We start from the raw sequence: 71,392 nt of genomic DNA, 5'->3' as shown, positions 1-71,392 counted from the left end.
TGAGCTTCCGCGGAGGGACCTTGGTACCTCAAGGAGCAGCTGATCCGCCTGACCATGGAGTCCGGGTAGGAGCATATAGGTGGAGCAGCTCAGAGAGGTAAGGCGGGCGGGCGAGGCCATTCAAAAGATTTAAAACAAATAAAAGAATTTTAAAATTAACTCGAAAAGTGCACTGGGAGCCAGTGAAGGGAGGCCAAAATTGGCGTAATGTGCTCCCTCTTTCGAGTTCCGGTTAAAAGGCGAGCGGCAGCATTTGGACCCCAACTGGAGACGAGCCAACGAAGCTCGTGAGACTCCAGAGTGGAGTGCGTTACAGTAATCCAGCCGAGATGAAATAAAGGCATGGATTACTGTTTCAAAAATGTAGCGAGTGGGGAACAATAATGCCCTGAACAACATCTAGTGAATTGGCAGTTACAGTAAAACCATTATCCAGACCTTAGATAAATGATAGACCGTCGACATTATGGTGAGCCATGCAATATTAGAAGGTCATAAATGATAGGAGCAGAATTAGGCCATTTGGCCCATCAAGTCTACTCCACCATTCAATCATGGCCGATTTATCTCTCCCTTCTAACCCCATTCTCCTGCCTTCTCCCCATAACCCCTGACACCCGTACTAATCAAGAATCTATCTAGCTCTGCCTTAAAAATACCCACTGACTTGGCCTCCACAAAATTCCCCAGATTCACCACCTTCTGACTAAAGAAATTCCTCATCTTCTACTTCCTAAAGGAACGTCATTTAATTCTGAAGCTGTGACCCCTAGTCCTAGAGTCTCCCACTTGTGGAATCATCCTCTCCACATCCACTCTATCCTCTATTTCACTATTCGGCACATTTCAATGTGGCTCCCCCCTCATTCTTCTAAACTCCAGCGAGTACAGGCCCAGTGCCGTCATATGTTAACCCACTCATTCATAGAAACATAGAAAATAGGTGCAGGAGGAGGCCATTCGAGCCAGCACCGCCATTCATTATGATCATGGCTGATCGTCCCCAATCAATAACCCGTGCCTGCCTTCTCCCCATATCCCTTGATTCCACTCGCCCCTAGAGCTCTATCTAACTCTCTCTTAAATCCATCTAGTGATTTGGTCTCCGCTGCCCTCTGTGGAGGGAATTCCACAAATTCACAACTCTCTGGGTGGAAAAATGATTCTTCTCCGGGGATCATTCTTGTAAAAACCTCCTCTGGACCCTCTCCAGAGTCAGCACATCCTTCCTCAGATATGGGTGCTCACAACTACTCCAAATGCGGCCCTGACCAGCGCCTTATAGAGCCTCAGCATTACATCTCTAAGGTAGGATTCCTAATTGAGATGGGAGTATTGATAAGAAGGATACGTTGAGGACAGAGCTGTCACTGTTAAATCAGTTACAGCTGAGTCCAGTAATGGCAGGGACAGTGCTGGTGTTTCTGGAGAGTCCAATCTCATGATAGAGCAAGTATGGGTACAACAGTGGCATCCAAGAGTGGACACACTAGAGGGTATGCCTACTGAGGCTTGATGGATCAAGGATGTAGCTGAGGTGCTGAGTACTATTCACCAAGGAGACGGACTTTGCGGACAGTGAGATCAGTGTGGGGAATACAAAATATGCCAGGGCAGTTTGAGATAGAACAGGAGGTTGGTGCTGAGACTCTTGAAGAACATTAAGGTGGATAAGTCCCAGGGCCTGATGGGATCTATCCCAGGTTATTGAGGGGGGCAAGAGAGGAGATTGCGGGGACTGGACGAGGATCTTTGTTTCTCTCTCCAGTCACAGGTGAGGTCCCAGAGGACTGGAGAGTCAGTGGCCACTGTTGTTCCTTTGTTTAAGAAGGGAAGTAGGGAGAATCCGGAGAGCTACATGGCCAGCGAGCCTCACTTCAGTGGTGGGGAAACTGCTGGAGAGAATTCTTTGAGATAGGATTTGCTCCCATTTGGAAGAAAGTGGATTGATTAGGGGCAGAGAGCATGACTTTGTACACGGCTGGCTGTATCTCACCAACTTGGTTAAGTTTTCTGAGGTGGTCATGAAGGAGCTTAAGGTAGGACAGTGGATGTTGTAGATACTCTGGGTGGAGGTCTGTGAGCAGTGGAGATCTGCAGTGACCTCTACTGTTTGATATATATAAATATATGACCTTGTCGTATACGTAAGGTAGACAGACAAAATGCTTTAGAAACTCAGCGGGTTTCTAAAGGCGGCATCTATGGAGAGAAGGAATAGGCGACGTTTCGGCTCGAGACCCTTTTTCAGACGTATATGTAGATGGGTTGGTGAATAGGTTTGCTGGTCACACCAAAATTGGAGCAGTTGCAGACAGAGAGGAATGCTGTCAGAAGACACAGCGGGATATAGACCAATGGCGGCACGGTGGCGCAGTGCTAGATTTGCTGCCTTACAGCACTAGAGACCCGGGTTCAATCCTGACTATGGCTGCAGTCTGTATGGAGTTTGTACATTGTGCCCTGTGGGTTTCCCCGGGTGCTCCAGTTTTCTCCCGCACTCCAATGACGTAAAGGTTTGTAGGTTAAATGGCTTCGGTAAAAATTGTCCCTGGCGTGTTGGAATATGTTAGTGTGTGGGGTGCGCTGGTCGGCACGGACTCGGTGGGCCGAAGGACCTGTTTCCACGCTGTATCTCTAAGCTAAAAAACTAAGATTGCGGAGTGAGGTTGGAGGTTGGAGGTTGGAGGCGCTGGGGGTGCAGGGGGGGTCACTGGGAGCTGTGGGGGTCGCTGAGGGGGGGCCTGGGGTATCGGGGGGGCTGGGGGTAGAGAGAGAGGGGAGGGAGGGGGGAGGCGGGGGGTACAGGGGGGTCACTGGGAATAGGGGTGCCGGGGTCACCAGGTCTGGTGCTGGCTCGAAGGGCCGAATGGCCTCCTCCTGCACCTATTTTCTATATTTTCTATATTTCTATAAGCTGCTGAATATGGAGGAGAAATGGCAGATGGAGTTTAGCCGAGCAAGTGTAAGGTGATGCACTTCAGCTGATTGAATGTGAGGAAGGAGTATATGGTCACTGGCAAGACCCTTAACAGCATTGGTGTGCAGAGGGAGTCCAGGTTTATAGCTCATTGAAGGTGGTAGCACAAGTAGATAGGATAGTTAAGAACGTGCATGGTATACTTGCCTTCATTGCTAGAGGCATTGAATACAAGAATCAGGAAGTCATGATGCAGGGTCTGTGTCCTTTGGTTAGGCTGCATTTGGAGTACTGCATGCAATACTGGTTGCCCCATTACAGGAAGGATTTGGAAGTTTTGGAGAGGATGCAGAGGAGGTTTACCTGAATGCTGCCTGGTTTAGAGTTTCGGCTACAAGGAGGGGTGGGATAAACCTGGGTAGTTTTCTCTCGAACATCGGAGGTTGAGGGGAGACTTGGTAGAAGGATGTAAAACTATGAGACGGAGTAGGCACTCAGAATCCTTTTTCCCAGGGTGGAAATGTCCAATGCTTAAGGGCAGAGCTTAAAGGTGAGAGGGGGTTTATAGTTGAATGGAGATGTGCGGACAAGTTATTTTACACAGAGCTCCAGGTCCCCATCTACTACTGGGGACCAAGAGTGCATTGCAAGGGATGGTGGTGGAGGCAGATACAATATTACAAGATACATGAGACATTTATTTCTCACATGTACCAATTGGTACTGTGAAATGTGTGGTCGCCATACAGCCATATGAATAATAAGGAGCACAGGACACGATAGTCTTTAACACCGACATCCCCACACAGCGGGATCAAAGTTTCCCACTGTGTGGGAAGGCTCCAAAAATTCAGTCATCCTTCTCTGTTGTCCTCCCGTGATCGTGGGGCTCCCGAACCACCCGCTGTCGCCGCTACGGGGCGGCCCGATGTTCAGGGCCGCTCGCCGGGGAGATGGAAGTCCGACGTCGGGACTGGAGGACATCCTCAGCGGCTTGGACATCCGAATCGGCCACCTCCTACCGGAGTCTGCGACTCCCAAAGTCCACAGGCTACGCTGGGCGGAGATTCAACGCTGGAGGCTCTCGACAAAGGGTTTCAGGGCTCCGCGATGTTGAAGTCAGCGCCGCCCACTTTGGAAGCTCTACGAACCACAGCTCCCCGATGTTGAAGCAACGGCCCAACACTATGGAGCTTCATACGGCGATCCAGGTAAGGCATCGCCCGCTCCGCCGTGGTCCGGTCTCCAGTCTCCAGAAGGAAAGGCCGCTCCAATCCAGGTGGTAGGCCGTGCGGAGGTGGGCGAGGACGCAACTCGGAGAATAGTCACGTCCCCCGCCAGGAAATGACTTGGAAACGGTTCCCCCCTTACCCTTGCCATTTAAGAGGCTTTTAGATAGGCACATGGATGTGCAGATATAGAGGGATATGGATCATGTACAGGCAGATAAGATCAGTTTAACTTGGCATCATGTTCGGCATGAACATAGTGAGCTGTACTGTTTAATGTTCTATGTTTTAACAAGCAGTAATACTAACTCTTGCTCGGCTCCTGAATGAGCGGTCTATTTTGACTGAGTGATTCGGGCCGTGCAATGGATCGTGATGTATCAAACCACTTTTCACACAGTCCTGCTGTAAATGATTCTCTTATTCTCTGCTCTGGCAGACGGTATCCACCGCTCCTCACTGATCGCATCCGAGGACCTACTATTTTGCCTAGATAGACACAAAAAGCTGGAGTAACTCAGCGGGTCAGACAGCATCACTGGAGAGAAGGAATGGGTGACATTTCGGGTCGAGACCCTACTTCAGAGTGAGAGTCGGGGGAAAGAAAAACGAGAGATGTAGACGGGGAGATACACAGTTGTGGAGAGGTATAGAATCATAATCATACTTTATTAGCCAAGTAAGTTTTGCAACATACAAGGAATTTGATTCGCCATAGTCATACCATTAAAAAGCAACACAACACACAAAATACATTTTAACATAAACATCCACCACAGTGACTCCTCCACATTCCTCACTGTGATGGAAAGCGAAAAAAAGTCAATCTCCTCCCTTCTTTGCCTCGAGCCTTCCGTTAACGGGACAATTTCGTCTCCCGTAGCCGGTGGCGTTCGGGGTGATCAAGCTCCTGCATTGCGGGGGGAATGTCAGCTCCCCCACGCTGGGCGACCGACCTAGGGTCGGGGCTGGTCGAACCTTCTGTGACTGGAGATCCCGACATCGGTCTCTACCCGAGACTGCGAGCTCCTCGAAGGTGAAATCCGCATGCCGCGCGCGGTTGGAGCGTCGATCCCAGGCAAGGGGTCGGCTCCGATGGTAAGTCCACGGCCCCGTGGTGGGGCTCAAAGTCAGTCCAGAGCAAATGAATGAAAGATTTGCAGAAAAGTAACAAAGACTCAGGAAACAGGCCATTGTTAGCTGTGGGCTAGGTGAAAAACGAGCTACAGACAACAGGACGGCTTTGAAACTGGTACCACGATTTGTGTAGGAGAGGGACAGAGAGAGAGGGTTACTTGAAGTTAGAGAATTCAATATTTTCCTCATGTCTGCCTTTTACCTTTTGTCAACATTTAAAAGTTGCCAGGGCTAATATAGCAGTTTACAGGGCATCTCATTTGCGCGTCACGTGAGAATCGCAAAATCCTGGGGCACCGCTCGCAACCGTGCGTCACCGCCTATGCCACCACGCCTCACCATGCGCTCGTAATGCACGCCATGCGCGCATCATGTGTTGTGACGCGTAAACGATGTCGCATAAATGACGGGCAAATGACGCCCAAGTGGGACAGGCCCTTTCCACTTCCTTTCCCAACCTACTCTGGGTAATTTATACACCTCAAACAAACCCCCCCTCGTAGCTCCAAAAACCACCACCCCAGCCTCTGCAACATGCTGGAATCCCTCATTCTAGAGAGATTCTATATTCCCTGGATTTAGAAAACCTCAAAGTGGAAACATCAAATCCATCAAACTCTAGCGAGCAACACCGGAAATTGGAGAAACAGCACCTCATATTCCGCTTGGGGAGTCTGCATCCTGCGGGCATGAACATTGAATTCTCCCAATTTTGTTAGCCCTTGCTGTCTTCTCCCCTTCCTCAGCCCTCGGGCTCCTCCTCCTCCTTTTTCCTTTCTTCTCCCCGCCACCCCCCATCAGTCTGAAGACGGGGTTTGGCCCGAAACGTTGCCTATTTCCTTCGCTCCATAGATGCTGCTGCACCCGCTGAGTTTCTCCAGCATTTTTGTGTACCATCAAACTCTATCTCAGTTTTGAACCACCTCTACCTGGTCACCCCACAGTATTTCCATTTATTATTTTCATAAATATCGAGACCATGGCAATTTCTTGCCTTGAGAATTGTATTCCATAGAAATGATTCCCAGTGCCAGGTTGAAGAACCCGATAAGTCACCTTTTCCTTCTCTCCATAGGTGCTGCCTCACCCGCTAAGTTTCTCCAGCATTTTTGGCCACCCAGTGCCAGGTTCGCATGTTTACTGACTTTATTAAAGTGGTAGCTATTTTACTGAATCAGCGGCAGAGACCCAGGTTCGATCCTGACCTGTCTGTGTCAGAGGAACTGCAGATGCTGGTTTACTCCGGAGATAGACACACAATGCTGGAGTAACTCAGGGGGACCGGCAGCATCTCTGGAGAGAAGGAATGTGTGACGTTTCGACTTCAGTCTCGACTCGAAACGTCACCCATTCCTTCTCTCCAGAGATGCCGCCTGTCCCAGTGAGTCACTACAGCATTGCGTGTCCATCTTTTGGCAAAGATCATTTTGTCTGGAATTTCAGAGGCTGAGAGGAGACGTGATAGAAGTCCATAAAATTATATAGGCTGACAGTAGGGTAGACAGTCAGAACCTTTTTCCCAAGGTGGAAATGTCAAGGACAAGAGGGCATAGCTTCTTCACACTGAGAGTCAGGGGCGGGGAAGTCTAGAGATACGGAAGGATAAGGTGTGAAAACAACACATCAAAGCAGACGATGATCAAGGAAATGCAGAATGGTTCATTGTTTGTCAGAGGTGACGGCTGTGATGGGTGGTCTGTATGGAGTTTGTACATTCTCCCTGTGATTTAGTTTAGTTTAGTGAAAACAGGCCCTTCGGCCCACCAGGTCCGTGCTGACCAGCGATCCACGCACATTAACACTAACCTACACCCACTAGTGATAATTTTTACATTTACCAAGCCAGTTAACCTACAAACCTGTACGTCTTTGGAGTGTGGGAGGAAACCGGAAATCTCGGAGTAAACCCATGCAGATCATGGGGAGAACATGCACGTTCTGTTCAGACAGCGCCCGTCGTCAGGATCGATCCCGGGTGGCCGGTGCTGCATTCGCTGGAAAGCAGCAACTCTACTGCTGCGCCACCGTGACTTTCTGGGTGCTCTGGTTTCCACTACACTCCAAAGACGTACAGGTTAATTGACTTGGTGTAATTGTACAATGTTCCTAGGGTGTAGGGTAGTGTCAGTGTGCGGGGATCGCTGGTCGGCACGGACTCGGTGGGCTGAAGGGCCTGTTTCCGCGCTGTATCTCTGAACTAAACTGGACTTCGATCCTTCGGTTTCATGGAATACGAGGACACCTGCTGGCAGTGTGAGTCAAAGCATATCACCTCATCTGTGAAACACGGTGGGTGGGGGTGTTATGGCCTGGGCATGTATGGCTGCTGAAGGTACTGGCTCACTTATCTTCATTGACGATACCACTGCTGATGGTAGTAGCATAATGAATTCTGAAGTGTATAGACACATCCTATCTGCTCAAGTTCAAACAAATGCCTCAAAACTCATTGGCCGGCGGTTCATTCTACAGCAAGACAATGATCCCAAACATACTGCTAAAGCAGCAAAGGAGTTTTTCAAAGCTAAAAAATTGGCAATTCTTGAGTGACCAAGTCAATCACCCAATCTGAACCCAATTGAGCATGTCTATTATATGCTGAAGAGAAAACTGAAGGGGACTAGCCCCCAAAACAAGCATAAGCTAAAGATGGCTGCAATACAGGCCTGGCAGAGCATCACCAGAGAAGACACCCAGCAACTGGTGATGTCCATGAATCGCAGACTTCAAGCAGTCATTGCATGCAAAGGATACGCAACAAAATACTAAACATGACTACTTTCATTTACATGACATTGCTGTGTCCCAAACATTATGGTGCCTGAAATGGGGGAGGGACAATGTATAAACACTGCTGTAATTTCTACATGGTGAAACCAAAATGTATTAAAATGGCCTTTATTAAAATCTGACAATGTGCACTTTAACCACATGTGATTTTTTCTATTACAAATCTCAAGTTGTGATTTAAGGCAAATAGATAAATGATGGGTCTTTGTCCCAAACATTATGGAGGGCACTGTAGGTACGGGTTAGTGAGTAGAGATATCAGGCAACTGAACCAATCCTACCACAACTAGAGAGCAATCCTGAACCTACTATCAACCTCATTGGTGACGCTCAGACTATTTTTGATCGGACTTTACTGGCTTTACCTTGCACGAAACGTTATTCCCTTATCATGCACATATACACTGTAAATGGCTCAATTGTGAGCATGTATTGTCTTTCCGCTGACTGGATGGCAGGCAACAAAAGCTTTCCTCTGTACCTCGGTACACGTGACAATAAACTAAACTGAAAGGTAGTGATAAAATATTCACATTTACAGGATTAAGTATGAAGGGTTAGCTCCTCTCGAGAGCAAGCTGCTGGAAGGACGTGATCCACATGAGTCTGCTTGGTTACCAATACAGGGTTGCCATGTGAGGCCTGGTAATATCGCTGCAAAAAAAAAAACACATCCCTCCCCAACGAACCCAATATATTTTACTCGTCCTTGGGCAGAAAGCAAGTGGAATGACCTCACCCACCCCAAACAGCCTCAGGTACACCTGTACTTAGGGTTGCCAAAGATCTCACTCCCAAATAAGGAACAAATGGTCAAAATAAGGGACAAATTCCCGACGGCAATTCGCTGGCCGACTGTGCCGTGGCTGGGTGAATGATGAGTTGGCCCGGGTGCTGGACTGCACACAAAGCCCAGCCGGCCGGGCCAGCTGAGGAGTTTTGGTCCAGGAACCGGACTTTGCACGCGCCCCAGACTAAAACCCCTCAGTTGGCCCACCGGCTGGGCTTTGTGTTCTGCTGCACGCAAAGTCCGGCACCCCGTCCAACTCATGAACCGATGATCTGCCATTAGAAGGAGGGGTGGTGGTGTCAGCGGTAAGCGAAGGTCCGAAGGTCGGGCTGCCGACCGACGGGGCCACGGGCGAGGTGCTGCTGCTGCACTCCATGGGCTGCACTACGTCAGGACGGGTGAGGCGGGGCCGGACGTGGCGCTCCAACGCGACAGTCCCCTCAACCCGAGTAGTAGCGGTCAAATACGGGACAAGGGCGGTCCCGTATGGGACAAACCAATTTAGCCCAATATACGGGATGTCCCGGCTAATACGGGACAGGTGGCAACACTCCTGTACTCCTAGCACAGTCGCTGTCACAGACGGCAGAAAGGCCTTTCTGAGAGTGAACCCACAGAAAGCAATTGGTGTGTCGAAAGGAACTGCAGATGGCGGTTTAAACTGAAGATAGACACAAAAACCTGGAGTAATTCTTTAGTCAGAGGGTGGTGAATCTGTGGAATCCTTTGCCACAGAAGGCTGTGGAGGCCAAGTCAATGGGTATTTTTAAGGCAGAGATAGATTCTTGATTAGTGCGGGTGTCAGAGGTAGGAGAGGGAGTGATAGAGCCAGTGATAGAGACTTAGCCATGACTGAATGGCAGAGTAGACTAGATGGGCCAAATGGCCTAATTCTGTTCCTATCACTTATGTCCTTATAACTCAGCGGGTCAGACAACATCTCTGGGGGAAAAGTAATAGGTGACGTTTCGTGTCGACACCTGACAAAGCGTTTGGGCTGGATTTAGGTCACATCCTCAGGTCCTGCGCGGACCAGCTGGCATATGCCATAAGTCTGAAGAAGGGCCTCGACCCGAAACGTCACCCATTCCTTCTCTCCAGAGATGCTGCCTGTCCCGCTGAGTTACTCCAGCATTTTGTGTCTACCCACCCACCATGAAGTGCTTCAAGAGACTGGTAACGGCAAACATCAACTCTAGCCTCAGACAGCCTTGATCCAATGCATTTGCCCACTGCTGTAACAGGTGCAGTAGACGTCTTCGGGGACACTCGAGGACACCCACCTCAAACTTCTATTTATTGACTATCGTTTTGCCTTCAACACCATAAAACCTAACCAGATTCATGGAGTTTAGAGTCAACATGCCCCTCTAAAACTGCACTGCGATATCCTGACCCATAGACGGCAAACTGTGAGGATGGGCGACAAGGCATCCCCCACAATAATTCTCAAAGTAATGAATAATTCTCCTCTGAAAGAATGCATTATCGATGATTACACACACGACTGTACGGCCAAATTCTGCACTAACTTGATTTTCAAATTTGCAGACGATTCCACCGTAATGGGGCAGATCTTGAACAGATCAAGATGGAGTGCAGGAAGGAGATACAAAACTTAGAAAATCAGTCTCAAGTCAACAACCTCTCGCTCAATATCAACAACATAGAAAATAGGTGCAGAAGGAGGCCATTCGGCCCTTCGAGCCAACACCGCCATTCATTGCGATCATGGCTGATCGTCCCCAATCAATAACCCGTGCCTGTCTTCTCCCTATATCCCTTGATTCCACTAGCACTAGAGCTCTATCTAACTCTCTTAAATCCATCCAGTGATTTGGCCTCCACTGCCCTCTGTGGCAGGGAATTCCACAAATTCACAACTCTCTGGGTGAAAATGTTTTTTTCTCACCTCAGTCTTAAATGGCCTCCCCTTTATTCTAAAACTGTGGCCCCTGGTTCTGGACTCGCCCAACATTGGGAACACTTTTCCTGCATCTAGCTTGTCCAGTCCTTTTATAATTGTAAATGTTTCTCATCCTTCTAAACTCCAGTGAATACAAACCCAGTCTTTTCAATCTTTCCTCATATGACAGACCCGCCATCCCAGGGATCAATCTCGTTCAAGAGGAAGGGCAGCTGGCTATTGAAATCAATAAGTGAGGTGGTGTACACAAATGGCACCAAACTGGAGATAGTGGGCACAAATGCTGGAGTAACTCAGTGGGACATGCAGCGGGACAGAAATGTCGCCCATTCCTTCTCTCCAGAGATGCTGCCTGTCCCGCTGAGTTACTCCAGCGTTTTGTGTCTATCTTCGGTTTAAACCAGCACCTGCAGTTCCTTCCTACACCAAGGTGGAGATAGATGGCAGCTTCAGATTTCCAGGCGTAGATTTCACCAACAATCTGTCCTGGACCAACCACATTGAAACTGCAGCCATGAAAGGACACCAAAACCTCTTCTTCCTCACAACACGAAGGATGTTCGGCATGTCTCCAAATACTCTTACTATCTTCTGCAGATACACGGCAGAAAACAGGGATGTAGCGTACCTTGTTTGGCCACAGCTCTGCCCAAGACTGCAAGAAATTACAGTGAGTTGTGGATATAGCCCAGTCCATCACACAAATCAGCCTCCTCATTTACACCCGTCATTCCCTCTTTACCCCTCTCCCATTGGGCAGAAGACACAAAAGCTTGAAAGCGCGTACCACCAGATTCAGGATCAGTTTCTTCCCCAGTTATCAGACTGCTGAACATAAGCTAAGGGTGATCTCCCAACCTACGTCATTGAGGGCATTGCACTTTATTTTAGCTGCACTTTCTGTTATTGTAATGCTATAATGATGTAACACAATATTGGTAACATTAAACGAGAACTTACCAGTTCGAAGTTTGATCGTCATTTTATGAGGAGTAACGTTGAGAGATTACGTGAAGAACCCGCCAGGACGCATGCGTGTCATTCTTCAAAGCAGCGGTGTGAAATCACAGATAACAGTAATGACTGAACATAGTAAGATTAGAGAAGAGGATACCAGTTGAACTTTACGATCAAGGGTGGGAGCGGAGGGCACGTAATCCCTCAACGTTACTCCTCATAAAATGACGATCAAACTTCGAACTGGTAAGTTCTCGTTTAATCTTACTATTTTACTTCGGAGTCACGTGAGTGACTACGTGAAGATTTCAAAGCTCTGTGATTTCATGCCGTGGAAACAAATCCATGCATCACATCTGCCTTAATTGACTAAGGGAGGAATTGTGTTAACATGTTTAAACATGAATCCGACATTGAAAACCCATGATAAATTTATTAACAACAAATTATAGCCCCTATTTCATGGGGTGAAATCATAATACAGAACTTAAAATTGTTTCTGCAAAAGTTCCAGGTTTAACCACTGGTTTATAGTAGAATTGTTGGAACGTTTTTTCCCTAGACCATCCTGCTGTCTCCAGGATTCGTCCATCGGTACGTCCAATTCCATAGCTGCCGATGTAGTTGCAGCCCTGGTGGAATGAGATTTGAATATGTTAGTATCCACCCCAGCTGTTGTTAAAACCTGTTTCAGCCATCTGGAAATAGTTTGAACCGACACCTTTTTGTGGGGTTGTTTGTGGCTGATTAGTAGTGCCATCTCATTGCCTCTGATATTTTTGGTGTTTTCTATGGATAACAATAAATGTCTTATTATACAGAGACGATCATCTATAGGGTAAGCCCTAAATTCTATTTTGAGGCCTGATGATCCCGGTCTGTTCTGTTTGACTAATTCGTGAATATGAAAAATTATATTTCTTGTTGAAGAAGTCATATTGTCCAGCCTTAACTTATGTAAAGACTGTACCCTTTGTGCTGAGACCAAAGCCATCAGCATTACTGTTTTATGCGTCAGTTTTTGCAGGGACAGAGCTGTTGCTGGAGACCAGTTCCTTAACAACGTTAGGACAATACTCACATCCCATATATGAGAGTACCTGGTTCTTGGGGGATTGGTATTAAAAATTCCCCTCATAAGTTTGGTTACCAGGGGGTGAGTCCCAACAGAACGACGTTCTGATCCTCGCCACAGATATGCTGAAAGGGCACTTCTGGCGCAGTTAATGGCACTATAACTGAGCCCCTCGTCATAATGGAGGCCTGCCAGGAATTCCAGAACAGACGTTATGTTCATCATGCTGTAAGTGATGTTGGTTTTGAAACATCTCCCATTTCCTGATGTATACCAGATATTGTTTTTTGGTGGACTGCCTGTGGGCCGCTGAGATAATGTTCGATGTTCGGTCCATCAGTCCCAGTTCCAGTAGAGATTTCTTTAGACTCTACAAATTAATAAGTTTGTCGTATTATGACATGGATGGCTATCCCCTGTTATGGGATGAACCAACAAATCTGGTCGTTTCAGGACGGTGATACATGGTTCTAAGACCATGTCGAGAATCACAGGGAACCATGGTTGATTAGGCCAATCGGGCACTACCAAAATACCAGACGCCGAGTCTTGTTGTATTTTGCGTAATACCCTACTGATGAGGCAGAAAGGAGGGAATGCATAGAAAAACAATTTCCGGAAGCTTCCGGTGGCGACGCGAGCAGATGGCTGCTTAATTTCGGGTTCCCGATAGCAAGCTTAAAACTAGCCTCCCTTAATTCACTAATTGCCACATAATTCACAGTTTTCTGGAACTAACATATTCCAAAGAATTCACCGGAGATGGACAAAGCTCAAAGTTCAAAAGATGACTCTGCAGAAACCGTACGCTCAATGCTCCACAATATCAGTAAGGAAATACATTGGTTTCAATGAAGATGCAATTCGATGTATTAAAACAATATATCAGGAGCCTACAGCTAGGATTAAGGTAAATGGAAACATATCAAAAAGGATCCAGTTAGAGAGGGGCACAAGGCAAGGATGCTGTCTTTCTCCTACTCTCTTCGTTTTGTATATTGAACCCTTACAAGCAATAAGGCAGAGAGAAGACCTGCAGGGGGTCAAAATAGGGGGGAAAGAACATATAATTGGTCTTTTCACTGATGATATCATTATTTTTATTGAATGGCCAGATATATGTCTCCCAAATCTAATGAACCTATTTGAAACATATGGATACTACTCAGGGTATAAATTGAATATAACAAAAACACAAATTCTTTCATTTAGGTATGTTGCAAAGCCTACCTGAAGCGTCGCTGAAAATCTGTCGCTGCGGGTGTGCGCGATTTTGGCGCCGTTTAGAGGGGGCGGGTTTAAAACGCGATTTTCCCTAGGCTGTTCCAATCGAGGATGTTCAGCCTAGTTAATTATTAACGGAAAATCGCTGGAATATTTAGTCGCTTTAGCTATTATTAGTTTTAAAGGCTTTATATAATTGTTGGTGTAGTTTAAAAATTAACCTCTAAACCCGCGACCACCGGCAACTGGCAGGGTCTCATACAGCAGACAACAGAAGGTAGGCTGTTTATTTTTACATTAAAAAGGGCTTCTTAAGATCCCTTTATACAAAGTTTAATGTTGCGAGTAGCTAATTTTGGGCCCATTATATCCCGCAGTATTTTTCTGGGCATTTGAGGGCACAAATCTAGCGCAATGTGAACGTTCTAAACCAGCGCATTCACAGGATCCCACTAGAAAGCTGATTTAAATTGACTTTAATTTACAGCAATTAAACACTAAATTCCTTCCATTTGGCCTATAAATTAATGTAAATGAGATTTAAAAATCATGTTTTATTGTGAATTATTTGTGAATATTAATTGGACACTTAGGCTATTTAAAAATGTTAATCATTTATTAAGAAATAGATAGGTTTAGATCTAGTAATTGAAGTTTGAAATTAACTCCAATTGGGTAACTAACTAATTATATGCTTTAATTTCAGGTCATCCAAGTAAGATTGATTTATATTTGTTTCAGAATGCTTCAATCTATGATAACTGAAAATTTCATTCAGTTCACTTAATTTTTAAGAACGTTATGGGCTTTTGACTGTCCACGATCACAGCTTTTTTGTTATGTCCATAGAAAATCAATAGGGAACAAGATGCTAATTTCCGAGTATGAAAATGGCCATAACTTTTTAAATACTTGAGATATGAAAGTGAATTAGGTGTCAAATTAAACTTCTTTTCATGCTTTATCTGATGGGATAAATTGCAGACTTGATTTTTAAAATCTCAAAATTTTGTGACATTGCTATTTCATTCAATTATTCTCCATCCCAAACAAATCAGAGATGCATATAATCTGAAATGGAACTCTAAAACGATGCAGTATCTTGATGTAACTATAACCAAAACACTTTCCAACTTGTTTGAAACTAATTATAACAAAATTGAAGAAAACATCAAAAAGGATGTTGAGAGGTGGTCGACCCTTCCTCTAGACTTCAGTGCCAGAATACAAATGGTAAAAATGAATATCCTACCTAAATTACTATATTTATTCCAATCTCGATGGAAAGAAATGGAAAGAGAGATCTTGGTGGGAGATAAATATCTGAGAGGGGCTTTGAGACATGCTATGGATCCAATAGTAGCATTTACGTTAGAAATATGGAATGTTATAGTGGAAAAATACAAATTAAAAAGAGGGGTTCACGCATTGAAGTGGTTCGCATATGACTCAAAGTTTAAGACAGGGGTGTATGATTCAAAATTCAAAGAATGGGCACAAAAAAGGCATAAAGGCAATGTATACAGTTTCAGAAAATGGCGAGTTTATGAGCTTCCAAGATTTAAAGTCAAAGTATGGTCTCGAAAACAAAGATTTTTTTAGATACTTGCAATTAAGAGACTACTTTACAAAAGAGATAAGGCCAGAACTAGATGAAACTTCAAATAATGTGATCAAGGTGATTGTGGATGCATACAAACAGAAGGGGTCTTGGGTCATCTCTGCTTTCTACCAAGCTCTGGTGGAAAGCGGGGGAGAATCAACGCTCTACATAAAACAAAATGGGAAGCAGAATTAAAGATTCAAATAACAGAAGAAGAATGGTATCAAATGTGTGAAACACAATGTTCACCCACAAGCTCACTAGTATGGAGAGAATTTTGCTGGAAGAATCTATCTCGCTTTTTTATAACAGCCAAAATAAAAAGACGACAACTTGCTGTCCAACAACACTGTTGGAGGCTGTGTGGGAGTACGGAGGCAGACCACTCGCATATTTTCTGGAACTGTGTAAAGATAAGGCCATACTGGGAAAATGTTAATGCAGCTGTAAATAATATCTTGGGTTATAAAATCCCAAATACCTGCCCTGTGATGTATCTGGGGCGTATTAAAGATAATGTAAAAATAGAAGATAAATATTTGATTAAAGTTTTGCTTGCAGCAAGTAAGAAGGCCATTACCAGGCAGTGGCTTAATGAAAAAAGTCCAAAACAGGAACAGTGGTAAGAAATTGTGCGAGACATCTTTAATATGGAGAAATTGACATATTCCTTGAGAGTCAAGGAGAATTCATTTGAGAAATCTGGGAAAAATGGACTGTTTATTTGAGTAATGACACCAATTAGATAAATGCCGAGCTAGATATGGGAAGACTGCGTTATATAGAACTAGATGGTATGTTTGTATGAATGTTGAATTATCTCCAGATAACTAATCAATGTCATGTTTTTTCTTTTTTTAATTTGGTAAGTGAACCACACGGTCTTATTCCAATTTTTAAATTTATTTACTTCTTTTATTTTCCCCCGATCTACTTATTTTTTTAATTTTGATTGCTGTTTTTCTTACTTTGTTTTATTTATGGTGACGGTGTTGCACTGTTTTGAATATATCTCTTAAAAATCAATAAATATTTAAGTGAAAAAAAAAAGAAAAACAATTTCCCCCAATGCAGCAAAAGGCATCTATCGCTGATGCCCCAGGGTCTGGTTCCCAAGAAACATAGTTTGGTAACTGGTGATTGAGTCTAGATGCAAATAGATCGATATCTGGTGTTCCGTACTGTGCTACAATATCAGCAAATACTTTTTGATTCAACATCCATTCGATGTTTTCATTGAATTTGCGTATTTTTTCTGAATACACCATTGCCAAATTGTATTAGCCAGATTGTCACATGATGTCGATTTGATTCCACCCATATGGTTAATATATGCCACCACGGTGGTATTGTCAATCTGTAGTCTAACATGCTGGTGATATATTCCAGAACAGTATGATTTTAAGCCATAGAACGCACCCAACATTTCCAGGTAGTTTATGCCAAGTGTCTGAAGTAATGATGCCTCCTGTGCATTCCACTTATCTCCACAGCTCGAGATGGAGTTGGTAGCACCCCAACCAAGCGCACTGGCATCAGTTTGTAGCACCACTGAGGAGTTGCTGATAATGATAGGGCTGGAACAATGCCGAATGTTATCCCTCCACCATCTTAATTCCATAATTGCTTTGATTGGTAGCTTCATTGGTCTGTCGAAATGACCAGCATTAATTTTGAGTGCTTGTATTTTTGCCCTTTGTAAATTTTGGTAATACAAAGGTCCAAATTGTGTGGCTGGAAAAGCAGCCACTATTTTGCCAATTACCCTTGCTACCAATCTAACAGATGGTTCACTGATGTCAATGAGGTTGTTGCAGGCCTCAGTTAAGACTGTAGCCTTGTCCTTTGGTAAAGTCACCGACATGTGAACTGAGTCAATTGTGAACCCCAAATAATCCATTATGGTGGAAGGCGTTAGTTTAGATTTAACTGGATGGATGATAAACCCCAGTTTCTCAAACAATTGTTTGGTGGCTGATACAGCTAGTTTAGCTAATTCCAAAGTTTTGCCCACAATTAATATATCATCCAGGTAGGCCATGACCATATGTTTTTGTTTCCGAAGAAACGCTAGGGCTGGTTTCAAAATTTTGGTAAACAGCCTGGGGGCTGATGTTAATCCATTGGGTAGAGCTCTATACTGCCAAAGCTGCCCCATCCAGTTGAATTTTAAATAACGTCTGTGATCAGTCCGTATAGGCACTGAATAGTAAGCATCTTTTAGGTCGATGCTAGCCATGAAGTAGCCTGTGGAAATCAATTGTTTGGCAGTAACAAAGGTTTCCATTTTGAAATGAATATACTGCACAAATGTATTCAATTTGGTCAAATCTATGATGATGCGACAACCACATCTTTTTTGTTTTTGGTAAAGATATTAGACACAAATTCCAGAGAATCGTGTTGGGTTTTTTCAATAACCCCTTTAGCGTGGAGTCTCACCAGTTCAGCATGTGCTTCCAATTTTTCTTTTCGTGAAAGTAAGAACGTTCGTTTCGGTACATGCTGAACTGGGGGGCTATTTTTGTGCACAAATTCAATGGTATATCCCTGGATACTGTTTAGGATATAAGTGTCTGTTGTTAATGCACTCCATGCCTCCAAAAAGAAGTGTAATCTCCCACCGATATGTGTATTATCCACACTTCCTATAATTTGTAAGGGACCAGACCCACCTACCTCTATGGTTACCAGTGGAAAGTTTACTTCTTCCTGTGTAGTCTTCGAGGAGGTTGAGGCGCCGGTGGCTGGGTTTGGGTTTGGGGTTTGCGCATTTTCCACGAAGGCCGGTCTGGGCCATGGCCTAAAAAAGACCGCTGTCCTGTATGTCCGGCCTTTGAGCTTTCACCAGCTTCTGATTGTCTTGCTCTGCTGGTGGGTGCGTAAGGGTGCTGTCTTTGAGTGTAGGAGGTCCTTCCTGTTGTCGCCTTTATGAGCCCCAGGGTTTTTGCCTCCTCATCGAGCTCCTTAACCTGTTTGGACAGGTTGCCCCAAATAATAATATTGATGGCTTTGTGTCTCCAGGTTTGCACAGGCCTGCAAACTTTGGATTTAAGGCAGGTCGGATGGCATTCTTTCTGATACTATTGATCTCATACTGCGTATTGCAGAAGAGTGCCAGTGCATCCTGTTGTTCTTGCGACATTTATTTCTCATCCACTGTGCGAGTGAATGCTGTGATCACTGCTGTTAGTAATTTTAGTACTTTCTGGAGTTTTACATCCAGGCTTCTAACTCCTGCTCCGACGTGTTTCCAAATACAATTGTTCACCACTGGAACATTCAGGGATACACAATTTCCTGGTGCCAAATATTTGGCAGTGGTGTCCATCACAGCCTGTTCCTGTAGTTGCTTGAATGATAGGAAATCAATGCTGGATGCTAGTTTTTGTTCTAGATTTTTTCCAGTCTGATCTGGCTGTATGTAATTGGACACCATGTCCAGTATGGTTTCTCCTTCCTGCACCCCCTGCACACTTGTTGTTTGTTCAGCAAACCCCCCTTCAGGGTCAGCCCAGAATTGACCCCCAGTACTCCCCTCTGACGAGGGAGATGCACTGTGCAGCCCTGCGTAAGGTGCTGCTGTGGGTGTTTTGTATAACCCATGGTGACTAGACTCCATCTCCCGGAGTCTGTCACGTTGGAGCATCTGCGGATTTCCAACCGCGGCCTGCGGATTTCACCATCGAGGAGTCTCGGGTAGAGGCTGATGTCGGGAAGCTCCAAATTCGCAGAAGGTTCGACCAGCTCCGACCCGGGGTCCGATAGTCCAGCACGGAGGAGCTGACATTCCCCCCGATGCGGGAGCTCGATCGCCCCGACACGGAGGGCCCGACCACCGGCTGCGGGCGCCAAGATTGTCCCGTCAACGGAAGGCTCGAGGCCCCCCGAAAGAACAAAGAAGGGAAGAGATTGAACTTTTTTATTCGCCTTCCATCACATTAAGGAATGTGGAGGAGTCACTGTGGTGGATGTTTATGTTGAAATGTATTTTGTGTGTTTTGATGCTTTTTATTGGTATGACTGTATAGCAAATGAAATTCCTCATATGTTGCAAAACATACTTGGCTAATAAAGTATGATTATGGTTGTTATGATTACTCCAACATCTTGTGTCTATCCTCAATGTAACCAGCATCTGCAGTTCTTTCCTACACAAAAGAAACCAGGATAAGTCACTGCTCCCTCTGCCTAGTCCTGTGAGAGGTGACATCCAAGTGGGAACAATGTCTGTGAAAATGGGCAATAAAGCAGTTCTTAAAGACTGTCAAAAAGACAACAATGAAACTGTAATAGCTCTTTTTCACGGGGCGACTTGACGCAAGATGTAGCCAGAGTGGAGTGGTCGTGGTCTAGCACGATATCACACGATATATCACGGTGGTAGAGTAAATAGTTCTCCCGCTACTCGGCAATTCTGTCATTTGTGCCAGTGACTTGTCCGTCTCCCGCTCTTTCCCGAATGAACATCGTGGACTGTAGTGTAGTTAATCACGTGGCACAAATGATGTTACTTTGTTGTCGCACACTATATTCGTTTTTTTCACCCGAGCTCTTTAATGAGCTGAAGAATAATCTGTGTTTTTTTTAGACAAATGTTGTTTGGTGTGATGCACCTTCTCTCAATATGTGCAAGAAGTCGTCTTTTTATTTTGTCAAATATGAATAAAGACTGTGTCTCACATTGACCGTGATGATTGTGTTATTGAATGATCTACTGAGAGGTGAAACTTTCAGTCTGAAGAAGGCTCTCGACCTGAAACGCCACCTGTCCCTTCTCTTCAGAGATGCTGCCTGTCCCGCTGAGTTGCTCCAAGCAACTGGTGTCTATCTTCAAAGGACTGACCAGGACTGCCTCTCTCTCTCTCTCTCTCTCTCTCTCCCTCCCTCTCTCTCACACAGGCATGAATGGATGAACTCCGCGGGCCAGGCAGCATCTACGGAGGGAAGTGGACAGGCGACCCATTCTTCAGGCTGCCTAATGTCTCTCTCCGCCCCACCCCACCCCAACTCCCACCCACACACACGAATGCTGGAGAAACTCAGCGGGTGCAGCGGGGCCGAAACGTTGTCTATTTCCTTCGTTCCATAGATGCTGCTGCACCCGCGGAGTTTCTCCAGCATTCGCGTGTGTGGGTGGGAGTTGGGGGGGGGGGGGGGGGGAGAGAGACATAAGGCAGCCTGAAGAATGGGTCGCCTGTCCATTTCCCTCCATAAATGCTGCCTGGCCCACGGAGTTCCTCCATTCATGCCTGTGTGAGAGGGAGGGAGGGAGAGAGAGAAAGAGGCACACACAAGGTGGATGCGAAATCTCACCTGCCTGTTTCAGTGACAGACACCCACCGCCAGTAAATGAAGTCACCCCCATCTGTCTCCCCCTCCTCTCCCTCGACTCCCCCACCTTTCCCTCCCAACTCCAGTCCCGTCCCGACCCCCTGGGAAACTGAAGGTTTCTCGCTGTAATTTAAGAGTTCCCACGGTAGACTGTAAAACTGGGACCCTGGTTCTGGACTCCCCCAACATCGGGAACATTCTTCCTCCATCTAGCCTGTTCAATCCCGTAGATACGATTAGACAGGTATCTAGTTATTTAATTCATTTAATGATTTCTATCGCCCAGCCTCTCATCTTTCAATCGGGTTCGGCCAGGAAGGAACTGCAGATGCTGGATTAAAACGAAGATAGACACAACATGTAGCTCAGCGGGACAAGCAGCATATCAGAAGGGTCTCGACCCGAAATGTCACCCATTCCTTCTCCCCAAAGATGCTGCCTGCCGTCGAACTCATTCTCTTTAAACCGGCATCTGCTGTTCCTTCCGAAACATACACAAGAAATAAGCAACTTTTCGGGCCGAAACGTTGCCTATTTCCTTCGTTCCATAGATGCTGCTGCACCCGCTGAGTTTCTCCAGCATTTGTGTGTGTGGGTGGGAGTGGGGGGGGTAGAGAGATAAGGCAGCCTGAGGAAAGGCTCGCCTGTCAATTTCCCTCCGTAGATGCTGCCTGGCCCGCGGAGTTCCTCCAGTTAGAAACTGCTTTCAGACAAAAAGAGACACACTGACATTAATGAAATGCTTGTTAGCTAGTTTTATTAGATTTGTATGTAAATAGCAAACTGGCTGGATTCACTCTATCCAACTTCCGGGTTCACCGTTCGCAGGAGTTCCCACGGTGACCGCAAGAGTTACTACGGATATCGCACTGGCCACTACGTTCATAAAATGTTGCAATGCTCAACCACAAGTGTACAAGTCACTCTTGGACAAATTCAAACATGTTTGAATTTTCTCCCGAGTACCCAAGTTACACGATTACCTGCCGTTAGCGCCATGGTGGTCCACGAATGCCGTACTGTTACCGCACGAGGTTCCCACGCTGTTAAACTCTGGTTACCTCTTGCGTCAAGTCGCCCCGTGAAAAGGGGGTTTAAAGGACGACAGGGAAATGTCAGCATTGGAATCTGAAAAATGATTTAATTTTACTCTACCCAGGTGGAGAAACCCAGGGACATTTAATGGTCTATAGTTGACTGTCTGGCTCTGAACAATACAAACATATTGAGGTTGAGCAGAGAAGAAAGAATGTGCACAGCAGAATGAATGAATGATCAGAGGAATGCCATGTAACATTCTTTAATTGCAACACTTTGGAATCACTATACAGTTCTGCACTATACAGGTGCACTGAAGGTTATTTAGATCATCAGGATAATTGAACGGATTGAAAGATACAACGGGAACTGGGCCTTCAGCCCACCGAGTCCACGCCAATCATTGATCCACACTTGTTTACATGAGTTCTATGCTAACGTACTTTTGCATCTTCTCCCTACACACTACAGTCAATTTACAGAGGACAATTGATCTACAGACAAGCGCATCCTCGGGATGTGGCGGGGAACCCACACAGACACGGGGAGAACGTGTAAAATTCGCGGACAGCACCTGGCGTCCGTATTGAACCCGAGTCTCTGAAGCTGTGAGGCACCTGCTCTGCCAGCCACTGTGCCACCCTGCTAAGGTGCACCAGAGCACCACTCCCTTTCAGATCTAGGATTCCCTCCTGGCCATCTCCTCACTGGACAAAAATGGGTTAAGGTGATCATTGTGCACTGGTGGAGGCAGAGGGGCCTTGTGGGGACTCTGGGTGTCACCCCCCCCTATTTAAAATGCACGCAAGATACAGTAAAGGACTGGATTCAGCAGCTGGGACAAATCAGACACATTATTTGTATTTGTGGTTGGTTTTCAATGCCATGTGAAGCAGTTCAACATTTCAAAGCTTGGATGATGATTAGTGTTCAGCTCAAACTACGTTTCACAGGGTGGATGGCATTGCTGCTCATCACTGCTCACAGTTGGAGCTGCCCTGTCCCTCAGGCTCCTCCTGGCTCACAGGGAAGCTCTCAGGGCTGATCAGATGCTGAATCTCTTCTGTGTTGACCGGGACTCTGTCGGGCAGCACCCACCGTTTCAGGGAGTCAATGGCGCTGGAAGAAGAGAGGAAATGGTCACAGAGTGGACGAGGCCTCAGAGGTGTACAGACTGCGAACCTTCTGCATGGAAATGCAAAACCCTGACAACATCATAATCCCCCTGCAACTGCAGCACATCCGGTAACATTTTCCAGCCCTTGCCCATTTCTCATAGAGCCAGAGTGGTGGCACTCAGGACGTACATGTTCATAAGTGGGAGCAGAATTAGGCCATTCAGGCCAATCAAAGCCACCCCACCCTTCAATTATGGCTGATCTATCTCTCCCTCTCAACCGCATTCTCCTGCCTTCTCCCCGTAACCCCCAGGCACCCGTACTAATCAAGAATCTATCTGCCTGCCTTAAAAATATCCACAGTCTCACCACCTTCTGACTAAAGAAATTCCTCCTCATCTCCTTCCTAAAGGAAGGTCCTTTTATTCTGATGCGATGACCTCCAGTCCTCGACTCTCCCACGAATAGAAACATCTTCTCCACATCTATTCTATCCAGTCCTTTGTGGAGAAGCAGACTGCCTGAGAACGGCCATTCAAAATCTAGTGACACCCTCAGCATTCATTCCACCGGGGACAAGGAAACTCAGACTGACAACACAGATTACAAATCTACAAGCATATTGGAGGATTCGCAATAATGAAGCGTTACCCTGTCAGATGAATGACTTTGTGGATCAGTTTTCTAGGTCGTCCTAGATGAGAAGCGGGCCGGGACACTCCTGGTGAGTGGAGACACTCCAGGTGAGAGGGGACACTACAGGTGAGTGGGGCCACTCCAGGTGAGCAGGCCTAGAGAGAAGCCAACGAAGAGTCGAAGACCCCGCGTTCGGGTCGGAGGCCCGAGGTCAAGTGGGGCCGAGGACGAAGTCGGGTTGGGCCGAGGATGAGATTGGAGTCTCACGGCCCGGTTGAGGTGGACGGGCCATGTCTATGAGAACACAGGGGGAGGGATGAAGAAAGGACGAGTACTTTTTGTAACTTTATCGGTGCCTTTGTGTCGACTCTTTTGTGTACTTGCAAACACAAAGAATTTCACAGCAGCTAGCTAGGTACCAGTGGCAATAAAGTTTCATCATCATCAAAAAATGCCATTGAGCTTAACGTGAGGAATTGGGACATGTCTCCCTATTGTAAAATTCCAAGCATAAATCCTGGGTTACTGCAGATCGTACCTCTGGTCCATCTCGTATCCATCGATGTACATCTCTGACATACATTGTTCATGTAAGAAACGGTCCCAGCATTCTTTCTTTGCCTGTGACAGACTTCTGAGCATCCCTTTTGAACTTGGCTCTTCATTCAAACCCTTCAGCTTCCTCAGGCGGTTTTCTATCGGTATGAGTAAAGTTAATACACAAACATCGGCAGACATGCACAAAGCAAATAATCGGATGAGCAGCAGATCGCGGGAGAGGTCGACGCTTGTTCTAGTCTTAAGAAATTGGGTGGGGAAAGTGGATGAAGTGTTTGTGGATGAGCCTTTTACCATCACTGTCCCATTAAGTTTAAGATTGTTATGGATAGAGACAGGGTGGGCTAACGAGTTAAAACTCTAAATTTGGCCAAGGCCAAGACAGGAACTCACATAGGTTGACTGGTTCAGGCTGTTTGTTGGAAAAGGAACAGTTTCGGGAACTGAGGAGCAGATTAAAAAATAAAATTGGGAGGACAAAAAGAGGACAGGAGATGGCTCTGGCAGATTATATTAAGGATATACCTAAGAGATTTTATGAGTACATTTGTAGCCCTGTCCCACGGTACTAGTTCATTCCAAAAGCTCTCCTGAGTTTAAAAATAAATCAAACTCGTGGTAAGCACGGAGAATGAACGTAGCGGGTACGTCGGAGCTCAGGGACGTCTCTTAGCGGCTCGTAGCGCTAACGGCAGGTACTCGGGAAGACTCGCTAACGGCAGGTAAACTCGGGAAGACCCGTGAAGACTTTTCAACATGTTAAAAAATGTTCACGAGAGCCCCGAGTACCGGCGAGTGGCCATTACTGTAAATCTCTGAGTTCGAATCAGGGCAAACTCGGGAGAGCTCTTGGAATGAACTCGTACCGTGGGACAGGGCTTTAAGGGGACAAGGTAACCTGTGGGAGAATGGGGCCCCTCAGGAATTACAGTGGTCAACTATGTGTGGAGTCGCAGGAGATGGTCAAGGTCCTCAATGAGAATTTCTCCTCTGTTTTTGCCTTGGAGAAAGACATGGGGATGGGGACTGGGGAACTAGGGGCAGTCAATGGAAGTGTCTTGAGGATGGTCAAATGGGTGCTGAAGGCCCCAACTCGTGTGAAAGTAGACCAATCCCCTGAACCTCAAGATTCAAGAGAGTTTATTGTCATGTGTCCCAGATAGGACAATGAGATTCTTGCTTTGCTTCAGCACAACAGAATATAGTAGGCATAAATACAGAGCAGATCAGTGTGACCATATACCATTGAATATATATATATATATATATACACACACATAAATATACATATAAAGTGCAATGGGCTATTAAAGTTCAGAGTTTTGTTTGAGTTGAGTTTAATAGTCTGATGGCTGTGGGGAAGCAGCTATTCCTGAATCTGGATGTTGCAGATTTCAGGCTCCTGTGCCTTCTACCTGAAGGCAGCGGGGAGATGAGTGAGTGGCCAGTATGGTGTGGATCCCTGATGATGCTGGCAGCCTTATTTAGGCAGCGACTGCGATAGATCCCCTCGATGGTAGGGAGGTCAGAGCCGATGGACTGGACAGTGTTTACAACTTTTTGTAGTCTTTTCGGCTCCTGGGCGCTCAAGTTGCCGAACCAAGCCACGATGCAACCGGTCAGAAGCTGATCAGATATATCCGATGAGACTGTGGGAGATTGCACGTGCCCTGGCTGAGATTTATGAGTTGTCATTAATACAGGCCTGAAGACTGGAGGGTGGCAAATGTTGTGCCTCTAATTAAGAAGGGCTGCAGGGAAAAGCCAAGGCACTACATGAGTCTAACATCAGGTTGGAAAGTTACTAAGGAGTATTCTGAGGGATAAGATACACATGCATTTAGATGGACAAGGGCTGATTGGGGATAGTCAGCACTGTTTTGTGCTGGGAGATTGTGTCGCACGAATCAATTTGAGTTTTTTGAAGATGTGAACAAAAAAGGGTGATGAGGGGAGAGCTGTAGACATGGATTTCAGCACGGCATTTGCCATTATTTATTTTAGGGCATTCTTTTAGGACGGAGATGAGGAGGAATTTCTTTAGTCAGAGGGTGGTGAATCTGTGGACTTCTTTACCACAGAAGGCTGGGGAAGCCAAGTTGGTGGATATATTTAAGGCAGAGATCGATAGATTCCTGATTAGTACGGGTGTCAAAGGTTATGGTGAGAAGGCAGGAGAATGGGATTGGGAGGGAGAGATAGATCAGCCATGATTGAATGGCGGAGTAGACTTGATGGACCGAATGGCCTAATTCTGCTCCTATCTCTTCCGATCTCTTATGACAAGGTTCTACATGATAGGCTGCTCTGGAAGATTAGATCGCATGGGATCCAAGGAGAGCTGGCAGACTGGATAGAAGACTAGTTTCATGAAAGGAAGTGGAGGGAGATAGTGGATGGTTGATTTTTGGCTTAGGATTTCGGTATATTGGCCTTCATCAGTCAAAGTATTGAATATAGAAGTAGGGAGGTTATGCTACAGTTGTACGAGACATTGGTGAGGTCACATTTGGAGTATTGTGTTCCGTTTTGGTCACCCTGTTATAGGAAGGATGTTTTTAAGCTGGAAAAGGTGCAAAGAAGATTTACAAAGAAGTTGCCAGGACTCGAGGACCTGAGCTACAGGGAGAGGTTGAACAGCCTTGGACTTTATTGCTTGCAGGGCAGGATTAGGGATGATCATATAGAGGTGTAGATGATCATGAGAGGAATAGATAGGTTAAATGCACAGTGTTTTACCCAAGAGCAAGGGAACCAAGTAGCAGAGGACATAGGTTTAAAGTGAAGAGGGAAAGAATTAATAGGTATCTGAGGGGCAACTCTTTTACACAAAAGGGTGGTGGGTATATGGAACGAGCTGCTGGAGGAGATAGCTGAGGCTGGTACTATCACAACATTTAACATATTTGGACAGGTACATGGGTAGGATAAGCTTGGAGGGATATGGGCCAAAATGCAGGCAGGTGGGACTAGTGTAGATGGGGCATGTTGGCCAGTGTCTGTTTGAGAGCCCACTGTGGATGTTGTATGTATGAATTTCAGCAAGGCTTTTGATAAGGTTCTGCATGGTAGGCTGCTCTGGAAGGTTAGATGACATGGGATTCAGGGAGAGTTAGATGACTGATAGAAAATTTGCTTCATGGATAAAAGCAGAGGGTGATGGTGGAAGGTTGATTTTTGGACTGGATGCTCAGGGATCGATGCTGGGCACTTTGCTGTTTGTGGTTTATCTCAACGATTTGGATGAGAGTGTAGAAAGCATGATTAGTAGGTTTGTAGATGACACCAAAGTGGTTGCAATTGAAGACGGTGAAGATGGTTATCAAAAAGTATAGCAAGATCTTAATCATTTGGGTAAGTGGACTGAGGAATGGTTAATGGAGTTTAAAGCAGATAAGTTCAAGGTTTTGCATTTTTGGAAGTCAAACCAGGGCAGGACTTCACACTGAATGGTATGACCATGGGCAGAAGTATCTAAATATCTAAGAGTGCTGGTACTTAGTTCCTTGAAAATGGCATCACAGGTGGATAGGTTGCTAAAGAAGGCTTTCAATACATTGGCCTGCATCAGTCAGGGGACTGTATAGAAGTTGGGATGTTATTTTGTTACAGTCTTACAAGATGTTGATGGGGCTGCATTTGGTGTATTAAGTTCTGTTTTGGTTACCTTGCTATGGGAAGGGTGTTATTAACGTGGAAAGAATGCAAAGAAGATATACAAGGCTGGGCAAGCTAGGACTATATTCCTTGGTGCGCAAGGGGAATCAAGAACCAGAAGACACAGGTTTAAGGTGAGAGGAGAAAGATGTCATATGTTTTAGATTTAAAACATTTAATATTTTTTTCACATAGTGGGTGGTGTGTGAGTGGAATGAGCTTCTAGAGAAGGTGGTTGTTGAGGCAGGTACTATAACAACAGTTAAAATACATTTGGACAATAGACAATAGGTGCAGGAGTAGTCCGTACGGCTCTTCGAGCCAGCACCGCCATTCACTGTGATCATGGCTGATCATCCACAATCAGTACCCCGTTCCTGCCTTCTCCCAACATCTCTTGACTCCGCTATCTTTAAGAGCTCTGGACTCTGGTTCTGGACTCCCCCAACATCGGGAACATGTTTCCTGCCTCTAGCATGTCCAAACCCTTAATAATCTTCCATGTTTCAATAAGATACCCTCTCATCCTTCTAAATTCCAGAGTATACGAGCCCAGCCGCTGCATTCTATCAACACATGACAGTCCCGCCATCCCGGGAATTAACCTCGTGAACCTATGCTGACTCCCTCCCTCCCTGGACAGGAAAGGCATATGGGCCAAATGTGGGCAAGTTAGACTAGGTGTGACTAATAAAGATGGGGCATCTTGTCCAACATGGGCAAGTTGGGATGAAGGGTCTGTTTCCGTGCTGGTACACTCTACAGTACCAGGCAGTACAATGCATCAACAATACACAGTACAAGACTATATATGGCATACAGAAGTTCACCTGGTGTAGACCATAACCTGATTATCGATGATAGTGCACTGGCCTTCACATCTGCACTTGCCTGTCTTGCACTGGGCAACAAGGCTGTTTTATTGTGGTTACAGACACTGGCCGAGGCATTCTGCCCTGCTACAATGCTGACGATGACCATGCGTGAGATCAGATTCTGCCTTCCCCCACCTTTAGGATGTCTGGTATAAAAACCCTCGGATTGCACTCACCCAACATTGCCAGGTACTGCTGAGAATCAGCCATGGGGGCCCAGGGATAGATCCCCTCTACATGATTCTCGTCGTTCATCAAATCCGTGCACGACATTGTGACTGGAATGGGGCAGCACATCTCAGAGAAAGATTCTGGGAAGCATTCTTCAACCTGGCAACTGGTTTCATTCGCATCCATCATGTTAGCCGGCAGTCCGGAACAGATCCTCTCCCACAAGTCTTCAGCAGTTTCGGTTTCACTGGCAGCCATTCCTAAAGACAGCTGAAATCCGCCAATAATCTTTTAGGATTCGTGCAGAGGAGACAAAAAATATCCAATTTCTTACCAGGTGGAGTGGGGCAGCTCTAACACCACCACCACCAGGTTCAGGGGGGAATGATGTAGTTGGAGACTGATGGGAGTTGGGAAGCAAAGATCCGATAGCGAGCAAGATAGATCACTCGACGAAAAAGATGTAGTACGGTCATGGGCAGATTCATGGGTCATTTTCGGCCCCATTTCCGTAACCGGCTTCCGTCTCCGCACCAAAGATCCCGTAGCGGAGCAAAGATACTAGTGCGGAGACGAAAGCCGGTTACGGAAACATCCTCGTAAAAATAAAAGTTCTTTGGTAAAAATCTTCTCCTCATTTTCAGAATTATAAATTATTAACATAAACTGTTCCCCCGCAACGTTGATTACACTGCGAGTCGGGTCCGGTTACTGAAATGGATGAAAAAAAGGCCCACGTTCCGCTCCGTTGCGTACTACACGTCAGCCCATTGCATTTAGAAGGAGTTGTCTATCTGACTCTGCTATAGGATTTTTGCTGGGGAGGGGATGGAGAGGGAGGGGGAGCAAGGGCTACTTGAAGTTAGAGAAGTCAATGTTCAAACCTCTGTGTTGTGAGCTGCCCAAGTGAAATATGAGGTGCAGTTCCTGCATTTTGTGCTGGGCTTCACTCTGACAGTGGAGGAGGCCCAGGACTGAAAGGTCGGTGTGGGAATGGGAGGGAGGTGGAGATGGAGTGATGGGCAACGGGAGATCAGGTGGGTTTGGGCGGGGGGGGGGGAGAGGGGACAGTGACGGTGTCTGGGCGCTGGCATGGCAGGGGGGGGGGGGCGGGGTCAGTGACGGGGCATGGCGGGGGGGGGGGGGGGGTGGGGGAGGGGAGGGGAGGGGGGGGGGGGGGGGGGGGAGAGGGCGGGGGTTCCCGGGGTTTCCCGCCCCCGTCCCCCCCCCCCCGCTCCCGCCGCCGCGCGACACTCACCCCAACGACATTCCCAACGGCTGCCTCTCGCGACACACACACGCGTCGTCATCAAACCGCGACCGTCACCGCCGCCCGCCGCTGCTGCTGGGAGAGAGCGGGGAGGAGGAGGAGTGATGATGATGATAATGATATGATGATCAAAGATTATAGAGGAGCTCCGCTAAATGATCTTTGATGATGATGAGGTGAGGAGTTGGAGGGGGGATGGAATGGAGGGGGGGAGAATGAAGGGGGAGGGGGGGGAGGATGAAGGGGAGGGAGGGGAGAATGAAGGGGGAGGGAGGGGAGGATGAAGGGAAAGGGAGGGGGGAGGATGAAGGGGGAGGGGAGAATGAAGGGGGAGGGAGGGGAGGAAGGGGAGGGAGGGGGGAAAGAAGGGGGGGGAGGGGAGGATGAAGGGGGGGAGGGGAGGGGAGGGGGAGGGAGGGGGAGGGGAGGGAGGGGGGGGGAGGGAGGGGGGAAGAAGGGGGAGGGAGGGGGGAAAGAAGGGGGAGGGAGGGGGGATGAAGGGGGGAGGGAGGGGAGATTGAAGGGGGAGGGAGGGAGGGGGAGGATGAAGGGGGAGGGGGGAATGGAGATGGAGGGGGGAAGGGGAGAACGGAGGGAGGGAGAGAATGGAGAGGGAGCGAGGGGGAGAATGGAGAGGGAGGGAGAATTTAGAGGGAGGGAAGGGGAGAATGGGGAGGGAGGTAGGGAATTAGGAGGGAGGGAAGAGGAAGGGAGGGAAAGAAAAGAGAAGGAGGGAGCTCACGTTTTTGGAGTAGAATTAGGCCATTCGGCCCATTGAGTCTACTCCGCCATTCAATCATGGCTGATCTCTGCCTCCTAATCCCATTTTCCTGCCTTCTCCCCATAACCCTTGACACCCAATTCTAATCACTAATTTGTCTTTCACTGCCTTAAAAATCCCCACTGACATGGCCTCTGCAGCCCTCTGTGGCAATGACATCCACAGATTAACTAGTCTCTGACTAAAGAAGTTCCTCCTCACCTCCTTTCTAAAAGAGTGCCCTTTAATTCTGAGGCTTTGACCTCCGGTCCTAGACTCTCCCACCAGTGGAAACATCCTTTCCACATCCACTCTATCTATGCCTTTTATTATTCTGTACGTTTCAATGAGGTTCCCCCTCAACCTAAACTCCAGCGAGTAGAGGTTCAGTGCTGTCAAACGCTCATCATATGCTAATGCACTCATTCCTAGGATCATTCTTGTAAACCTCCTCTGGACCCTCTCCAGAGCCAGCAGATATGGGGCCTAAATTTGCCAATAGTAGTCCAAATGCGGCCTGACCAGCGCCTTGAGAGCCTCAGCATTATAATATCTGTTTTTGTATTCCAGTCCTCATGATATAAATGCTAACATTGAATTTGTCTTCCTTACAACCGATTTAACTTGCAAATTAACCTTTTGAGAGTCCTGCACTAATACTCCCAAGTCTATTTGCACCTCTGATTTCTGGATTCTCTTTATATTTGGAAAATAATCGACTCCTTTATTCTTATTACCAAAATGCATGACTCCGCACTTTGCTGTACTGAATTTCATCTGCCACTTCTCTGCCCACTCTCCTAACCTGTCAAAGTCCTTCTGCAGATTCCTGGTTTCCTCTACACTGCCTGCCCCTCCACCTATCTTAGCATCATCTGCAAACTTGGCCACAATGCCTTCAATCCCCTTATCCAAATCATTAATATACAACGTGAAGAGAAGCGGCCCCTTGTAGAACTCCGCTAGTCACTGGAAGCCAACCTGAAATATCTACGCCTTTTATTGTAACTCTTAGCCTTCTGCCATCCAGCCAACCCACTATCCATGCTTGTATTTTCCCTTTAATACCATGGGCTCTCATCTTCCCTAGCAGCCTGCGTGCGGCATTTTATCGAAGGTCTTCTGAAAATCCAGTTAAACAACATCTACAGCCTCCCCTTTGTCCTGCTATTAACTTCCTCAAAGAACTCCAGCAGATTCGTCAGGCAACATCTTCCCTTCACAAAACCATACTGACCTCGGCCTATTTTATTGTGAACTTCTAAGTACTATGTAACCTCACCCTCTATAATTGACTCTAAAATCTTACCAGCCACCGAAGTCAGGCTAACCGGCCTATAGTTTCCGCTCTTCTGCTTTACTCCCTTTCTTGTACAGCGGGGTGATATTTGCAATTTTCCAATTTTCAGGAACCACTCCAAATTCTAGTGATTCTTGAAATATTACAACTAATGCCTGCACAATCGCTGAGGCCACCTCCTTCAGAACCCACAGAGTGCAGTCCATCCGGTCGAGGTGACTTATCCACCCTCAGACCTTTCAGTTTTCCTAGCACCTTCTCCTGAGTAATCGCCACTCCACTAACTTCCACCCCCTGACTCTCTAGGATTGCAGGCACACTGCTGGTGTCTTCTACTGTGAAGACTGATGCCAAAAAGTTATTAAATTCCTCTGCCTTTTCTTGATTTCCGGTTATCACTTTGCATCTTTGCATCATTTATTGTCCAGTGGCCCAACGTCCACTCTCTTGCCTCTTTTTTAGTCCTTGTATATCCGTAGAAACTCTTGCTAACCTCTTTTATATTATTGGCTAGCTTACATTTGTACTTCATCTATTCTCTCCATATTGTTCTTTTAATTACTTTTTATTTTTCTTTAAAAAACATTCCAATCCTCTAGCTTCCCACTAATCTTTGCAATGTTTATTTGCCTTTTCTTTTGCTTTTATGTTGTCCTTGACCTCCCTTATCAGCCATGGTCGTCTTATTCTCCCCCCTGGTATCTTTCTTCTTTGGAATGAAATGATCCTGCACCTTCCGAATTATCCGCAGAAATTCCTGCCATTGCTGCTCCATCGTCATTCTTACTAAAGCCCCTTTCCAGTCAATCTTTCCCAGCTCCTCCCAACACTTCCGATTTCACCTTCTCCCCTTCAAATTATAGGTTAAATCTTATCATATTGAGGTCACTACCCCCTTGTGGTTCCTTTACCTCAAGTTCTCTTATTAAATCTGGTTCCTTGCACAACACTAAATCTAGCATTAGTAGGCTTCACTAAAAGCTGCTCTAAGAATCCATCTCGGAGGCACTCTCCAAATTCCCTCTCCTGGGGTTCAGTACCAACATGATTCACCCAGTCTCCCTGCATATTGGAATCCCCCATGACCACCGTAACATTGCCTTTCCTACACGCCGATTTTAACTTGTACCCTATATCCTGGCTGCTGTTTGGGGACTGTAAATAACATTAGAATCTCTTTACCCTTGCAGTTTTTCAGCCCAACCCACTGGGGCCTTTACATCTTTTGACTCTATGTCACCCTTTGCAAAGGACTGAATGTCATTCCTTACAAGCAGTGCTACTCTACCCCCTCTGCCCACCTGTCTGTCCTTGCGATAGGATGTGTGGCCTTGAATATTCAGCTCCCAGTTCCGATCATCTTGCAGCCACGTCTCGATAACAATCAGCACGGGAGCACCTTAAGGCTGCGTGCTCAGCCCCTTGCTGTACTCACTCTACACTCATGACTCCATCATCAAGTTCGCTGACGACACCACTGTTTTGGGACGTATCAGTGATGGGGATGAGTCAGAGTATAGAAGAGAGATCGAGCAACTGTCCATATGGTGCCAGCGCAATAATCTGGCCCTCAACACCAGCAAAACCAAGGAACTGATTGTGGACTTTGGAAGGAGTAGTATGGGGACCCACAGCCTCGTTTATATAAACGGGTCGATGGTAGAAAGGGTCAAGAGCTTCAAATTCCTGGACGTGCACATCTCTGAAGATCTTTCCTGGTCCGAGAACACTAATGCAATTATCAAGAAAGCTCATCAGCGCCTCTACTTCCTGAGAAGACTACGGAGAGTTGGTTTGTCATGGAGGACTCTCTCTAACTTCTACAGGTGCACAGTAGAGAGCATGCTGACCGGTTGCATCGTGGCTTGGTTCGGCAACTTGAGCGCCCTGGAGAGGAAAATACTACAAAAAGTAGTAAACACTGCCTGGTCCATCATCGGCTCTGACCTTCCTTCCATCGAGAGGATTTATCGCAGTCGCTGCCTCAAAAAGGTTGGAAGTATCATCAAAGACCCACAACATCCTGGCCACACACTTATCTCCCTGCTACCTTCAGGTAGAAGGTACAGGAGCCTGAAGACTGCAACAACCAGGTTCAGGAATAGCTACTTCCCCACAGCCATCAGGCTAATAAACCTGGCTCGGACAAAACGTTGATTATTAATAACCAATTATCTGTTATTTGCACTTTATCATCTTACTTATTCATGTGTGTATATATTTATATTATAGTATATGGACACATTGATCTGTTTTGTAGTCAATGCCTACTATGTTCTGTTGTGCTGAAGCAAAGCAAGAATTTCATTGTCCTATTAGGGACACATGACAATAAACTCACTTGAACTTGAATTTGTAATGCCTACAACATCGTACCTGCCAATTTCCAACTGCTACTAGCTCATCCACTTTGTTCCTTATGCTACGTGCATTCAAATATACCTTCAATTCAGTGTTGACCACCCCTCCTCTCACTACCAACCCGATTTTACACGACCTTACTCTCTTCTCCCTTTTTAAACTATCTGTCCTGTTATTTGCCTCAGTAGTCCCCTTTGCTCAGCTGTAATACCGACACTTCTGATTTCACCTTCTCCCTTTCCCTGTGTGGTGTGGCGGCGCCTAACGGCAGCGGCTCGACTGCAATCCGTCTGTCTTTTTAAAATTTTTGTCTCGTTAAATGTATGTCTTGCTTCTAGTTTTTATTCTTTTTTTAGCTGTGTATATGTGGGGGAAACCGATTAGTCTCTTCCCTGTACGGGAACCCGACCTTTTCCCTGTCGGGTCCCCGGTGTCGTTGGGCCTAACATCTTGGAGCCGGCGGTGGCCACCAGCCGGAACCAGCCTGAGGGTTCCAGTCGCTGAGCCTGTGGACTCGCCATCTGGCCGACTTTGGTACGGGGGGGAGCTGTGGTGCCGCGTGGCTGCGACCCGACTTAGGAGCTTCGGAGGCTCCGGCCGCAGGCCCAGTGGACAGGAACATCGGGAGCTCGCAGGTCCCTGGTGGGAGCGCTTTTCGGAGCTCCCACAACGGCAACTTCTGCCGAAATCGCGTTGTGAAATGGCACAGAGCGGTGCCTAACATCGCCCGGCGCGGCTTAACTGCCGCGGGACTTACCATCGCCCGCCGGGGGCTTTAACATCAGAAGTCCCAGTCACCTCAATGCTGCAGTTGGACTTCTGGACCGCGGGAGAAGATAAAGGGAAGAGATAAGACTTTTGCCCTCCATCACAGTGAGGAGGTGTTGAAGATTCACTGTGATGGATGTTTGTGTTAAGTGTGGGTCTTGGATTTTTTTGTACTGTAAGACTAGAAAATGCAATTTCGTTCAAACCAAGCTGTTTGAATGACAATAAAAGGCATTCTATTCTATTCTATTTCTGGAGACTTCGGTGACCTTTCCAGCACACTCTTTCCCGTTAACTGCACATGTACACTTCCACATTGTTGACCCCCCCCCCTGCTATTTAGATTAAACCCACCCGTGTAGCACCAACGAACCTGCCTGCCAGAATGTTGGTTCCCCTCCAGTTAAGGTGCAACCCGTCCCGTTTGTACAGGGAGGGAGAGAAGGGTATGAGAAGAGGGGATGAGTAGAGGGAGGGAAGAAGGTGGGAGGGAGGGTAGAGATGGATGCAGTAATGAGCACTAACGGCTGTGCTTTGGTTCAGTTTAAGGAGCATGCTGAGGCTATCTGTTGTGTTTCCAGTGGGTGTGTTCCTCGTCAGGACCATGGCATGGACGTCCTCTGGTAACACCCACACACATCTAATTGAGAACCTGAGACGTGAGTAACGGGTCAGGGCCGGTGGCTGCACACTGTGTACACTGTGGAAGAGGCGCTGCCCAGAGCAGATTTACAATACAATACAATACAATGAACTTTATTTTTCCGTTATGAACTTTGGTTTCTGCAGCCATACAACAAGAAGAAACAATTTTACAAGACACACAACCAACTCAATTCACACAGACATCCATCACAGTGAACCTCCTCCTCACTGTGATGGAAGGCAAAGTCTTGCCTCTCCCCTGCTCTGCATCCTCTCCCAATGTTAAAGCCCCCGGCGGGCAATGGCAAGTCCCGCGGCCGTTAAAGCCGCTCCGGGCGATGTCATGCCCCGTTCCGGGTCTTAATGTTGGAGCCCCCTGCGGGCGATGGCAAGTCCCGCGGCCGTTAAAGCCGCGCCGGGCGATGTCAGTCCCCGCTCCGGGCTGTTTTCGGCCCCGCAACTCTGGCGGGAGAAGCTGCCGCCGCGGGAGCTCCGAAAAGTGGTCTCCCACCAGGGACCCGCGAGCTCCCGATGTCACCGCCCACAGGGCCTGCAGCTGGAGCCTCCGTAGTCTGGTTGCAGCCGTGCGCCACCACAGCTCTCCATGCTCCGAGGCCGGCCAGCCCCACGATGGTAAGTCCGCAGGCTCTGCAACTGGAGCCCCCAGGTCGTTCCGGTTGGAGGCCGCTCCACGATGCTAGGCCCAAATGTCAACGGAGACCTGACAGGGAAAAGGTCGGGCCGCCCGTGCAGGGAAGAGATTTAAAAGTTCCCTTCCCCTCCCCCCCCCCCACCCCCCACATATACACAGTTAAAAACTATAAAAACCACAGCAAACGGAACAAATGTTTTTAAAAAGGACAGACGATTACATCGGCTGCCGCCATTACATCTGGTTACCATCTCGCAAACACCTGCAGATCCTGGAATAGTTCCTTCAGCATTGCAAATACCGATCCACTATTGAAAGACTGTGAGAGAGAAAACATGTAACTACAAACATCAGTATTGGGGGATGTTCTGGAATTTATAATGCAAGAGCCCATTGAGAAGAATTGTAGGATTAGGCAGTGTTAGTGTGGGTTTTTGAAAGGAATATTTACAGAGGCTGTAACCAGTGGAATAGATAAGTAGGTTCTCGTTATCTGCCTTAGTCTTTCATTGGATCACCCTCCACCGTCAATCTAGTGTAAACCTGCCTGTCAGGCCCAGAGATACTTAGACCCCAGGCATTTATCCAGTTTAATATGCTTTAAAGTCATAATAGACAATAGACAATAGGTGCAGGAGTAGGCCATTTGGCCCTTCGAGCCAGCACCGCCATTCGATGTGATCATGGCTGATCATCCCCAATCAGTACCCGTTCCTTCCTTCTCCCCATATCCCCTGCTATTTTTAAGAGCCCTATCTAGCTCTCTCTTGAAAGTATCCAGTGAACCTGCCTGAAGGCAGAGAATTCATGTGATAGAACTAGAATTAGGCCATTCACCCATCAAGTCTGCTCCGCCATTCAAGCGTGGCTGACCTATCTCTCCCTCCCAACCCCATTCTCCTGCCTTCTCCCCATAACCTCTGACACCTGCAATGATCAAAAATCTATTTATCTCTGCCTTAAAAATATCAATTGACTTGGCCTCCACGGCCTTCTGTGGCAAAGAATTCCACAGATTCACCACCCTCTGACTAAAGAAAACTCTCCTCATCTTCTTAAAAAAAACATCCTTTAATTCTGAGGCTATTACCTCTAGTCCTAGACTCTCCACGTCACTCTATCCAAGCCTTTCACTGTTCTGTATGTTTCAGTGAGGTTTCAATGTTTAAGACCACAGGCACCTCTTTTGTAATATAGATGAGTCAAATACATCACAATTCTTAATCCCTTACTCATAATCATCCCCACAGTATTTACAGATGACAAATATTCATTTAACACCTCGCCCATCTCCTATGGCTATACACATGAATGATCTTTAAGAGATTCTTTCCCTCGTTACCCTTTCGATCTTGATATGTTTGCAGAATCTGTTGAGATTTTCCTTTACTTTATCTACCAGAGCTATCTTGTCCACTTTCGACCTTCCTGATTTCCCCCCTTGGGTGTACTCCTACATCTCTCATGCTCCTCAACAGGTTCACTTGGTCCAAGCTGCCTATACCTGACATATGCCTCCATTTTCCAGATCAGAGCCTCAACATGCCTGGTCATCCAGGGCTCCCTAATCCTGCTAAGATTGTTAAGGGCTTGGACACGCTAGAGGCAGGAAACATGTTCCAGATGTTGGAGGAGTCCAGAACCAGGGGCCACATTTTAAGAATAAGGAGTAAGCCATTTAGAACGGAGACGAGGAAACATTTTTTCTCACAGAGAGTGGTGAGTCTGTGGAATTCTCTGCCTCAGAGGGCGATGGAGGCAGGTTCTCTGGATGCTTTCAAGAGAGAGCTAGATAGGGCTCTTAAAAATAGCGGAGTCAGGCGATATGGAGAAGGCAGGAACGGGGTACTGATTGGGGATTATCAGCCATGATCACATTGAATGGCGTTTCTGGCTCAAAGGGCTGAATGGCCTACTCCTGCACCTATTGTCTATTGTCTATTGCCAGCCTTGCTCTTCACTCCTACAGGAAATGCTGGTTCTGAACTCTCCCTGTTTTAGGATAGTTTACTTTAGACATACTTTAGTGCGGAAACAGGCCCTTTGGCCCACCGAGTCCACGCCGACCAGCGATCTCCACACACTAACACTATCCTGCACACACTCCGTACAATTTACACTTAGCCAATTAACCAACAAACCTATATGTCTTGGGAGTGTGGGAGGAAACCGGAGCACCCGGAGAAAACCCACGCGGGTCACGGGGAGAACGTACAAACTCCGTACAGACAGCACCCGTAGTCAGGATGGAACCCGGGTCTCTGGCGCTGTAAGGCAGTAACTCTATCGCGGCGCCAACGTGCCGCCCTAATCCTGTATCTCTGTCTCACTTTTCCCAATTAGAAACTGAATGGTGCCCCATCTTTTGTTGAGCCATTGACAGAAGGCTATTGTGGACACATTAACTAAATGCTACCCCATCCTATCCCTTTGTGCTACGGCCATCACAGTCAATATGGAAGAAGAAGAAATCATCTACTAATACAACTCTGTTATTCATACAGCTCGATCTCCTTGCATACAGTGGCTTGCAAAAGTATTCATCCCCTTGAACTTTTCCACATTTTGTCACGTTACAACCACAAACGTAAATGTATTTTATTGGGATTTTACTTCGGAGTCACGTGAGTGATTCCGTGAAGAAGCCCGTCCCAGGACGCGTAGCGGCAATATGAGCTGAATAACCTGAGAAGAGGCAACATCAGGCCGGCCCTCAATCCTAAATTTGCAGGATTATGCAAAACTCCATCAGTAGAGATCGACTCATTTTTTATTTGGGAAGGACTTGAACAAACAGCTCAAAGAGATGGAGGAGGCGTCTAAGACCTTTAGCCTCATGAGGGCACCACCGGCAGCGAACATACCAAAGCTCTTCATTCCACCCAGGCGGCAGCACACCACTGTATCTACCAGTCGGCGTCCCGAATATGCGACTGGTCAAAGCTTGGGGCCGCACTATCCCCAGAAACCTTTTTAGGTCAGGGCCTGCAGCGGACCCCCTGGAAAATGCGCCTCCCCCCAACATCGCCAGCACATCGACAGGGAAGAACACTCAAAAAGAAAAAACACAACCCCGCCAATAACCATGAAGGTAGGTGGGTCTGGTTCCTACCAGTAAATAGAGCGCTTTCTTGGACTATCTTGGCTTTCATATTAATTCAGTCCACGTAACTTTAATGTTGCCAAGAGACAACATAGTTGAATTGGCACAAACAAAGAACAAATTAATGGTCAAACTACCAACTACTCGACAAATAACAGAGTAATTGGGGGAAAATGGTACCATTTTCCGTCTACATGATTCAGATGTTAGTATCAAAATCAACATATAGGTTGTCATTGAGCATCTCATGAAGTTACCCACTGAAATAATATCAGAAAGACAGTGGTGGGGTTACCACTTATACTGGGGCTCGGGTGAAAATTATGAGTTTAAGCACTTGCATGTATGGGTATAAATAAGACTACACTATGGAGGTGGCCTATATTAACCATATGGCAGCATAAAGTCGGTATCATATGACAAGTTGGTCAAAACAATTTGGCAATGGTATATCCATAGAGGTATTGGACTATCAACAACTTACCTGCCTGGTAAGCAAAATAAGGTGACAGACACCAGGTCACATAAAAGTAAGGACAACATCAATTAGATGTTTTCATATAAGTTTAACAAAACTATCAAGCTATATGATGCAACAGATATTAATGCATTTTCATTGTCGCTGTACTGTACACTGACAATGATAATTAAAATGGAATGTGAAACTGATATCGATTATTTGCATTAACGCTATATCACCAGGTGTTTTGGGATGTCCTATGTATGTCGCGGGGGGAAACCAGACCCTGGGCCAGTGGAATCCTCATTAAAACATTTCTCTGGGACAGATAGTTCCAGCAGAAAGATCGTCAGCTATATATATTAACTTTTCTGGCCTATAGGTCATGTTGTCATTCAAGAATGTATTTATAATATTGATAGACAAATGCGTTCACGCAGCATTGGTGAAATTAATTTTATGTATTTTTCCGTTCTGCCTCACCAATCGAGAACAACGCACAGTACAAAAGGATTCTGCTTCAGGTATTTGATAGTACCTGACGGACTTACGCAGACCTTGTTTCACTTCACGCCATGATATGGTTGTTGGAACTTGGATGGTGTTTTTCCAGTACCCAGAATTATTAATATCGGAGCCGGGCACAAATCTACTGTGCCATGAGAAATAAGCTCCTGAGCTGCAGATTTTGCGCAAACCTCTGGGACTGGGATAGTTATACTGAATAATCGACACCATGTCAGCATCCTTTTGAACATCCACTGGACTACAACACTTGTCCAGCATCAAGAGAAGTACTGCAAGCATAAAGGGGAAAACCTACTCATCCGAATCAGGTACTACGAACTGGAATTCCTGGAGAACCTTCATCATGATGAAGGATTCGGCTACAGTGCCATCAACACAGCTAGAATTGCCCTGCCTGTTCTTTTTCAAAACAGCTACAGGACAACAGGCCATGGGGTCACTGGCTGGTGGTAATGAAGGGTATTAAAACTCTAAACCCCTAGACAATGTACACCTATATATGGGATGTCACAGTGGTTAACCACACTTCAGGGGATCCCACCAGCCAGAGTCCAAAACCTGAACCTTCTATGCACTAAAACATATGTTAAAGGCACATGGAGCAGCACAGAGGGTCCAGTCACTACTCCTATTTCAACTGGACACCATGCTCACAGCTTCAGACCAGATCTCTATCATTTGTCCAGGGAATGGTCAAACCAGACCAGGAATACTTTATCCAGTCATAAAATCCGGGCTTACCCGCCAGAGAACACGGTAATGTACCAAGACCCTTTTTTACCTTACATAGACACAACCTAATTATGCGAGGGAGATGAAAAGCCTTGTGGGTTGGTTACAAAAAACCTTGTGGTCGGGTAACAAGCCTTTTTTGAAATGGCTCAAGCAGGTTAAAGCTCTTGGGATAAAACTAACATGTCAAAGTTGTCATCCCACAGGAGAAGCTTCCACGTCAACGGCAAAAGAATGGACGTACCTATAAACCACATCCTGGCTCCAGCAGAATAGTGGGGGTAAAACGTTCAGAGAGAAATAATTTATTATAAACTGTTGACAAAACCTGTTTTTCATTTGCAGGAAAGATTCCAATCTGCAAATATTCAGATTAGCCAAAGGGAGCATTAAATTTCTTCAGTGTCTATTGTAAAATACCATTGGGTTTTCTATAACAGAATCATTGGTTGGTTACGATACACACTTTCCTCCCTCAAAGACTTCGGCAGTGAGTGTAGTAAAACTGTTACACGGTTTGAAATCACAGAGCTTTGAAATCTTCACGGAATCACTCACGTGACTCCGAAGTAAAATAGTAAGATTAAACGAGAACTTACCAGTTTGAAGTTTGATCTGTATTTTATGAGGAGTTACGATGAGGGATTACGTGCCCTCCGCTCCCACCCTCATTACATGGATCAAACTGATAATGGATGTCTCTTTGTTCTTTACTATGTTACTTCAAATACTTGTGTCTTTCTGTGATTCCACATCGCTGCTTTGAAGTATGCCGCTACGCGTCCTGGGACGGGCTTCTTCACGTAATCCCTCATCGTAACTCCTCATAAAATACAGATCAAACTTCAAACTGGTAAGTTCTCGTTTAATCTTACTATTTTATGTGATAGACCAACACAAAATGGTGCATAATTGTGAAGTGGAAGGAAAATGATACATGGTTTTCAAATTTTTTTACAAATAAAAAACTGAAAAGTGTGGCGTGCAAAAGTATTCAGCCCCCTTTACTCTGATACCCCTAAATAAAATCCAGTGCAACCAATTGCCTTCAGAAGTCACCTAATTAGTAAATAAAGTCCACTTGTGTGTAATCTAATCTCAGTATAAATATAGCTGTCCTGTGAAGGCCTCAGAGGTTTGTTAGAGAACATTAGTGAACAAACAGCATCATGAAGCCCAAGGAACACACCAGACAGGTCAGGGATAAAGTTATGGAGAAGTTTAAAGCAGGGTTAGGTTATAAAAAAATATCCCAAGCTTTGAACATCTCACGGAGCACTGTTCAACCCATCATCCGAAAATGGAGTATGGCACAACTGCAAACCTACCAAGACATGGCCGTCCACCTAAACTGACAGGCCAGGCAAGGAGAGCATTGATCAGAGAAGCAGCCAAGAGGCCCATGGTAACTCTGGAGGGGCAGCAGAGATCCACAGCTCAGGCGGGAGAATCTGTCCACAGGACAACTATTAGTCGTGCACTCCACAAATCGGGCCTTTATGGAAGAGTGGCAAGAAGAAAGCCATTGTTGAAAAAAAGCCATAAGTTTGCAGTTTGCCACAAGCCATGTGGGGGACACAGCAAACATGTGGAGGAAGGTGCTCTGGTCAGATGAGACCAAAATTGAAGTTTTTGGCCTGAATGCAAAACGCTATGTGTGGCGGAAAACTAACACTGCACATCACCCTGAACACACCATCCCCACTGTGAACCATATGCAAAAGACTTGAGACTGGGGCGGAGGTTCACCTTACAGCAGGACAACGACCCTAAACATACAGCCCGAGCTACAATGGAATGGTTTAGATCAAAGCATATTCATGTGTTAGAATGGCCCAGTCAAAGTCCAGACCTAAATCCAATTGAGAATCTCTGGCAAGACTTGAAAATTGCTGTTCACAGACACTCTCCATCCAATCTGACTGAGCTTGAGCTATTTTGCAAAGAAGAATGGGCAAAAATTTCAGTCTCTAGATGTGCAAAGCTGGTAGAGACATACCCCAAAAGACTTGCAGCTGTAATTGCAGCGAAAGGTGGTTCTACAAAGTATTGACTCAGGGGGGCTGAATACTTTTGCACGCCACACTTTTCAGTTTTTTATTTGTAAAAAAAGATGAAAACCATGTATCATTTTCCTTCCACTTCACAATTATGCACCACTTTGTGTTGGTCTATCACATAAAATCTCAATAAAATACATTTACGTTTGTGGTTGTAACGTGACAAAATGTGGAAAAGTTCAAGGGGTATGAAAACTTTTGCAAGCTACTGTATCTGTCCGGTTTAATTTCTGCAGATTAATGGGAAGCCTATCAAAGTGATTATCCCCTTCTTATTTCTGAGTTCTACCCATATTCCTTCATAAGCTAATAAGCGATAGGAGCAGAATTAGGCCATTCAGCCCATCAAATCTACCATAAAAATATCCACTGACTTGGCCTCCACAGCTGTCTGTGGCAATGAATTCCACAAATTCACCACAATTCTGAAGAAATTCACTAAAAATATCTTCCTTATCACTGCCGTGGTCTTCCTCAATCAAAAATGCAATGTTCTTACATTTAAATCAATGCAGTTTAGTCTATCAGTCCAGTTTAATTTGGTTTATTGTCACGTGTAGCAAGGTACAGCTTTTGTTGCGTGCAATCCAGTCAGCAGAAAGACAATACATGATTACAATCGAGCCATTTACAGTGTACAGATACATGATAAGGGAATAATGTTTTGTGCAAGGTAAAGCCAGTACAGTCCAATCAGAGGGCCACCAATGAGTTCAGCACTGCTCTCTGGTTGTGGTTGTGGATGATTCAGTTGCCTGATAACAGCTGGGAAGAAACTGTCCCTGAATCTGGAGGTGTGCGTTTTCACACTTCTATACCTTTTGCCTGATGGAAGAGGGAGTGGCCAGGGTGCGACTCGTCCTTGATTATGCCGCTACCCTTGCCGAGGCAGCGTGAGGAAGGGAGGTTGGTTTGTGTGATGGTCTGGGCTGCGCTCACAATTCTCTGCAATTTCTTGCGGTCTTCCTCCTTCAGTTCCTACCTAGCCCCCGCTTGTCCCGTCTACTGAACTAGCTTGCTCGAACCGTTGTATCGCTACACTACTCTTTTGGGACCCACCTCAATTCAAGACTATCCCAAGTAAACTTGTTCGGCACGGACTTGTAGGGCCGAGATAGCCTGTTTCCGTGCTGTAATTGTTATATGGTTATAAGTGGCACAACTAAATCTCCCTGTCAGGATATTTGCTCTCTCCAGTTCTGGTGCAACCTGTCCCTGTGTACAGGTCCCACCTGCCTTGGAAGAGAACCCAATGAGCTATATCTCACTCAGTATCATAGAAAATAGGTGCAGGAGGAGGCCATTCGGCCCTTCGAGCCAGCACCGCCATTCATTGTGATCATGGCTGATTTTCCCAAATCAATAACCCGTGCCTGCCTTCTCCCCATGTCCCTTGATTCCAATAGCCCCAAACATTTATCAGCTTCCATTTGAGGGAGGAAATCTGCCTTTCCAGGGTGTGCTAAATTGAGTTACTGCAGGTTTTGGTATCTGTCTTTGGTTTAAACCAGCATCTGCAGTTCCTTCCTACACAACCTACAATCCGGCACGTCTTTGTAATGTGGGAGGAAACTGGAGCTGCTGGGGAAAACCCATGCGATCATAAGACTGTACAATCTCCACACAGACAGCACCCAAGGTCAGGATTGAAGCTGGATCTCTGGCGCATGAGGCGGTGGCTCTCCCCGCTGTGCCTGATGTTGACCGGGACTCGCCAATGCCTGTAACAGGTATATTTGTTTCCCTGTGTAGGCGATGGCGTCATTCAGTCCGATCGAGTGTTCAAAGCGTTGATGGAGACCGACCGTGCCCATTACTGCAAAGGTTTCCCCTTCGAGGATTCTCCACAGTCTATAGGTGAGTGGGGAGAACAGCGACAGTGGCGTGCGGTTACTGAGGTACAGGTGGTAACTGAGGAGACCTGCGATTGCTCCCTCTCCCCGACTCTCGGTCTGAAGAAGGGTCTCGACCCAAAACGTCACCCATTCCTTCTCTCCAGAGATGCTGCCTGTCCCACTGCCCTCCAGCTTTTTGTGTTTGTCTTTGGTTTAAACCAGCATCTGCAGTTCCTTGCTACAACATTGCTCTTGACTGATACCCAAACAAGGAATGAGGGGGATAAAGGGAGATTGATGCCTCTCCCTACACCCTGACCTGCCAACAACTGCACCCTGCACCGCCCACATCCACCTCCTCTCGTCCCTCCCGTTAACCCTCTCACCCACCGCACACTCATCTTCCCTACTCTCCCTCACCCCACCACTCATCACCCTGCCCTTCCCCCCCCTGCCCTTCCCCTCCCTATCCTGCATCCTCCCTCCTTTCCCTTCCCCGTTGAGGAAAGTGAACTGACCTACTCCCAAGTAAAGGGTTTTTGTGTCCACGTCTGATATCGGGCTCCTGATTGACCCACGGATCTGTGTGAATACTGTGTCATGTCGTGTATCTGTGTTATACCCCTTCACTCTATTATGTGTGTGTATAGTCATTGTTCACAGGACGTTGTCGCTCAAATATATGCTTTTAGTCACAAAATGTTGGAGTAACTCAGCAAGATGAGCAGCATCTCTGAGAGAAGGAATGGGTGACGGTGACCCTGAAGAAGGGTCTTGACCCGAAACGTCACCCATTCCTTCTCTCCAGGGATGCAGCCTGTCCCGCTGAGTTACTCCAGCTTTTTATCTCTATCTTTGGTGTAGACCGGCTCCTTCCTACACGCATCTTTTTGTTTTTCTAGGTTACCATGCAACCATCAGTGCACCCCACATGGTAAGTGATGACCAGAACTCTGTGTGTTCCCTAGTGTGTGTGATTTTTACTCAGTGAGAGAGGCATGACGTCTATTGGAGACTTGCGCTGAGCATGGATCTGAAACAGCCTCGGTGGAAAGGGGGATCCCACTGGACAAGTGGGCGTTTAGTCTGAGTCTTCACTGAGCTTGTGAAATCCTCTCTCTATTCCTCAGCAAGAAACACTATGCAAACACATCCTTCCAGCATTTCCCCACCCCCCGGCTCCAACACCCGGTCAGAATGCTGCTCCCCTCCTGTCCCAAGTTTAGTTCTGGTATACAAGCTGTTTGGCATCCGGTGATTAGAGACATGACGTTGGATGAGTGCAATGACATCAGCAGATGCCTCCAGGATAACATGGCTCCCAAACGTCCATCACTGCCGTCCTCCTATCTCACACCACAAGATTCATCATTCCAATAGGGTGGCGCAGCGGTAGAGTTGCTGCCTTACAGCACTTGCAGCATCGGAGACCCGGGTTCCATCCCGACTACGGGTGCTGTCTGTACGGAGTTTGCACGGTCACCCCGTGACCTGCGAGGGTTTTCTCCAAGATCTTCGGTTTCCTCCCACACTCCAAAGACGTACAGGTTTGCAGGTCAATTGGCTTGGTATAAATGTAAAAACTGTCCCTAGTGGGTGTAGGATAGTGTTAAGCTCCTGTCCCACGATGAAGGTTCAGCCACGAACTCACCCTAGTTAAAATAAAAATCAAACTTGTGGTATGAGTGTGGCAGGTACGTAGGACCTCGTGGATGTCCTGTAGCGGCTCGTAACGCTAACGGCAGGTACTCGGGAAACATGGTAACTCGTGAAGTTTTTTCAGCACTGTGAAAATTGTCCAAGAGTTTCCCGGGTACCTGCCGTTAGTTACCGCGTTTCCCGAGTACCTGCCGTTTGCATTACGAGCCGCTACGTGACATCCACGAGCTCCTACGTACATTCTACGTACTTACCAGGAGTTTGATTTTTTTTGAAACTCGGGAGAGCTCTTGGGTGAACTCGTATCGTGGGACAGGGCTTTAATGTGCGGGGATCGCTGGTCGGCGGGGACCCAGTGTGCCGGAGAGCCTGTTTCCGTGCTGTATCTCTAAACTAAAGCTAAACATAGGAACAGAACAGGAATAGGGCATTCAACTCCGAGCCTGCCACCACTGTCAGACCCTGGCTGATCCAATTCCACTTTCCCATTCTCTCCCGTACGTAGTAGTTCTAAAATCTGTCAGGAATTCCCCATCCACAGTTAGCTGGGGTAGAAAATCGCAGAGCCACAGCCCCTGGGCAGTAGAAGTAGCTTCTTTTTACCGTCTCAAATCAGTTCCAGTTTATTGTCACGTGCGCCAAAGCACAGTGAAAAGCTTTTGTCGCCTGCTATCCAGTCAGCAGAAAGACAATACATGATCACAATAGAATCATATAGCTATGTGATAAGGGAATAACGTTTAGTGCAAGGTAAAGCCAGCAAAGTCTGATCAAGGATTGTTCGAGGGACAACTTGTGTTAAAGCTGAAACTATGCCATCTAGTTCCAGGTACCCACAGCATCCAGCCAGTCAGTCCCCATCCGCACCTCGTATGTTCCAGTAAAGTCACTTCCCATTCTTCTAACTTAAACGAGTATAGTCCCAACTTGATCAACCTTTCTTCATATATCAACACCCTGCTTTCAGGATTCAACCTTGTGAGCCTTAAGAACGTGGAATAGTGCAACACAGGCAAAGGACCTTCAGCCCACAATGTCTGTGCTGATGAATGAATCTCCTTGGCCTAACCCTGCTCCATATTCCTGGCATAACCTCCATCTGCCACTATCGTATCCGCATCCATGTGCTTATCTAAAAACCTCCATCCGCCACTATCGTATCTGTCACTGGCTTAAAAACAAAAAACCTTCCCTACTTTAAACTTTACCCCTCTCACCTTCAAGCGATGCCCACTAGTCTTTGATGTTACACAGTGGTATAATAAATCTAATAAATGGGTGAACCAGGTGGAGTTTTATAGGGAGTTTAGTAACGGGGCCCCTGTGTTTTTTATTTTTTTATTTATTTATTTATTTTTTAAAATTTTGTTTAAAACAGTCATACATTATTAAAATTTTCAATTATCAATTACTTCTGCTTCTAGTGTTTTTATTTTTTATAGAAAGAGAGGGTAGAAAGTTACAAATAAAAAAACACAGAAGAACGGAAGAGGTGGAATGGGTTACCTGTAATACGTCAATGGAGATAGGTTCGTAGATTATAAAGTATAGCTTTTCATCTGATCCTGAGTTCAAGTTTCAGCTGTGCCAATCTATCCCTTCAGATAGTTAATGAATGGAGCCCAGATTTTATCGAAAAGATCTTGTTTGTCCATTAGGTCCTGTGTTTTTAATGGGAGCCCAGGAAACGCGAGTGGGATCAAGGCTGTGGTGTATTTTAAGGAGCAAGGGACTAGGCCTGGAAGTGCATGGATTAGAGGGATATAGATCATGTGCAGGCAGGTGAGACCAGTTTAACTTGGCATCATGTTCGGCACCAACATTGTGTTCCTGTGCTGTACTGTTCAATGTTCTATGAGCTGGAAACCCTGTGACGTTCAGACTTAGGAGCAGCTTTTTTCCCCCCACTTCTATCAATCAACTCTTACACACCCACTTCCTGCATGTGCTGCCACGTACTCTCACTCTTAACTCTACCTCATTCATAAATTCATGTTCATAAGTGATAGGAGCAGAATTAGGCCATTCGGCCCATCAAGTCTACTCTGCCATTCAATCTACATTTCCCTCCTAACCCCATTCTCCTGCCTTCACCCCACAACCGATGACACCCGTACTAATCAACAATCTATCTTTCTCTGCCTTAAATATATCAATAGACAGCCTCTACAGTCTTCTGTGGCAGTGAATTCCACAGTTTCACCACCATCTGACTGAAGAAATTCCTCCTCGTCTCAGTTATTGTACTTCAATATCTTTTGCACCACTTAGATTTTGCACTACAAACTTGTGCGATACTGCTATTTTGCATTTGCACTTATTGTATTTACAATTGCTGCATGTACATTGTTTACACTGCGACGTTCCCGTGAACAAGGGATTTAATTGCACCTGAGTGTATATGCCGAACCATCTGATGGCTCTTTCCCTGTTCCCAGCATGCATACGCCTTGGAGTGTCTAAAGGATCATCTGTACGAGGGTGCCCGGGCTCTGGATGTGGGTTCGGGGAGCGGTTACCTGACAGCTTGCATGGCTAGAATGGTGAGGGCACTACATCACTGGCCATGGACATCGTACGAGTGGACCCTGACCACAGTGTAACCCCCACCCCACCCCACCATGTGCCCCATGCTTGCTTTACTACATGTATTGTCACCTGTACCGAGGGACAGTGAAACACTTTGAAAACCATGTCATGGCTGTGGAGTGCGTTTGTAGTGACTGGGTGGGAATTCAGAGTTGGGTCGGGCGTGAGGGGGTGGCCGGGAGCGATGGGGTTTGTAGTTCGGAGCGGGTCGCGGTTGGGGGGAGTGAGTGTGCGGAGAGGGTCGGGAGCGATGGGTTGGTGTGAGGGTGTGCGGAGAGGGTCGGCAGTGATGGAGTTGTTCAGATAGAGTGGGTTGGTGTTGGGGGAGGTGAGGGTTTTGGAGAGGATGGGAATGATATAGAAATATAGAAACATAGAAAATAGGTGCAGGAGTAGGCCATTCGGCCCTTCGAGCCTGCACCGCCATTCAATATGATCATGGCTGATCATCCAACTCAGTATCCTGTACCTGCCTTCTCTCCATACCCCCTGATCCCCTTAGCCACAAGGGCCACATCTAACTCCCTCTTAAATATAGCCAATGAACTGGCCTCAACTACCCTCTGTGGCAGAGAGTTCCAGAGATTCACCACTCTCTGTGTAAAATATGTTTTTTCATCTCGGTCCTAAAAGATTTCCCCCTTATCCTTAAACTGTGACCCCTTGTTCTGGACTTCCCCAACATCGGGAACAATCTTCCTGCGTTTAGCCTGATGGGCTGGGGTTTTGGAGTGGATGGGGAGTGACGGGGGGGGGGGGGGGGGGGGGGGGGGGTGGCAGTGGTGTGGGTGGTCTGTGTATCCTGGGTGCAATGTGTATCCATTCAGTCCCCGTTCTCTGCATTGACAGGTGGGACCCTCGGGCGTAGTGGTGGGAGTGGAGCACATCCCGCAGCTGGTGGAGCAATCCATCAGCAACGTTCAGACTGACAACCCTTCACTGCTGGCAGCAGGCGGGCTGAAGCTGATCGGTAGGCGGAGGATGGAGGAGGGGAGACGGGGTGGAGTGAGGAGATTGAGAGGAGTGGGGATGGGGTGGGGGGTTGGGGGGGGGAGGGGGGGGGGGGGGGGGGGGGAGGGGGATGGTAATGGTCACGGTGCTGGCGGGAGCAAGGGTAGTCTCCACGCTCAAGCCTCCTTCCCTTCCAGTGGGGGACGGTCGGAACGGACACCTGGACCACGCGCCCTACGACGCCATCCACGTGGGCGCCGCCGCCGCCACTGTTCCCGAAGCGGTAAGACCACGCATCCGGCAACCACCTGCAAAGGCAGAAGCAGCTGATACATGGGGCCTGTCGTCAGGGATACAGAACTGCGGGGATGGGGAGGCATCTGGGACCCTCCAGTAATCAGCTAAATCACCTCACCTGTTTGCCAGTAGCCCACCCACAGCCTCCTAGAGTCATACAGTGTGGAAACAGCCCCTTCGGCTCAAAGTGTCCCAGCTACACTAGTCCCACCTGCCTGCGTTTGGTCCTTATCCCTCCAAACCTGTCCTATCCATGTACCTGTCTAACTGTTTCTTAAATGTTGGGATAATCCCTGCCTCAACTACCTCCTCTGGCAGCTTGTTCCATACACCTACCACCCTCCTCTACTACGAAGATTTATGCTTGATATTGAATCATAGCTGTACAGCATTGAAACAGGCCCTGCAACACCTCTTGTCTGTGCTGGCCTAGACACTGGTCGCACCTTCCAGCATTTGACATATCCCTTTCCTATCTGTATACTTGTCCAAATCACTTTTTAATCTTGTTATATATAGTACCTGCCTCAACTACCTCCTCTATCAGCTCGTTCCATATAGCCACCATCCCTCATGTTCCTATTAAATCTGTCCCCTCACCCAAAACCAATGTTCCCTCATTGTTGATTCCCCTGCTCTGGGTTAAAGAAAGTCTGTGTATTCACCGTCTATTCCATTGTCTGGATGTTGTGAGAATCTCTGCCTCTACCACCCTCTCAGGCAGTGAGTTCCAGATTCCAACCAAACCTGCTGCCTCGTCCCTTAAAGCCGATGGCCTCCGGCTGGGGTTATTCTCTGTGGAACTTGAGGCTGAGACGAAGTGGACACAAAAAGCTGGAGTAACTCAGCGGGACAAGCAGCATCTCTGGAGAGAAGGAATGGGTGAGGCTTAGGGCCAAGACCCTTCTTCAGACTGACCCGAAACGTCGCCTATTCTTTCTCTCCAGATGCTGCCTGTCCCGCTGAGTTACTCCAGCATTGTGTGCCTATCTTGGGTTGAGAGGAGACCTGAGTAGGATGTATCAAATGAGCAGACCAGGTTGAGGGTCAGAAACCAGGGGCAGTGATTTAAAGTAACTATTTGAAGGGTTGGAGGGGGATGAGGGAAGTGTCTTCCCCGAGGGGATGTGGGCTGCCTGTAAATGTGTTGGAGGCAGGAATAATTGGAGGCTTGTTTAGTTGGAGTTGGAGGCATGAGATGTGGGCTTGAATGAGTTGGAGGCATGTTTAGATGTGGGCTTGAAGAGTTGTGCCTCAGGGTTGTGGACCCAGTGCTGGAAGGCAAGTTTAAGATGCTCTCCTTCAAATGGCTCAGATGTGATTTGCCGACTGGCCCGGTGCCATCCTAGGTTAGCAGTGATTCTAACTCGGTGGGCGTTGGTGACCCGACTCCCACACAGCTGCTCTCCGCATCCTCTCCCCACAGTTGCTGCAACAGCTGAGGCCCGGAGGTCGTCTGGTCATCCCTGTGGGCAGCCGCGAGGGAGGCCAGCAACTGGAGCAGTATGACAGGGCGGAGGATGGGAACTTCACTCGCACGCCGCTGATGCCAGTCGTCTACGTGCCCCTGACCGACCGAAAGAGGCAGTGGAGTGGGTATGTGGCCGCTGCGGGCAGGTGCCGGGTGAGGTGTGTGTGTGTGTGTGTCTGGGGGGGAAGGGTGCTGAATATGAGCGGCAATGTTACGTGGCTGTGTATGAAGCAGCTGCAAGTGCTGGTTTAAACCGAAGATAGACACAAAATGATGGAGTAACTCAGCGGGACAGGCTGAGTCCATCTCTGGAGAGAGGGGAATGGGTGACATTTCGGGTTGAGGCCCTTCTTCAGACTAGTCAGGCAGGGAGAGGGAAACGAGATATAGACAGGTGTGGCGGGGACTGGCAGGAGTCCAGCCAAAAACTAGTCAGACACAGGTTGTGTGCTGTGCTCTAGACGTGTTTATTCTTCTGCATACAGCTCCCTCCTCCTCAGCTGACATGGGCGTTGCCCGGCCTTAAATAACCTCAGATAACGACCCCGTGACTCGCGCCTCACCCACCAAGACACCGCCCTCTAGAGCCGATGGTTCGTCGTGACCTTGGGTAGCTATCAGGTGCCGCCACACAGTGATGTAGAGAGATATAGAACAAATGAATGAAAGATATGCAAAAAAGTAACGGTGATAAAGAAAACAGGCCTTAACATTCATTTATTTATTCTATATCTCTCTATATCACTGTCTATATCTCTTGTTTCCCTATCCCCTGTCTAATGTGATGTGGCTACTGGTTTACAATGTGTGGAGAGATACAGTTGGATGGGGTTTAAGAAGGAACTGCAGATGCTGGAAAATCGAAGGTAGACAAAAGTGCTGGAGAAACTCAGCGGGTGCAGCAGCATCTATGGAGCGAAGGAAATAGGCAACGTTTCGGGCCAAAACCCTCTTCAGACTGATGGAGGGTGAGGGGGGGCGGGGACAAGAAAGGAAAAAGGAGGAGGAGGAGCCTGAGGGCTGAGGGAGAACTAGGAAGGGGAGGAAACAGCAAGGACTAATGGAATTGGGAGAATTCAATGTTCATGCCACCGGGATGCAGACTCCCCAAGCGGAATATGAGGTGCTGTTCCTCCAATTTCCGGTGTTGCGCACTCTGGCCGTGGAGGAGACCCAGGACAGAGAGGTCGGATACGGAATGGGAGGGGGCGTTTAGTGCTGAGCCACCGGGAGGTCAGGTTGGTTATTGCGGACCAGGCGGAGGTGTTCGACGAAACGATCACCAAGCCGATGCTTAGTCTCACCGATGTAGATCAGCTGACATCTAGAGCAGCGGATGCAATAGATGAGGTTGGAGGAGATGCAGGTGAACCTCTGTCGCACCTGGAAAGACGGCTTGGGTCCTTGGATGTAGTCGAGGGGGTAGGTAAAGCGACAAGTGTAGCATCTCTTGTGGTTCCAAGGGAAAGTGGGTGGGGGTGGTGCGGAAGGAAAGGGAAGAATTGACAAGGGAGTTACAGAGGGAGCTGTTTTTGCAGAAAGCAGACGGGAGGAGATGGGAAGATGTGGCGAGTGGTGGGGTCACGTTGGAGGTGGCGAAACTGACGGAGGACTATTTGTTGTATGTGACGGCTAGTGGGGTGAAAGGTGAAAGTTGGATGGTGCTCTTTGCTCGAGTCACCCATGTTGCTGGGCACAGATATTGGAAGAGTGTGCATCAGTGTGTTGTGTTGGTGTATGTACTGAGGGACATGTGTCTGTGTGTGAATTGGACAGATGAGATTGAGAAAGGTGCACGTCTTCATAAAATTATACCTTGCCCGACCGACCCCTCAAAGTTCTCTCTGTCTCCCTACAGGCATGAACTGTAAGTTCCGCGTAGACTCTTTTCAGAAGGCAAGGAGAGCGGATTTGTTGAACTCGCCCAGTGCCCTGGATAGACCTTGGACTCTCCCTGGTGTTGATGGACCATGGGTGGGGAAGGGCAAAGGGGATGCAATGGAACAGTTGGAACATGTTGCAGAATTCATCAGCGTGGAATCAGAAATAAAACACTCACTCCACTTGCGACTCGAGTCCTTCATCCTTTGGGTAGAGCAACTGCCTGGCAACATTTTCCTAATAGCTTGCTCCCTTCCCTGCCTGTGGTGAAAGGGTTAACCCATTGTGAGCTACAAGTGTGTGCAAAGAGGAACCATGAGTACCATGTAAAATAGCTCATTCATTTTTATCACTGCCAACAAGGCCAACTGAATCAAACTGCTTCACGAATCCTAATGTTGAAAAAACAATGTCAGCCTTCTAAATCAAGGAAAGTGAGGCAAAACCGTTCACCAGAGCTGAGTAGAGAGCCTGAGGAGTGGGAGGAAACCCCTCAAGGCAGTTTTGCCATTTAATATTGCTGATTTATTTACACTTTACACTGTACAAATACACTGCCCACCGAGTCCACGACGACCAATGTGTGGTATACAAGCACTACACAAACTAGGGACAATTTGCAATTGTTACCAAAGCCAATTAACCTAAAAATCTGCATGACTTTGGGAGGAAACTCGAGTTCCCGGAGGATACACAAGCAGCCACAGGGAGAACGTACAAACTCCGTGCAGGCAACATCTCTAGTCAGGATCAAACCCGGATAGATCTACCCGATCTATTCCTCTCATGATTGTGCACTTTATAAGATCACCCCTCATCCTCCTGCGATCCAAGGAATAGAGACCCAGCCGACTCAACCTCTCCCTATATCACACACCCTCTAGTCCTGGCAACATCCTCATAAATCTTCTCTGAACCCTTTCAAGGGTTCCACTCATAGATGGAAAAGTTTGTAGGTTAATTGGTTTTGGTAATAATTGTAAATTGGCCCCCGTATCGTGCTGGATCGCTAGTCGGCGTGGTCTCGGTGGGCCGATGTGCCTGTTTCTGCACTGTATCCCTGAACTAAAGTAAACAAGTTCAATCCTAAACACGAGGGCCAATGATCCCGGGGATATTTGGGTTAATTTATGATGAGTATTTGACGACTTTGGGCCTTCATTCACTGGTGTGTAGAAGAATGTGGGGGGGACAACAATAGGTGCAGGAGTAGACCATTTGGCCCTTCGAGCCAGCACCGCCATTCAATGTGATCATGGCTGATCATCCACAATCAGTACCCCGTTCCTGCCTTCTCCCCATATCCCCTGACTCCGCTATTTTTAAGAGCCCTATCTAGCTCTCTTGAAAGCATCCAGAGAACCAGCCTCCACCGCCCTCTGAGGCAGAGAATTCCACAGACTCACCACTCTCTGTGAGAAAAAGTGTTTCCTCGTCTCCGTTCTAAATGGCTTACTCCTTATTCTTAAACTGTGGCCCCTGCTTCTGGACTCCCCACCAACATCGGGAACATGTTTCCTGCCTCTAGCGTGTCCAAGCCCTTAACAATCCTATATGCTTCAATGCGATCCCCTCTCATCCTAAACTCCAGAGTGTACAAGCCAAGCCGCTCCATTCTCTCAGCATATGACAGTCCCACCATCCCTGGGAATTAACCTTGTAAACCTACGCTGCACTCCCTCAACAGCAAGAATGTCCTTCCTCAAATTAGGGGACCAAAACTGCACACAATACTGCACACAACATTGAAACTTACCAAATAATGAAAGGACTGGATAGAGCAGATGTGGGGAGGATGTTTCCACTAGTGGAAAAACCTAGGACCAGAGGGCACAGCCTCAAAATAAAAGGATGTTCCTTTTTTTTAGAAAGGAGATGAGGATTTTTTTTTAGCCAGATGATGGTGAATCTATGGACTTCATTGCCACAAATGGCAAATTTTCAACTGAGTTATGCTTTGCTATTTTCTTTGACAACCTTCTTCACTGTCTTCAACGGTCTTTGTGTTGTCTGTAAACTTATAAATCAGACCGCTTACATTTTCATCTAAATCATTAATATTACAAATAATAGTAGGTCCTCTCACTGATCCTTGCACAACACCACTGCTCCCCTTCTCCAGGCAGAAAAACACCTTCACCACTCTATGATCAACCCAATTCTGTAACCAATTCACCAACTCACAGTGGATCCTATGTGATATAATTTTCTGGATCAGCATTCAATGAGGGACCTCATCTAATGCTTTATTGAAATCAATGTAGACAATATCCATTGTTCTACTACCCTCAACACTCATCTTCATCACCTCCTCAAAAAACAGAAGCAACTTTGTAAGACAGAACCTTCCCCGCAAAAGCCAAGCTGACTCCGATAAATCCATGTTTTTCTAAATACAACTAAACCCTATTCCTCCAAATCTTCTTCAGTAATTTTCCTAGCGTTATGTAAAGTTTACTGAATTACCTGTAATTTCCTGGATTATCCCAATTGCCTTTCAAGAGTTCAAGTGAGTTTTATTGTCATGTGTCCCTGATAGGACAATGAAATTCTTGCTTTGCTTTAGCACACCAGAACATAGTAGGCACAAATAGCCTTCGCTACTCTGCAGTGTTCTGGGACCTTGATTGTGACTAATAACGTTCTTGATCAAGGTCCTAGCAATCTCCTCCCTTAACTTCTGAACTACATCCAATGTATTAACATGATTCCTTCGGTAAGGAGATTAATACTGTGCACAGTACTCCATATGTGGTCTCAACAATGCCCTAAAGTGCAACCTCTGCACCTTTGGACTCAATAAACTGTAACAACATGAGCTCGCTGAATTTCTGCAACTGGATAATAGCCTTGTGTGAACTTTGCAGCAGGACACCAATCCCTTTGCAATGTTTCACCAGGTCAATACTGTTCTACTGTTGATATTTCTTGCAAAGAGATATATAGTTAACGCCTCGGGTCAAAGTCTGAAATATTTCTCTTCCCACAGTTGCGGTCTCTATTGCTGGCATCTACAGTTTTTGACTTGAGCAACCACACACTTTCAGTGTGTAAGAACGTTGTGCAAAGTTGTGTATGTGAGTTGTACAAAGGTACATGTTCCATCAACACTAATCCTACCAGCTTTCTATTTGCTGTTCGCCAGTCAATCCTTTGCTCGTGCCAACCTGTTGTCCTCTACACCATGTCCTTCCATTATCTCCAGTGACCTTTGAATCAGTATTTCATCACATACCCAATGGAAATTATATTCCCCTTTATTCATAACACTCGCTGCTTCTTCAAAACACAACTTCCCTTCAGTGATAGGAGGAAACTGGACAACCGCAAGTAATGCCAAGCAATCTCATATTCATTATTTTTAAAGTTTAATGACAGTGAGAATGTGACATTGACTGACTTAGTCCAATTACAAAGAGCCAGCTTTAGTTCATAATCCCTTGTGATTCAGTTGAAAACATCTTGCTCAAGAGCTGGGTGGTCACAGTCCACTAGGTGTACAGGCGGCTGATCTCCAGACCGTCTTGGTCGTTTTCTGTGGTGGCTGTCTGATCATAGGTCATGTGCAGGAAGGAACTGCCGATGCTTGTTTACACCAAAGATAGACACAACATTCTGGAGTAACTCAGCGGGACAGGCAGCATCTCTGGAGAGAAGGAATAGGTGGCATTTTGGGTTGAGACCTTTCTTCAGACTGATTAAGGGTCTCGACCCGAAAAGTCACCCATTCCTTCTCTCCAGAGATGCTGTATGTCCCGCTGAGTTAAGGGCCTGTCCCACTGTACGAAGTAATTCAAGAGTTCTCCCGAGTTTTCCCCTGATTCGAACTCGGAGAATGTCCGTAGGAGTTCGTGGATGTCTCGTAGCAGCTCGTACGAGTAAAAAGTAACAATTTTTTTCATCACGAGTATTTTTTTACTCGTGGACTTTTTTCACGGTGCTGAAAAATCGACACGAGTTTACCGGATTTCCCGAGTACCTACCGTTACTCTTACGAGCCGCTACGGGACACCCACGAATTCCTACGGACCCGCAACGGACATTCTCTGAGTTCGAATCAGGGGAAAACTCGGGAGAACTCTTGAATTACCTCGTACAGTGGGACAGGCCCTTTACTCGAACATTTCTGTCTATCTTCTGACCATAGGTCATGTCAAGTCCAATTTGCCAGAGGAATGGCCAGGTTGAAAACATTCAGGAGCCTTAGGTTCAGCCTCAGGCATTCTGGCCAGTAAGAAGCCACAACCCAGTCCACATGGCATAACTTCTCCAATCCTTCAGGCTGAATAACATAAGCAGTGAGAATGCAGTTAGAACTGACCCAGAACCTATCCACGCACACCTGGACCCAGAGTCAGTCATGTCCATTATTTAGAAGCACAGATAATTCCACAATTAGTTTTAGCACACACTAATTAGATTGCCCAAATCAACATTGATATTCTCCAGAACTGCTGTCTGACCCGCTGAGTTGTTCCAGCTTTTTGTGCCTATTGTTCAAATCAACGTATTAATTGGGATCACAGAGAGAACTGATAAGAACCATAAGGTGCGTTCCATAAGTACGGGAAGCAGGATTATATCTGGCTCCTCATGCCCAGAATCCCCTTCAATATTGTGTAAGAAAGAACTGCAGATGCTGGATAAAATCGAAGGTTGACGCCAAATGCTGGAGTAACTCAACGGGACAGGCAGCATCTGTGGAGAGAAGGAATGGGTGACGTTTCGGGTCGCGACCCTTCTTCAGACTGAAGTCTTCAGACTGAAGAAGGGTCTCGACCCGAAACGTCACCCATTCCTTCTCTCCGTAGATGTCCCCTTCAATATTTACTGGTTCTCAGTTCCCAATTCTCAATTCCTTAAGTATCCAACAATTTATAGATTTTGGTCTTATACATATTCGAAGGACAGCAGCCACAGCTCTGAGCTAAAGAATTACAAAGATTGACAATCTCATTGATCCTCATCTCAGTGATCTCAACCCATAGTTCTAGAGATGTCAGAATCTTTAATTGTTTAATGAGGTGACCCTGCATTCATCTCAAAGTCAGGAAATATAGATAAATATCACTTATCCCCTCCTGGTAAAGGAGTAGTATGGTGTATACCTGCCTTCATTGCCAGTGACAAAGTCCTATAAAGCTGCATCATCTTCCAGACTCTAATACTCAAAAGTGTTCTGGTCACCCCATTACAGGATGGCTGTGCAGGCTCTGGACAGGGAACAGCGGAGGTTGCAGGGTTTCAGCTACAGGGAGAGGGAATGACTTGGATCGTTTACCCTTTCCAATGTCGGAGGTTGAGGGGAGACTTGATAGAAGTATATAAAATTATGAGTGGCATAGATAGGGTAGGCAGAACCTATTTCCCCAGTGTGAAAATGTCTAACACTGCATAGCTAGAAGATGAGAGGGGGAAAGTTTAATGGAGATGTGTGGGGCAAGATTTTTTACACAATATAGCAGGGGCCTGGAACGCATTGCTGGTGGTAGTTGTGGTGGGGGCAGATGTGATAGTGGCATTTACGAGGCAAGGAATAGCGGGATATGGATCATGTACAGGCAGATGAAATCAGTTTAACTGGGCATTATGTTCGCCACCAACATTATAGGCCCAGGGGGCTGTGCCCCTGCTGTAGTGTTCTATGTTCTATATCTCCTCATAGAACAACACCATCCTTACCCCAGAAGTCAATGTAGTGAATTGATGCAGCACTATTTACATTACAAGCAGACTCATCTGTTGGTGTGGGGACCAGAACCACACGGCATGTCTGGTGGGGACCCATCCAGGGTCTCTGCAGTTGCAGGAAGCCCCCTCCCCTCCCCTCCCCGCCAGGTGCATTTGCCGTCTCAGTAGCCCGGTGAACCAAGATCTTTGTGTTCACGAGGCAGAATATCAACTTTGTTACTGGCTTCATTGAAATTCGGTCATTCATTTAGTTGGGAAGAGCAGGGGAAAGAATGGCCCCACTTTACCCATATACAAGTGTCTCGATCCCCTTTGGTCTCATGGAGCTTGCATTCAGATCTTTGCTTTAATCTAATCGGTCGCAGCAGTCAGCAGCTTTGGAGAAGGTTGCAGCAGATGGACACCCAACACATGCTCCGGATTGATCAGTGGTGGAAGGTGGCATTGGGCAAGTCCTGAGTAAATACATTGCAGTCAGAGAGCAAGACAGAGGCAACTTCAAGTTACTTCTTTACAAAAAGCTTCTTGAACACATTTTTTCTCTTTTTCTTGCCCTCCGTTTCCCTGTCCAGTGAATGGTTCCAGGCCGGCGTTGTGCTGGCTGCCTCGGCACTCCCCGAGTCCCACGTCTTCCTCCGGCTCTCGTCTGTCTCGCTACTCCTGGAGGGACTCGGCACCCTGTGCACCACGCGCAGGTCGGGGCTACTTCCCAGGGTCTTGTCTCGAGCTGATGGGGAATAAGAGGTTGGAAACATTCAGGAGGATGCATGCTCAGCCTCAGACATTCTCTTACCAGCAATGTTGATACTGATTAGCAACGATTATAGAGCAGAGCAAGATGCGCCACTTTGCGGAAAAAGCGTAGTATGACATGGGTATGACATGATGCCATTTTATTGAGCAGGAATTTACAATACTATTAATAAAATTGATCAATCTTTGGAACGGATTACACCAAAGATACTAGAGGAGCATTGCCCGCTGCCTCGGGAACGCCGACCGTGGGCAGACGCTTGAGTCTCTCCCGCCGGCCACCTTCATCTGGTATCGGGGGGACCGAGAATCAGTCCTGGATCAACTCAGTAGTGGAGGAAACTTCCTCTTCCCCCAAAGATACTAGAGGAGCCTCTAGTATCTTTGCTTTCCCCTGCGACCTGATGTAAGAGCAGATTGTATAACTGTGGAGTCCGTCCCAGCTACCAAAGATGTTGCATTTGGCATAAACAAATGGCGGCCGTGACATTCTGTTACGTACTACATGTCAGCCCATTGGATTTCGGAGGAGTGGTCTATCTTGTTCTGCTCTATAATCCTTGCTGATTAGTAGAGTGCAGGGGAGCTCAATGGTGTTGGAATCATGCACTACTCAGGTCAGAGCCTCAAGGGCCTGTCCCACTGTACGAGGTAATTCAAGAGTTTTCCCGAGTTTTCCCCCGATTCAAACTCGGAGAATGTCCGTAGCGGGTCCGTAAGAGTTCGTGGATGTCTCGTAGCGGCTCGTACAAGTAAAAAGTAACAATTTATTTCATCACGAGTATTTTTTTACTCGTGGACATTTTTCACAGTGTTGAAAAAACCGTCACGAGTTTACTGGATTTCCCGAGTACCTACCGTTACTCGTACGAGCCGTTACGTGACATCCACGAACTCCTACGGACCCGCTACGTACATTCTCCGAGTTTGAATCGGGAAAACTCGGGAGAACTCTTAAATTACCTCGTACAGTGGGACAGGCCCTTTAGTGGGTAATCAAAGGACATGGGCAGCACGGTGGCGCAGCGGTAGAGTTGCTGCCTTACAGCAGCAGAGACCCGGGTTCCATCCTGACTATGGGTGCTGTCAGTACGGAGTTTGTACGTTTTCCCCGTGACCTGCGTGGGTTTTCTCCGAGATCTGCAGTTTCTAGCCACACTCCAAAGACGTACAGGTTTGTAGGTTAATTGGCTTGGTGTAAGTGTAAACTGTCCCCAGTGTGTGTAGGATAGTGTTAATGTGCGGGGATCACTGGTCGGTGCGGACTCGGTGGGCCGAAGGGCCTGTTTCCGTTCTGTGTCTCTAAACTAAACTAAAGACAGTGCAGTTCACTCACGATGCTTTTCACCAGGGTTATATTAACTTCAACATTAAATTCCAAATAAAATTCTGGTCAATAAAATTCCTGAAACATTTCCTCAAAACAATAGGTTTTTGGTCGTATAAATGATGGTGCAGTTATCACCTTGTTAAAGCGGGCAAAAAGGAGCAGGAGATTGTTGGGTCGAGTCATGGTTTTGGGGGAATTCTGTTGATTCAGTTGGTGTGTATCACTGACCTGTGCTCAGCTGTTGCCCGGCCTCTGGGTACGGGTGGATGTTGTAGTAGACGTGTGGAGGTTTTGGTGGAGCGGCTGATGCCAACATCTCACTTCCTGCTGCATTGTAAAACAGGACATAGATCAGTACGGCCCACCATGTCTGCGCTGCCCATGATGCCAAATTAAACTACTCCCACCTGCCTGAATCCTCACAGTCTCACTGAGGATCCTTCAGTGCTTCTACTCAGCGGCTGTGGAAAACATCTTGTCCGGCAACATCACAATCTGGTTTGGGAACTGCTCTGTCCAGGACAGGAAGGCTCTGCAGAGAGTAGTGCGTTCGGCCAAACGCACTATGGGAACTACACTCACCCCTCTGCAGGAACTATATACCAGGAGGAGCAGCTCCAGAGCCAGCAACATTATGGGGGACCCCTACCACCCCAGCAACGGACTGTGTCAGCTGCTATGGTCAGGCAAACGCCTCCGCCATGCTGTGAAAACAGAGGGGATGAGACGGAGATTCTTCCCACAGGCCATCAGGACTGTAAACTCTCATCTCACCAGGGACTAATTTACTGTATCAATTTACTGTTGTGTTGTGTCTTTTAAAAAATATATATTTTTCTAACGTAAATACTAATTCTGTTCTATTCTGTTCTGTAGTTTTTGCACAATCTGCAGGCATTGCCACTTTCATTTCACTGCACATCTTGTATGTGTATGTGACAAATAAAGTTGACTTGAACATGGTCCTCCCAACACCACTCCTGGCAGTGTCTTCCAGGAACCCATCAATCCCTGTGTCAAATAAACTTGCCCGTAAAACTCCTTGTAGCTTTCCCCCTCAGAACACTAAAGCTATGTCTTCTATGATTTGACATTTCTTCCCTGGAAAAACAGTTCCGTCTTCCCTATCTATGCCTTTCATAATTTAATATACTTCTAGGAGGTTTCCCCTCAAAACTCCTGAGAAAAAAAATCCATGTTTGTGCAACCTCTCCTGAAACATTCTTCCCCAGGTCGAATCCTGGTAACCTCCCCCTGCACCCTCTCCAAAGCCTGCAACGGGGTGACCACAATCGCACGCAGTACTCCAAATGTGGAGTAAACCACGTGTTTTAAAGCTGGAACATGACTTCCTGATTCATAACTCAATGCCCCCGCTCTTGAACTTGGAGAAGCAATTGTTACCAAACTTCTGAGTTTACTGGGGTGGAACCCTCTCCAAGATAGACGTATGGCTCACCGTTTCACCTGTTTTTACAAAATGTTAAATGGTCAGCTCGACATAGATTACCAAACCTACACCAAACCCAAACCTATTCGGAGCAGACGAGGAGGGCATTCGATCCAATTTGAGATGCCAGCTACCAAGACAGATGTGTACAGCAATTCATTCTTCCCTCTGCACAATTCAAGCATGGAATAATCTTCACCCTACCATAGTTACCCAACCAGACGCAACTAAATTTAAGGTAGCTCTTTTCCTCCAAGAACCCTTTTTTGCTTAAGTCCGCCCTCCGCCACCTCCAGTTTAAATTCCATTTGGAATATTTTTGGAGGACGAAGAACCAAGAACCAAGAAGCATCAACGTAAAGCCAGAGAAGGGAAAGTAATAAAAGAATCTTCTTCGATGGAGGATGGTCGAATAGTTGTGGGAGATGAGAGTAGAAATTCCCAAGTTATAGAGTTGAGCTAAATCACTGGGTTGGCAATCTCTAACCATCTGGTATAGACACAAAATGCTGGAGTAACTCAGCGGGACAGGCAGCATCTCTGGAGAGAAGGAATGGGTGACGTTTCGGGTCAAGACCTTTCTTCAGACACCCATTCCTTCTCTCCAGAGATGCTGCCTGTCCCGCTGAGTCTCTCCAGCATTTTGTGTCTATCTTCGATTTAAACCAGCATCTTCAGTTCTTTCCTACACGTCTAACGATCTGGTCTACACCTCTAATGATTCAACCACGGCCGGTTCAGAATTACCAATTCAGTTATTTAATCTGCGACTAAACAAGAATAATCCTTCGCAATAAAACCACTGCTTCGTCATCAAAAGCATCTCGTTCGTTAAATTCTTTTGGGCAAAGAATCTTCTTTGATATTTTCCCAGCCAGACCCGTACATAACTCTAGAGTTTCGGTCGGTGTGTGACTGCCCTCTAAAATGCTCAGGCAAGTCGTCCATTGGTGTTAAATTGTGATTGAATTATTATAGTGGGCCAATTACCTAACAGCCACACAGGATTCATAGACGAGGTTATAGACAATATTCAACAGACAATAGGTGCAGGAGTAGGCCATTCGGCCCTTCGAGCCAGCACCGCCATTCAATGTGATCATGGCTGATCATCCCCAATCAGTACCCCGTTCCTGCCTTCTCCCCATATCCCCTGACTCCGCTATTTTTAAGCCCTATCTAGCTCTCTCTTGAACGCATCCGGAAAACTTGCCTCCACCGCCCTCTGAGGCAGAGAATTCCACAGACTCACCACTCTCTGTGAGAAAAAGTGTTTCCTCGTCTCCATTCTAAATGGCTTACTCCTTATTCTTTTGGGCAAGAGGGAGTTAGATGTGGCCCTTGTGGCCAAGGGGATGGAGGGTATGGAGAGAAGGCAGGTACGGGATACTGAGTTGGATGATCAGCCATGATCATATTGAATGGCGGTGCAGGCTCGAAGGGCCGAATGGCCTACTCCTGCACCTAATTTCTATGTTTCTATGTTTCTTAAACTGTGGGTTTTGGACTCCCCAAACATCGGGAACATGTTTCCTGCCTCTAGCGTGTCCAAGCCCTTAACAATCTTATATGTTTCAATGAGATGCCCTCTCATCCTTCTAAACTCCAGAGTGTACAAGCCCAGCTGCTCCAATCTCTCAGCATATGACAGTCCCGCCATCCCGGGAATTAACCTTGTGATAACCTTGATCATCACAAAAGGTTGGCAGCATGTCAGGCATTGGCATCAAGCAGATAGTGTTACAGAAACGCTTCAGGTCACACGTTCCTGAACATCCAGTGGTTCATTAATTGAACCTCAAACCCAACAGTGCCATGGGACGACCTGACCAGTTAACGTCTGTTTAGTTTATTGTCACGTGTACCGAGGTACAGTGAAAAGCTTTTGTTGCGTGCTATCCAGTCAGCGGAAAGACAATGCATGATTACAATCGAGCCATTCACAGTACAGGTACATGATAAGGGAATAACATTTAGTGCAAGGTAAAGCCAGCAAAGTTCAATCAAGGATAGTCCGAGGGTCACCAATGAGGTAGATAGTAGTTCAGCACTGCTCTCCGCTTGTGGTAGGATGGTTCAGTTGCCTGATAACAGCTGGGAAGAAACTGTCCCTGAATCGGGAGGTGTGCGTTTTCACACTTCTATACCATTTGCCCAATGGGAGAGGGGAGAAGAGGGAGTGGGCAGGGGACCAGGGTAACTGCCGTTCCAGACCAGCTCTTCAAGGGTCATACACACGGGCATTGCCACAGGTTGTTTTTTTGAAACAATAAAGTATATAAAGAAGGGTCGTGTCCCGAAATGTCAACTCTCCAACTCTCCTTTGCCAAGAGGAAATAAAGGGGGAAAAATGGTGCAGGGGAGAGAACAGATTTTGCCTTCCATCACAGTGAGGAGGAGATTCACTTTGATGGCTGTTTGTGTGAATTGAATTGTTTTTGTGTCTTGTAGGAATTATTTTGTTTGTATGGCTGTGGAAACAGAGTTTCGTTTGAGCCTCACTGACGTTCAAATGACATGGAATAAATATTGAATTGAATATTGATTGAACGTATGAGGTTGTGCTCTGGGGTTTTATCCTGGGTGATGGAGATGGAGTGTGTTTAACATTGCCCAATGGATGGGATTCTGCATTGCCACCCCTCAGGTACTGGTTTTAATAATTGCTTATTCTATCTGTTTCTTCCCCCCCATTGGGTCTGCCAATCCCCGAATACACAGACTAGCCCTCCCCATGCTTCTAACGTCACTAATCCCTTACACAAACTTCACACCATGTACATTCCCAAATCCACAATGATACTCCCTGGCACAGTACCGTTTGTTTGAGGTACCAAGGGACCGTCTATCCCGTCTTTTCCCAACAGGGTGTCACTGTTTCGGCGGTGGGCTGGAGTGCTCCTTGCCAATGTGGACTCATCTGATGAAGCGCCCTGCTTAACTCTGAAAGACGGGGTTCTCCTGAACATTGCAAAACAAACAGGAAAAATACGTCAGTTGCCCGGTTCCCACTCACATACCCAGTGTAAGTGCAGCATGCGTTATGTACACAGCAAAGTTCTCTTTTCCATTTTACCAGCATCTGCAATTACATAGAAACATAGAAAATAGGTGCAGGAGGAGGCCATTCGGCCCTTCGAGCCAGCACCGCCATTCATTGTGATTGTGGCTGATCGTCCCCTATCAATAACCCGTGCCTGCCTTCTCCCCATATCCCTTGATTCCACTAGCCCCTAGAGCTCTATCTAACTCTCTCTTAAATCCATCCAGTGACTTGGCCTCCACTGCCCTCTGTGGCAGGGAATTCCACAAATTCACAACTCTCGGGGTGAAAAAGTATTTTCTCATCTCAGTCTTAAATGACCTCCCCTTTATTCTAAGACTGTGGCCCCTGGTTCTGGACTCGCCCAACAGTGGGAACATTTTTCTTGCATCTAGCTTGCCCATATCTTTTATAATTTTATATGTTTCTATAAGATTCCCCCTCATCCTTCTAAATTCCAGAGAATACAAGCCTAGTCTTTTCAATCTTTCCTCATATGACAGTCCCGCCATCCCAGGGATCAATCTCGTGAACCAACGCTGCACTGCCTCAATCACAAGGATGTCCTTCCTCAAATTAGGAGTCCAAAACTGTACACAATACTCCAGATGTGGTTTCATCAGAGCCCTATACAACTGCAGAAGAACCTCTTTACTCCTATACTGAAATCCTCTTGTTATGAAGGCCCACATTCCATTAGTTCTTTCTTAAACATTTCATCCAGTCCACTACAAAATCTCCTCAAGGTATGTCTACTTTGAAGAAGTTCTCTTCCGATTGTTCTATATCTCTCTAGGTCACTCAATTCCCCTTTCCCTGACTCTTTGTCCCGCCCCCTCCCCAGACATCAGTCTGAAGAAGGGTCTCGACCTGAAACATCCTTCTCTCCAGAGATACTGCCTCGCCCGCTGAGTTACTACAGCATTTTGTGTCTACCTTCGATTTTGCCAGCATCTGCAGTTCTTTCTTAAAAAGTTCTCTCTACTCGTCCAATAAATACTCGGAGTACATATGTGGTTTAAGTGTTGTATATACAAGACAACATTCTAGATGCAATCACATTTTTACCATTGCCTCCACACCTTTTCTATGGGTTCTTCAGCAGGACATAGGACCTTACTTTCACCACACCCATAAGGTTGTTGTGTGGTGTGTTAAGACTGAGAGGGTACCTGGTGTCTAAGATGCATTTAGATGGGCACATGGACATGCAGGGAATATGGAGGGATATGGATCTTGTGCCAGCAGGTGAGATTAGTTTAACCAGCACAACATTCGGCACGGACATTGTGAGCTGAAGTGCCTGTTCTTCTCAAGATAGACACAAAATGCTGGAGTAACTCAACGGAACAGGCAGCATCTCTGGATATTCTGCTGCACTGACCTATATTGCACATGGAAAGATTTCCACACCATCTCCAGACTACATCCTGATGCTTGGTGGACAAGTCTGGCAATGAGGTGTAACACCAAATGACATTGACTAGGACCCAGATGAGGTTGGGGCCAAAGTGGGGCTCACTCCCTTCTCACCCTTCACGCCTCCGAGCTCATTCCAGACTCACTGTTGCTCATGGCCCTGAATGTTCAGGTGAGTGGTAGGATCTAGGGGGAGTTAAAGGGAATGTGGGAAGAATAATAAAAGGGAATTTAGGGAGGAAAATTGGTAGTTGACGTTGGTGCAGACCCAGTGGAGAAGGGCTTGTTTCTATACTGAAGGGTTTTCAGTAGAAGGGCATGTTTCTGTACTGTATAACTCTACAAACCGTCCACAGAACACGGCCTCAGTCTTGGTCTAGATCACTCTGGCTCTTGAGGCACGTTGAAAACTACTGCACTCTCCCTTGAACAGTGGCACAACTATTGATTGGAGCAAAAAGTTCTCCGAAGATCGACACAGAAAGCTGGAGTAACTCAGTGGACAGGCAGCATCTCTGGAGAGAAGGAGTCGGTGACGTTTCCGACTGAGAAGTCACCCATCCTTCTCTCCAGAGATGCTGCCTGTCCCACTGAGTTACTCCAGCTTTTTGTGTCGATCTTCGGTTTAAACCAGCATCTGCAGTTCCTACACAAAATCGCTTTATAATCAGAAATACAAATAGTGTTACAAATAGCGTCTCCTAATTCCTCAATCGCATTATATCCAATTCACGTTATAGCAGAACTACCGATATTAGTTTGTTGTGTTGTGTTGTTGCATTTAATGTAAAGCTGTAGCAAGTAAGAAAGTCATTGTTCTGGTCCAGGTTGAGACTGCCCAAGGTGACTGTAATGGGCCTGTCCCACTTAGGAGATTTTTTTGGGTGACTACCGGCGACTGCCACTAAATTTTCAACATGTTGAAAATGTTCCTGCGACAGTGGTGAAAATGTTTGCTGTTGTAGGTTGTCATAGGTTTTGCGTAGGTTGTCGTCTGGTGTCATAGTCGAATTCCATTAAAATTAGTCCCTGGCAGTCGCCTTAAGGGCCTGTCCAACTTTCACGAGGTAATTCACAAATTCTCCCGAGTTTCCCCTTGATTCAAACTTGCAGAATGTTCGTAACGAGTCTGTAGGAGTTCGTAGATATATCGTAGCGGCTCGTTATGCCAGCCGTAGGTACTCGTGGCATCAGGTAAGTCGGGACGATTTTTCCAGCCTGATAAAAAATGTCCACGAGTAAAAAAATGGTCGGGATGAAAGAAATTGCAACTTTTTACTCGTAAGGAGGGCATCGAAATAGTGGTGGGACTTCGTAGACAGACTCGTAGGAGTTCGTGAACATGGTCGTGGAAGGTCGTAGGAGTTCGTAGATCACCACGATCTTGATTTTGTTTTTAGTTCCTTTAAACTCGGCAGAGGTTTTGAATTAAGTCGTGAAAGTGGGACAGGCCCTTTAATCTGTAGCTGCCTATTACAGCCTGAGAAAAGTGCCAGTCATCATTTACAGATACTCCTACTCCACCCCCCTCCCCTCACAATATCTCTCATACCTGGGGAGGAAATCATTGCTGTTCCCCACCCTCGATGGGGAGGTTCCTGTCCTGGTAGGTGTCTCTACAGTGAGGAGTGACTTCACCTGGGGCAGTTCCCTTTGGATAAAGCACAGGGCATTTTACAAGATGTTTGAACAGCATGCTGTCAGTATCATAATCATACTTTATTAGCCAAGTATGTTTTGCAACATACGAGGAATTTCATTTGCCATACAGTCATACCAATAAAAAGCAACAGGACGCACTTACAGTGCATTCAGAAAGTATTCAGACCCCTTCACTTTTTCCAGATTTTGTTACGTTACAGCCTTATCTAAAATGGATTAAATTCTTTTTTTTTTAATCAGCAATCTACACACAATAGCCCACAATAAAAAAGTGAAAACAGGTGTTTAGAAATTTTGCAAAATAATTAAAAATAAATAACTGAAATATCACATTTACAAAAGTATTCAGACCCTTTACTCAGTACTTTGTTGAGGCACCTTTGGCAGTGATTACAGCCTCAAGTCTTCTTGGGTATGATGCTACAAGCTTGGCACACCTGTATTTGGGTAATTTCTCCCATTCTTCTCTGCAGATCCTCTCAAGCTCTGTCAGGTTGGATGGGGAGCGTCGATACACAGCTATTTTCAGGTCCCTCCAGAGATGTTCGACCGGGTTCAAGTCCGGGCTCTGGCCAGGCCACTTACGGACATTTACAGACTTGTCACAAAGCCACTCTTGTGTTGTCTTGGCTGTGTGCTTTAGGTCGTTGTCCTGTTGGAAGGTGAACCTCCGCCCCAGTCCGAGGTCCTGAATGCTCTGGAGCAGGTTTTCATCAAGGATCTCTCTGTACTTTGCTCTGTTCATCTTTCCCTCGATCCTGACTAGTCTCCCAGTTCCTGCCGCTGAAAAACATCCCCACAGCATGATGCTGCCACCACCATTCTTCACCGTAGGTATAGTATTGGCCAGGTGATGAGCGGTGCATGGTTTCCTCCAGACGTGGCGCTTGGCATTCAGGCCAAAGAGGTCAATCTTGGTTTCATAAGGCCAGGGAATCTTGTTTAGGTGCCTTTTGGCAAACTCCAAGCGGGCTGTCATGTGCCTTTAACTGAGGAGTGGATTCTGTCTGGCCATTCTACCATAAAGGCCTGATTGGTGGAGTGCTGCAGATAGAAACATAGAAACATAGAAATTAGGTGCAGGAGTAGGCCATTCGGCCCTTCGAGCCTGCACCGCCATTCAATATGATCATGGCTGATCATCCAACTCAGTATCCCGTACCTGCCTTCTCTCCATACCCTCTGATCCCCTTGGCCACAAGGGCCACATCTAACTCCCTCTTAAATATAGCCAATGAACTGGCCCCAACTACCCCCTGTGGCAGAGAGTTCCAGAGATTCACCACTCTCTGTGTGAAAAAAGTTCTCCTCATCTCGGTTCTAAAGGATTTCCCCCTTATCCTTAAGTTGTGACCCCTTGTCCTGGACTTCCCCAACATCGGGAACAATCTTCCTGCATCTAGCCTGTCCAACCCCTTAAGAATTTTGTAAGTTTCTATAAGATCCCCTCTCAATCTCCTAAATTCTAGAGAGTATAAACCAAGTCTATCCAGTCTTTCTTCATAAGACAGTCCTGACATCCCAGGAATCAGTCTGGTGAACCTTCTCTGCACTCCCTCTATGGCAATAATGTTCTTCCTCAGATTTGGAGACCAAAACTGCCCGCAATACTCCAGGTGTGGTCTCACCAAGACCCTGTACAACTGCAGTAGAACCTCCCTGCTCCTATACTCAAATCCTCTT

The 71,392-nt window shown here is 46.7% G+C and overlaps 3 protein-coding genes across 7 annotated transcripts in view; 1 reads left to right on the top strand and 2 right to left on the bottom strand.

The window, feature by feature from the left end:
• The window catches only part of LOC129700609 (delta-like protein 4), a 29,441-nt gene extending 25,301 nt beyond the window's left edge, over window positions 1–4,140 (bottom strand). Inside the window, exon 1 of the mRNA XM_055641227.1 lies at window positions 4,122–4,140. Coding sequence (XP_055497202.1) covers window positions 4,122–4,140 — 19 coding nt within the window. The remainder of the gene's footprint in view (window positions 1–4,121) is intronic.
• Window positions 4,141–22,270: 18,130 nt separating this feature from the next.
• Window positions 22,271–30,434, bottom strand: ccdc32 (coiled-coil domain containing 32). Of its 3 annotated transcripts, none has more exons than XM_055641064.1 (4): window positions 30,298–30,434; window positions 29,045–29,309; window positions 24,317–24,473; window positions 22,271–23,143 (listed from the first exon to the last, which is right to left on the bottom strand). In XM_055641064.1, the coding sequence occupies exons 2-4, from the start codon at window positions 29,295–29,297 to the stop codon at window positions 22,999–23,001; spliced, it is 555 nt and encodes a 184-aa protein (XP_055497039.1). In that variant the 5' UTR covers window positions 29,298–29,309; window positions 30,298–30,434; the 3' UTR covers window positions 22,271–22,998. The 3 variants fall into 3 exon arrangements, with proteins under 3 accessions (XP_055497039.1, XP_055497040.1, XP_055497038.1); XM_055641065.1 differs by having other exon boundaries at window positions 29,045–29,327; window positions 30,298–30,419; XM_055641063.1 differs by lacking the exon at window positions 30,298–30,434 and adding an exon at window positions 29,924–29,948.
• Window positions 30,348–54,548, top strand: pcmtl (l-isoaspartyl protein carboxyl methyltransferase, like). 3 transcript variants are annotated; one of them, XM_055641061.1, is made up of 9 exons: window positions 30,348–30,485; window positions 36,042–36,157; window positions 45,431–45,535; window positions 46,416–46,447; window positions 49,611–49,715; window positions 50,611–50,731; window positions 50,910–50,995; window positions 52,436–52,605; window positions 54,339–54,548. In XM_055641061.1, the coding sequence occupies exons 1-9, from the start codon at window positions 30,475–30,477 to the stop codon at window positions 54,349–54,351; spliced, it is 759 nt and encodes a 252-aa protein (XP_055497036.1). In that variant the 5' UTR covers window positions 30,348–30,474; the 3' UTR covers window positions 54,352–54,548. The 3 variants fall into 3 exon arrangements, with proteins under 3 accessions (XP_055497036.1, XP_055497035.1, XP_055497037.1); XM_055641060.1 differs by having other exon boundaries at window positions 52,436–52,638; XM_055641062.1 differs by lacking the exon at window positions 36,042–36,157 and having other exon boundaries at window positions 30,351–30,485; window positions 52,436–52,638.
• The last annotated feature ends 16,844 nt before the right edge of the window (window positions 54,549–71,392 follow it).

The sequence above is a fragment of the Leucoraja erinacea genome, chromosome 9 (assembly GCF_028641065.1).
Source record: "Leucoraja erinacea ecotype New England chromosome 9, Leri_hhj_1, whole genome shotgun sequence".
NCBI classification, from domain to species: domain Eukaryota; kingdom Metazoa; phylum Chordata; class Chondrichthyes; order Rajiformes; family Rajidae; genus Leucoraja; species Leucoraja erinaceus.
This window is presented reverse-complemented; position numbering and strand designations above follow the sequence as displayed.

Bases quoted from the DNA above. Each gene is read 5' to 3' on its own strand.
- ccdc32 (XM_055641064.1), bottom strand. From the start codon at position 29,297: ATGGCTGCCAGTGAAACCGAAACTGCTGAAGACTTGTGGGAGAGGATC. The intron at 24,474-29,044 runs GTGAGTGCAATC...TCATACCGATAG, and splicing joins GCAGTACCTGGCAATGTTGG to AAAACCGCCTGAGGAAGCTG. The intron at 23,144-24,316 runs GTACGATCTGCA...CTCTTCTTCCAG, and splicing joins GGATACGAGATGGACCAGAG to CGCCATTGACTCCCTGAAAC.
- pcmtl (XM_055641060.1), top strand. The intron at 45,536-46,415 runs GTGAGTGGGGAG...TTGTTTTTCTAG, and splicing joins GGATTCTCCACAGTCTATAG to GTTACCATGCAACCATCAGT. The intron at 50,996-52,435 runs GTAAGACCACGC...CTCTCCCCACAG, and splicing joins CCGCCACTGTTCCCGAAGCG to TTGCTGCAACAGCTGAGGCC.